Here is a 72,089-nt window from a genome sequence, read left to right on the forward strand (position 1 = left end):
CATTCACATTTTCTTTGTTTTTCTACCTTTATTGTCTACTAAATCTCTCTTCTCACTGTTTAATTTTGGGGATTTAAAGGATGCCTTCCAGTATGAGTGACACAATCAGACCAGGCTGTACAAAAGAAAACGGGGCAGGCAGGGCTTTCATCCGCAACTCGTGTTTGGGGTGCGTCAGCTTTGGAGAGCTCCTGGCCTTGCGTGGCAGAGGCAATTCTGTCTCCCTGAAGGAATAATGAAATACAAACAACACAAGTGCAGACTCGGTGTTTTCTAATACATACGTGGGTGTCCTCCGCATCAGGGCTTGCACAACCATGTAGTGACTGAATGTTATTAAAACATGCTAATTTATTCTATGCCTCTACAGCTGTCATTCCTTCCCCTGGTTTGAGAAATGAGTCACTTCGTCGTGACCACTACTCACCTGCTAAAGGTTTAAAATTTTCAAGGCCTCTATTAAAAACTTCTAAAGAAGTTTAAGGAACAAAGACATATTTGGAGAGCAACACTGAGATGATCAATCACTGATGACAAACCCAAATTTTCATGTTAGGATATGCAAAAGCACATCGGAGACATCTGTGTGCAAAATGAAGAGCAAACGCTAATTTTCTCACCTCTTTTCAAATGAGTAATCTGCTACAAACTGAGCAGAATTAAACAGACTGTTGTCATTTTAGAATACATAATCTGGAAAGGAATAGATCTCTAAACAGACGAATTTATAAATAATGTATTTTTGATATTTAGATACATCACAAAGACCTTATAAATCAGGCTTTCTTTGAAGTTACGGCGCTTGCAGAGCTCTATCAGTCCTTGCTGATACGATTAGCCCTGTACGTCTTGCTTTGCGCTGCTCGGAGCAGTGCTGCAAAACTTTAGACTGCCCTTAACGTAGCTGAACTTTCAGCAGCCTTTCAGGTTCGGACCCACCTACCCAACCTGTTGCTAGGTCATTAAGGCGTTTCACACTGAGGTCCTGTTTTGAACCAGCGTTCCCAGCCAGGTCTCCTGTCCTGAGACGTTTAACACAGGTGCCTACACTCCGGGGGTCAGAATAGAGTTATAAGAATTGTTTTTGCAAATGTTTTTTATATGTGCGCTTATATATATGTATAAAATATTAAAATATATACATAAAACATTTCTACACGTTATATACAGCAATGACGCTTAGCTCTGTGCTATGCCTCTCAGGACGGATGGTCCTGGACGAAGCCCTGGCCCCCATGGAGATTGGGAGCAGCTGCAACCCAACTTTCGGGGCATTTCGAGGGACGTGGTGCCTCGGCATGAGCACTCCGGCATGCAGGATCTGGCCTCTTTGGTCCTGGCAACGGCAGAGGAAGAACTTCACGGTTTCCTGTGCGCCCAAAAGGCAAGTCTGGTCCTCGAGACCGTTTCACCGGCTTCAGGATTTTATACAGTTTTCATTAAAGCTCTGACTGCAGTGGGGATCTGGTTGCCTTTTCCTTAGCCAGCTGCAAGACTAACAAGCTAACAAGACTTTTAGAAGGTCTGTCTTTTAGATCTACCAAGTCTGCCATGGGATAGTTCTGGCTTTACTTTATTAAACAGATGCAAAATTTATTAAAATTAGTAGATAAATACCTGGAATGGAAAAAAAAAATCTTCCTTAAAAAATTTCTATATAGAGACTGGAAATTATCAGAGAAAAGAACATGTATTGAAAGAATGTGTGATAAAGACAGAGTTTCTGATCTTATTTTTAATAGTTTATTCGTAATTTCATCCATGGAGGCAAAAGCAGAATCATACTGAATACACAAAAGTAGATAAATATGAATAAGCAAGGCTATTCAGAACTGGTCTAAAATGAATGAAAAATCAGCTACGTTCACTTGAAGCATATGTTACATGATAGAATCAAATACTCAGATAGTGAAATTACTTATTCAGACATCATTCAGGCAAATTCCAGTGGGCGCCTGTATGTGAACAGTTTAACCAATCCTACAGATACATTTCTAGCGTTGATGTGCTGTTTAAGAAAAGAGCAGCCTTCGTACAGGAATAGATCAGCCATGACTCGGTCCGAAATCTGAACGGTCCTTGCTGCGGTTTAGCGTCTACATCCGTAAAAAAGGTATTGGCTCTTTTAAGAAACCTTCTTGCAAAGTGCTTTGCTCCACAGTGGTACAAATATGCTCCACTTGTACACTTTTGTTGTTGTTTCGTGTATTTTATATCCTTCCCCCCTTTTTTTCTTTTAAAATAACAGGTAAAAAAAGAATACGAGAGAGGTCCTGTGGGACTGTGCGGTTCTCGAGGTGCTGCAGAGCTTTTTGCGTGGGTCAGTGAAATCCTCTGGTGATTCATGGCAGCAGGTGGAAAGCAATGTAAGTGGCACTGCTATCAAGTAGCGTCCTTGGTAGCTTGGTTTTAGAGATCTGCTAAAATCTATTTAAGGAGCTATTTTTGAGGAATGAAAGCAAGGTGGTGAGAGAAGACAGTAGGCATCCTCAGCATCCTGCCATCTCTTTCCCCATTTCTTTTCAAGCTCTCGGAGGTTTCCCTTTTTTTTCCTTTTTTGTGGGCTGGTCTTAATGGATAGTGAATAGTTCAGCAATCCATAGCAGCAACGTGTCCTGCAATGTGTTAATAGATTTAAAATAGTTCTCTGTTCAGAATATAATCTTAGATGTGAGATCTTTCCCCATTAGTCCAGATTTGAGAAATGATTACAGGATAAAACGGTCTCAGAGTCTTTGAGATCGTGTCACACTGAGGAGGAAGGGAGTGGTGTGTGTCTGTAACACGTATTTGCTCTATTTATTCAGAACTGTCCTCTTTTCTTTAGTAGATGCAAATGTTTTATGACTCCCTAATTTAGGTATTATTCCAGTCGTCTTCCAGCATCCAGTGATCATAATGATCAGCGTTTCTGGTCGTGACCAGGTAGCTGAGGTTACAGTGCACCAAACTACTCTAAAGTTCAAAGATGGAACTGCAAGAGAGCATACTTTATCTCCAAAACCTTGTCCAGACCTGAGTGAAACGAGATGGTATTTTACCCAGAGTTTCTAGGCGGATGGTTATGCAGTTCCCAGAGTGCCGCTCGCTTTCGCTGTGGTTGGGCCCCGTTATAGAAATCTCCTTAATTCTGATGGCAGCTCCAGTTGTCATAGTTCCATGTTTAACTAGTAAGAACAATAAATAAATCAATTTGCTATCACAGTAATTTACTGAACTGTAGTATTTTGTACTTTGATTAGTTCAAATCAAAGATACTGTATTGATAAGAACACTTAGATATTAAAATTTATGACATTTATATTTCGTTGGTCTTGTAAAAAAATATAGATGATGAATAGTCTGGCTAACAACTAATTTAGATAAATATTTCAATGACAACCCATAGCTGAAATGCAAATATCAGGAAAAAAATTAATAATCTCCTTGGAGGTTCATAACCCAATTACTTTAGTCTTGGAACTCATGTAAGACCTTCCTGTTGAATTAATTTAGTTTCCAGAAGAAAAAATCAAGCAAATCTGAAGGTCTGCATGGAAGACTTACAATTGTACTAGATGATACACGTTGCAACAATGTTTCTGTATAATTTTACTATTCTTTTTAGACAGTTTCTCTAGTTGTTCACTTACTAAAATTATCCTAGAAATAGTTGTTACAGCTATGTATTCGATACTGAAGTTGCCTAGAGGCTCGGAAATGTTTCAGTGGAGGCAATTTCCCAAAGAAAAAAAAGTCTTTCTCAAATAGAATCTAAAGGTCAGATCATTTCAGAATATTTTAGCTATTAGTAGAGATGCTTAAAAGCTTGGAGGAGAAATCATATCCATTGGCCTAAGTATCAGTTGCAAACTGAACCTGTCATTCCCAGTTTACAGTTGTCCTACAGTTCATTTAATTTTAAGATGGCCCCATTTTCATTAATATTATATTCCGTAGAAGGCTTGAAGATAGAAATGTTGCCACCAAAGTAGTGAATTTACCTGTAATGCAGAATTTGGGGGGCATTCCATACATTTCTGTATTCCAAATAGGAACTGTTTGAACACCAATTTATCTGGTGAGAACATTTAAACACGTAAATGTGAGATCAAATTACAGGTTTTAGGAAAAATAGATTATATGTGTATGTAAGAAACTACCATTGAAGTGTGATGTGACGTATAAGATCACTGGTTTTTGCAATTTATAAGGAATTCAGCAGAGCACTAATTGCACGTGTGTAAAGAGCCAGCGCATATACGTCCCCGCAGCTGGTGCTCTGCAGCTCCATTTCCTCCAGAGACATCTGAAATTATATTATTCTCAAGGCTGAATTAGAAGCCATTGGGGGATATAAACATGTTGTCTGGGAGTAAATGGTGAGAACACAAGGGCCTCTGCTCCAGAAGCAGTAGCCTAAGCTACGGTTAGGAAGAATTAGTCTCTTAAGGATAATGCACATGAACAACTTGTATATATATATTAAAAAAAAAACCCTTTTACCTACCACTAGACTTATTTCTGCTTCAGTGAACCTGGACAGGTCCTTTTGTTGTTAATGCCTGCTGACTAGTGTTGTTGCTAATGCCCAATCCCATTTTTATTGCCTCCCCCCCCCAAAAAAAAAAAATCACGAAAACACTGCCTGTAGCCTCTAAACTCTCTTATTAAATGTCTAAAACCAGTTGCATAAAGCTTCAGGCATGGTGGATATTAGTAAATACACAGGTACAGATACGCCCATATATGCAGATGTATAACATATGCGATGTATATACACATTTTATGGTCATGCAACGTGTGCGTGTGGAACTATTTTGCAGTGGCCCTGCCGACCCATGGTCAGGTGAGGGATGCTTGCCTGCTTGTGGATAGGATTAGGATAACTAATAAAAACAAAAAGAAATTAGTTCAGGAAGGCAAGAGAGAGCTCTATAGCCACATCAACCGCACCTTCTGCAATTGCAGAGCTGTTTTCACTGCCTTTTCAAAGCCTGGACAGAGCCAGGCCTGACAAATCTGCAGTGTGCTGTCCTGATGTCTTCTCTGTTTCTCCACTGGCAGCACGCAGGTAGCATCATTTGATCTTGGAAAGGGATAAACACAGCATTGGGTGCTCATAATTTTATTGTATTTTTTAATTGTTCTTTTATTTCTGGAAAACTGGGTAGCCTGTATGTTGACGCTAAGTGCAAAAGTTCTCCTGAACAAGATTCTGCTGAATTTCACGTGAATACTGAGACAGAGATTTCAGCTTTATACTTTCTGTATTCACTTCATCGATTTGCTTTATCACGTTGCAAGGAATTGCAATTACCTGCCAACAGCACACATCCGGAGTGTTTTCAGATGATCCAACGTTATCGCCTTTCTAGTTTTGCCCGTTAAGGCCAGTTATTAAAAGGTAAACTGGCTGTTTTGAAAGGCAGTGTCTTTATTCCCTATCCACATGCACTCAGCCACAGTTGTAAGATGAAGGAAGGGACGGTATTAGCATGCCCCAGATTTCCTCGTCGTTCACAATCGCTGTATAAAAAGTCCTTTGGCAATTGCACAGCTGGGCAAGCGCTGCTCTCCTCGGAGCGAGGCGAGCCAGGACCTCGGCCAGGCTTTCTCCAGCAGCTTCTTGCAGCAAACCACCAAACGGGTTCTTTGGAAAGGTGGCCCGGCAGAAAGAATGATTTCCAAAATATACTGCGACTTTTACACGGGAACACTTGAGGCCAGTACGACTACCGAGCCGCTGAGGTTGATAGGGTGGTGGATATAACCCTCCAAATTATTGGCAGGAAAGAGCAGGAGTGTTTTCACTGAGACGATTTTCAGAATTTTTTCTCAATGAAGGTGATTCTTCTGTAATATATTGTGTGATAATTATTGGCAAGAGGCAAAAAAATGTAAAGTGGGAAACAACAATAAGGGAAAAAAGATGTCTGAAAAACATCAGGCCGTTCTGGACTTTTCTGCGTGATCCTGGCATATTGTGGTTAGTCCCCTAAAAAGGAAGTTTATCAAAAGTCAGGTCAGGCAGCTCTGATGACAGTGTATAATAGCTTCAGGATCCATAAATTTGAACGGAGCAGGGTGTTAATATGCGTCTGTATCAGTAATGCAAAGGGTATCAGCGCTGAGGGTTATTCTGTGTAGATGGTTGTTGACACAAACCTTAAGCTAGATCTAAATGTACTTCTGAAAATTTCTCTTTGTATTCACTGTTAGCCTCCAATTATTGTATTTTGTTCCTTATTCAGCTGGTGGACTACAACCCTAGAAAACATATTTGTCATAAGATATTTGTCATGTTGCTTTTTAATTATGTAATATATGTCTTACATATCTTGTTAACCCTGGCACTCCAGTATCGATTTTTCTCCATGAAAGAGGTGTAATTTCATTCATCTGACAGCGCAGGAAGAAGAGATGAGAAAAGGACCAAACCTTATTTAGATAATTCATTGCCACTCATCAAATTATCACATTTTTTCATGCCATATAATCAGAAATGACAGTGTACACAATTATCAACAGTTAAGCAGGGAATTTCATAATAATTGCTAGGAAAGTTTGACTTGTAAAACAAGCACTTAGTGAGAGATAAACACCCTATCATGAAACAAATAATGCCTTTTTTTCGCTGAGTGCCGGAGCCGAGGAAGCTAAATTGCACAGTAAACTTCCTACAGTCTGTAAACAACGAGTAACCTGTCAAACATAAGCAAAAGGGGCAAAATTAAGCATTGCTGGCATCTACAAACATCTACTGGAGCAACAAGGCATAACAGCAAGAAAATTAATGCCAACACCTTTTACAGAAATAACCAGCCGCTTCAGTTCAGTTTCTTGCAAGTAAATGTCAACTGAGTCAACGGCAGCAGACACCTGTGTCGCTTGAATATTAAGGCGACACTTTGAAGGCAAATGCCTAGAGCATAAGAGGAGAGGTGCTAGACTTAAAAACGAAGATCTGAGGGCAGGATTAATGAGTAGCAGCTGAGGAGCGGCAGTGCGTAAGTCAGGGGCTGTGTGTGTTCGCAGGCGGTGGCTGAATTTGGGGGATTGCTCACTGGTTTGTTTTGCATTAAATTCCCTGTTGGCATACACAAATCCTCGCTGCGAGTCCTCTCTGGTTTGTATTTCGATCGGGGAGACCAGGACTAGCCAAAAGCATTTCTTTTTTCTTAATTCATCTGCTGCACTATAAAGCTTGTATTACGCTTAAAAAATATTTCAGTATTTTCATCTGATTTGTCAAACTTCATCTCCCAATGTTTTTTTTTTTTTTTACCTGAAAAATGTAGGTGATGAATACTCGCAGATCCTGGTACGAGCTCTGCCAAAGTCGTGTTTCAAAGCAATAAAGCCGTGGCCGGGAAGCCAGGAAGCCTTGTGGTTTCAGGGTCAGGACGGCTCCCTTCTGTGCTCGTGCTTAGCAAGAGATGACAAGCAATCTCCCCAGTTCTTCCCGAGAATCAAAGGCGGATGAGTTAACGGAGGGAAAGCCGAGCGCTTTACGCCGTCCAGAAGGAGCAAAGCGGGAGCGAGTTGCACCTTCTCCCAGCAAGGAAGGAGAAAAGCCACCACCTCGCAGAAAAAACGTCCCGAACCCTGCAAATGTGGTATCCTTCTGCGGCTGGTTTAGGGGCCTGGTTTCTGGTGGGACTGGCCGTGCGTGGACACGGGGGAAAGCGCGTGGGGATCACTTTCCCCTGCGAGGAGCTGAGCTCCTGCCACCCGAGGGCTGATGTGTGGAGGAAATGAGTGGTAGAAATGCCATTAAAATCATACGAAGCAAATTAAAAATACATGGTTAAAAATAGTCCTGCACTTACGAGAGGGTGAGTTAGAGGACTAATTTTATGCTAATTCATACAATATTATGTGCTTAATTATTGCGGGCCAGGTGCGTAGTATAATGCATCAAACTCACTGGAAACGTGACCCGCATCAGCACGATGCAGTGGTCACCACTTCTCACTCGTCTCTGTGCGCGAGTTTATATAACAGAAGTCTCACCGTACCTTGAAGGAAAAAAAACATAGGCAAAAGAAAGAAATGCGTCTTCCTCTTTCATCTAAATTAAACTAGAAAAATAGTTGCAATAAAATTAGAGATGTGCTGAACTATCCGTAGGAGATTCCAATCCGTTATTAGCCTACTCACCCTGTTACTTATCTTCAAATGCACACACCGCAAGCAGAAGGGATTTAGGTTACATTTTAGTAATCCAAATCTTGTAGGCAGTGGGTTTTGCTGAAAGTGGAGCACTTGTTACTATAATTTAACTACAAAAAAAGTGGCATTTAGTAAAGTAAGAGGTCTGACTTTATGCACAAAAGGAGGAGTTTTGCAGCAATATCAGTAAGGCTGGGGTGTCAGTCTGGATTTTTAGCCTTAAATCTGAATTTCCTGGGTTCTGTGGATTTGTCAAACATTTAACAGTGCTTAAGTGTAAACTTTCTTCTTGCTGATATTCAAACCTCCACAATGCAGCTTTAAAAAAAATGAATATTGGAATATTGAATATTGGAATATTGAATATTTGCAAAATGAATATTGGCTCCTAGAGAGCACGTGTGTTTGGGGCATATAGCATGCGGCCAGAGCGTGGAAGGCAACTTGGTTCAATCGGAAAATATACGTGCTGGTCCAATGCATTTGCATTTACCTCCTGTAGCTCCTTGGATCTAGGACAGAGGTATTTAAGAATTACCAGTGTCAGAGGCTTCAAAGAGATCCGTCTAGATGATTAGGAATTAATTTCCACCTTGTGCAATTGCACATACTGTTTCATAGATAAATGAGAGAATTCTTGCATTGATTTGCTCATTTTTTTAACTGTAAGGAACAGAAATGAACGATTGGGTTTCCACAGCATTTAGGTATACACAAGTTGTTGGGTGTTGTCATTGGTGGGAAAGAGCTAGGCAAAACAGTGCACTTCCTATTTTGCATATTTTGCAAATATATTCTAAAATATATTTGCAGCCATTTTGTGATATTCTGTTTCCTGGAACAGCCGTTTCATGGCTCACGTGTAACTGAAATACAAGTGCAAATGTACCAACTTTGGGGTTCTTTGAGCTTTTCATCTTCAACGTAGTTTACTGAGTCATAACTTAAAAAGGAAGATATTGAGGGCTATTTTTCCAGTGGTAAAACTGACATCTAACTGAAATGAAACTATACCGAATAATAGCATCTAGAAGTCTGGTCCAATTTTCCATTAATGTAAATGACCAAAACTAATAACTATGATGGAACATTAAATTGGAAAATTCATTATCAGAGATATGAAACATACATCTATTACTCTACTTGATCTGTGGCTTCTTTTTTCGAAATAATCCAAATTATTTTTGGTACAACTTCCTTTAGAAGTGGTACTATTTGGAAGGAGGAAGCATCATTATGTGGAAAACAACTGTGTAAATGAAAGCTTGTAGAACCACACCATGTACTGAAAATTTTAAGGCCTGTTTTTAAAAACTCAACAAATATTGGACCAAAAATACTTTTATGATTATGGCTTTAAATGCGAGCGTAGAGTTCTCATTTGTACACATCCTCTTGCCGGTGTGCTGAGGGCTGCTCAGGCGCTGAGCAACAGAGGTTACTGTAAGGGTCTCCCAATTAATAAAAATAAAAATCAAAATTCAGTGGTCCAGCTGTCAAGCGCGGAGCTGCATTTATGATGGTGTGTTCATTAGTTAAAGCACTCTCAGGTGCTGCTTTCAGTGTTACATCACGCTAACTTTCTGCGCTACGTTATGAAGACAAAGTTCACTCGTTAGTAGAATAACTTGCTCTAATTTGAATTTGAAAAAGATGACATCCCATTATTTAGCTTAATCTAAATTCAGAAAAATATGCCATTAAATGTGCTACATTACCTATACAGTTTAAATCCAGAACTGGCCCTAAATATCTGGTTTTGTGAGACAATTTTTGGCCTGTATATGAGAATATGAGAAATAATCACTGGGGGCAGCTAAACAGTAATTGTTACAGAGGATAGTAAAGAGAACGAGCAAGTCTGCTGTTACATTTCCACCAGCATATACAAATGCTTTGAAAAAGTAGGTCTAATAAGAAATTATGTTGCTGTTGTAATATGTCATCAAATTCACTGACATGCAGAACTTCTTAAAATTTTTATTTTTTATTTATTTCTTTTTTTTAATTCAGCATCATTTATCAAGAAAACTGTAGAGAGGAAGTTCTGACCTGAGACTTCGCTAGGGTGGTGATGTACTGCAAAATGTGTCATCCCTGCGTGTTTGTAAGAGCCACTACAATTTGCGTAGAGGTGTGATAGTGCCTGAAATGAGGAAAACAACTACAACGATGCCTGATCATAGGTAGGCAATATGACAAACCAGGCTATAAATACTCCTTTGTGAAGTTCTTTGCATATTTATACCCTAGGTACAGATCTATTCCTTTTAATTTGGGACCTCATTGCTTGCCTGAGTTCTATTAATTCTGCGAAGTTAACCATTTGGGGCCAAATTCAGCCTGTACCGCTTAACTGAAGCTTTGTAGCTAATGACATAATAAGCCTCTTTTTATTGGTATATGCAAGTTCTTTCTCTTTCTTTATGCACTGTGGTGAACAACAGGGACTTACTGTGTTATTTCTTCCGGACAACGTGTAGCATCGGTAGGTAGCAACTTGCGCGCGTGCTTTGCGTCCTGGCACAGCAACATGGGGCTATGGTCAAACTCGCTTCGGAGACCTTCCTCCTTAAGACCTGTTACCTGCCGCATATCTGGATATGCAAGAACTGGCTCAGTGGACTCTGATTTGAAACCTTTACTCTCCATTTTCTAACAGTAAGCAGTCAGCTAATATCACAAATTTGCAGAAATCTTCCATATATTTCCACACCAAACCAAGAATTTAATAAGCAATTAATGGCTGAAATGATGCATAGCTATCTGCAATAACTATTTATAGACATTGCAAAAAAATCAGTTCAGAAGGAGAATGAAGTTGAGCTGGCCAGATATTTCTAAATGGTCCTGTTAAAAAAAATAAAAAGCTAGTGAGAGATATTCTTTGTACGAGGTCCGGAGTGATAGTGAAAAGGGCAAGCTGTCATTTTTTAGAGTTTACTTTTCCCACTCCCTCTTCAGAAGTTTTGACACGTGAGTGGGTCATGAATGCAGACACAGGTAAGGATTTTGGAAGCTGAGTGGATAATCTGCCAGTGAAGCTGAAGTCCTGGTGATGCTGAGCACCAAGCCAGCTTTCCCACGGCGTGCCCAACAGCCATCTCTTGCTGGAGACCCCATGGGAGGTAAGGGGTAACACGTGAACAGCTTCTCCAAAGTGGCCCAAAGTAGGCAATTAATAAATCCTTGTGGCATCAATATGCAATGGCACATTGTGCATATGATGTTTTCATTAAAATACCTATACTAACAACAGATTATAGAATAAGCCTGTCAGGATCTGCTGCAGCTTAGTATGTCAAGGAATTTACATGAGGATAGCTTTGTTATAAATTGGTTAAAAGTCCAAAGTTAGCAAACTTGAAACAGGCACATAGCCTTTTATGGGGAAGGACAGCAACCCAGCTGTTTCCCAGAATGTTTGAGAGAGGATGGTGGGAGAAAATCAAGCTAATCACCAGAAAGAGTCTGGGCTACAAAGGATAGTTTGAAGAAAACTGTGTCCTCCCATACGCATATTTTGGGGGTTTGCTGTTCCAGTAAATTACCTTCTGTACCACTTGCTTTTCTGCTATATTCCCTTCCTCCTCTTCTGTTAGCTTAATCTCACATTTACCTCTCCTCCCATTTTGCCTTCTGCTATTTCCTCTCTCTTCTTCCACGTTGCAAGTTCTGTAGCTTCAAACACTCCTTCAGAAACTGGTGCAATCAATTGAGAGAGACAAATACCAGAGGAGATCTAACCCGTCCCTTGGCAGCGCTTCAGACGCTCCCGGTAGAGAAGAAATCATCTCTGTGCGCGGCTGCCAGTCTTTGGGGAAGATTCCCCCGGTGAGCCAACTTTTCACGTCCTTTAATGGAAGAGGGGGAGTTCGCTTGGCAGCCAGGTTGCCAGCCTTGGCAGATGCTGGAAGCGATGCTAAACAGAGCGGTTTTGTTTTCCTGCCCTCAAGGCAGCCCACAGGCGATGCCGTGAGGAAGCAATCCTGGTTCGGCATGGCCAAGGCACACCCACCGCGGTCTTGCACAGCACATAAAGCTGAATGTGCTCGGTACCGGTTCGCTCGTGCTGATGGTTAACAGCAGGTCTGTTTTCTGCAGCTGACGGGACTCCTGGGAAAGTATCTGGGCTCTCCGCTGGTCAGAAGATCAGGTGGGAGCTCTGGAGGGATCTCGAATTTACTGTGCTAACCGGTCGCTGGAGCGTAGCACCAACCTGCAAGAACGTGCAATGACATTTGCCATGTCGGTGATATCATGGGTCCCACCTGGATCCTCTGCAACAAACACATGGGTCAGAGAGAGCAGTCCTGTCCAAAACGGTTTCCCCACGTAAGTCTTTACTCAGTCATTTCATTGGTGGCCCTGCAAGACGGCCCAAAGCCTTTGCATAGTCTCCATCTCACATCTTGGCCTTTTTCAGGTATTTCTGCACCTAGAAAACACTCCAAGTGCTCTGTTGGAATATTGTTATGAAGCAGCTCCTCATCCTCATGTTTTACCTTATTTCTTGTCCTGGTAGCCCTTCCTTTCCCTGTTTCCCCTTCTTGCCACGTTTCTTCCCCTCCGGCTGTCGCCCAGCGTGCCGGGTGAGCTGGCCGTGAGCAGGACCGGGCACCTGCGTCCCCCAGCTCTCGCTCGGCACAGGAGGATTCCCTGTGCCCCTTTTAATAAGGACGCAAATGGTAGTCTCTAAAGTGCAGACGCAGTGATTATTTCCCAATAGCGGGGAGGAAAATTACAGTGTGGATGCTATCAATTCCCACACTCCAGGACTGAGCATCAGCTGGGGCTGCGAGGAAGAATTCGGACCTGGCCAGGTGCTTTCTGGAATTTTTCACTGTCCCTTGGACTATTCTTGGTTGGTCTTGTAGTTATTTTTAAACATTTAGCCAGATTATGAGTTAAGGAAGCTTGCCGTAGGTGTTTGCAGGCTCAAAAGTAGACAGAGGGTTTCAATTTGTTTTGGCTTGAGTTTAACCAGTATAAGCAAAACACATTTTTCTTCCTTTACAGCTGAAAAAGAGTTGAAGTCCAGGAAGGGTGCACCTTGGCAACAAATCCACCATCTCATAAATCTTTCCTGATCTTGCTTGGAAAATTTTTAATAGCTTTGAAATACGTTTTATTGTTACAAAATTGCCAAAGGTATGCGTTTTCCTCTCATCACTCAGACTTTGCTCCATGAGATATAGTGGTAGCTTATACCTCTAATTTATAGACACGCTGTTGAAAAGCAGCAAGCCTTTCATTTTTTTCTGTTTGTCAAAAATGGTGGAAACCACCCACAGATAATTACAAATGGATCATTAAGGTGTGGTGTGCTATATATTCACATTCACATCTTCCACTGTCCTCACTGAGGCTTCTCAGTACTGACTGATTCTTCTGGCCCTTCTGCAGGATGTTTGCAGTCGGGGAAATGTTTAGATTTTGAAAACAAAGACAAGGTGTTTAAAGTAAATTGGCCAGAAAGGTTTGGAATGCCATTATATACAATGGGAATGCTAAATAACTCTTATTGTAGGTGTTTTATAGCTAAAGGCAATATTATCTAGCAGACCTATTAAGTACTTGTTGATGTTAATTGCTATGGTCTTTAATGCTACTTGTATTTCCTGAGAGTTCATTAAAACCAAGGTATTGGCTTTATCTAATTAGGTAACCAATATCCATCTCTTTCTTTCAGTTTGTCTCATGTTAATCTGGTTTTAAAATGAAGATTTTATTTGAAAGCTCTTGCTGACATTTTTAACATTTTTATATTTTTACTCACGTTCTTATATTTATCTGATCTTCTGGTAAAGCCGTTAGGGCTGAATCTAGTGAATCTGTTATCTAATTTACACTACTGGAATACAATTCAATAATTCAATACCACTGAAAAAGCCAAAACCTATTTTTAGACATTCAGGTCCTCGTTTAGCTTATTCTATATAGCAAGTACAACTAACTCTGCAGCTCTGCATAATTGTTCATGTTTTCCCTGTCAGCGTTTTATTAGCTATTCCAATTTGGGGTTTTAATTGAATTGAGTTAGCTCTTACCAATACACCATGAACAAAATGAGAAGAGTCGTATCTGGAGTTCCCTGTGTGCAGCCTCTATAATAACTGTCATTTTTAATGGACACATACTCTGCTAGATGAAGTGTTTGAGCTCTAAACAAGCAAACAAACAAAAAAGTAGACCACAGAAGAATTCATCCAGGATGAGAAAACATACATTAGCAATACAGTGCAGAAATGATGCTGAGATTTTGTTTGAAACTGTTTTTACATGAAATGTGCTATGTAAGTTAATTTTACTACCAAATTGGTGTACAAAACTGAAAGGCTGCATCCTCAAGGGAGAACTGAGCTCTCAATTTTTCAAGCACAATGCTACAGTTGAACGTAATAGTTTCAAACTTGATATGAAATTTCTTGGCCGAAAACTGCAGAGCAGATTGTGCAGTCCTTCTTGCCACAGAATAATAATTTCAAATGGAAATGTTTCATTAATCTGGGTGGGATTGTTTGCAGTGAACTTTCTACTCGGTGATTAATGAGATCACAAGTGTCCCACAAGGACTTAAAATCGAGAATTTACAAAATGGTAATTCATTGCAAAGCAGGTCTGAAAATATAGTAGAAATAAAACTGTACGTAAAACAGCCTTAGAAGTGAATCACGTGCACAATAATGACTGTCGAAACCTCTACAGCTCTCTCTCACCGGTGAGTCTTGTTACCATGGTTTTTCCTGTATTACTTATGGCAGCGGTAAATTCCTCCTGCAGGAAGGTTAATTTCGGATGAACTGGGTCCATGCTGTAAAATATTATGAGTTCATCTATGTTGTGCATCAGTGGGAAAAAAACCAAAAAACCCTCACACAATCAATAAGATTAAAACAGAAACAGAAAGAAGACTGTCAGAGCAGAAGCAGGTAGGTTTATTTTCCCCTTTGCTACGGGAAAGATTAGCCTCTGACTGAGGAGACTTCTCCATCAGCAAGCTGCAGGGTGAAAACATGCCTGGTACATGTGCAAGATTTGGGGGAAAAAAGATGCTAATGAATAAAGAACCTGTGGCATTGACCTCCTCGTGAAGAAGAATCATAACTTTCTGTTGGCAGATTTTGGGGCCGCACGAAGAGGCTGAGCTGCGGCATGAGGAGGTGCTGCTCCACCCAAGGCCTTGCCAGTTCTGGGGCACAAAAGCAAAAAGTTTCATGTGTTTTCACTGCCTAAGAGCATTCGTTCATCTTGCAAACCTACTTTTGGTGGTTTGCATCTGTAAACAAGGTCTGCTTTACTCTCTCGCTTGTTATTTGCCTTTGCCTGCACCAGCAGTGCTGTACCACGTCGGTACCCCTGGGCAGCGAGCTGGCAAGAGCCTGGCTCACTTGTCGCAGGAGTTTCCTGTGATTTCCTGCCAAGTCGCTCTCTTACTCGCTGCATTTATGTCTTTGCCTAACAGCGACAGTCACAGAAACCCCTGCAGCTTATGTTTGCTTCAGGCTGAGACTTGTGATTTAGCCTGGCAGAGGGAGAATTGTGTTGCCTTTACCATGCGCAAATGGTAGCGTTTCTTTATGAAATCCGATGGTTCCTCCAAGTCACCCTCCATTGGGTGCGTGCTCCTGTGCCGGCTGGTTCTTCCTTGCCATTAAAAAAAAACCTTTGAAATTACCAGTTTGCAATTTATGGTCGATATGGTGCATGTGCACATGTACATGTCTACGGTCTGGTATTTGGTCACCTACACCAGACCCACCAGCTGCCACTTCCCAGCCTGTTCTCGATCGCGCCCCTGCTGCATGAAAAAGCAAGGTTTCAGAAGAGATATTGGGCTTGAGGGATGCAGAAGAGCCTGGTCATATTTTCAGATGGATTTAAGAGCCTCTTTCCAAGCTTTTAAAAGAATAATGCCAGTCGATAACTGTTTAAGATTCTCACATAACTCCAAAGTCAGGGAAATGTTTCATTTAGTACTTGAAAACTGAAGCAGGTACCGCACATCCAGACAACATCATCATAACATAAAGACAAACAACAAAATGTTCTTTCCTTGCTTTTTAAGGTCTAGCAATCAAACCTGTTTGATGGCTTATCAGATACCGTGAGTTCAGCACTTGAGTGTGTTCAAGAGAGAATCTGATAGGAGATGGGAGCATCTTTACATAGTGTGATTAGATGACATTTAGAAAAGAGAGTCAAAGACTTATTAAAATTTGATCTGTGCTTCAGGATCTTCTTTGCAGTGACTCATTCATCTTTGCAGTGGGTCTTTGTGCAGGCTCCCAGGTTAGCTCTTGTATTCCAGACTCCTCAAAGCTTTATGAATTTCAGATGATTAAAGAACGTCAGGAATTCAAGCATCAGCTTGTGCTGGAGCGTGATTAGGAAGGAAACATTTTAAAATCCTGCCTCGGTATTGTTCTGCGCTGTGCAGCCTGCCGTAGCCACGCCGATCGCTAGTGGAGCAGAAGGCAATTAGAGGGACGGCTGCTGCTAAGAGCTCTTGCGCAGCAGAACTTGGTAGTCGCAGGCTGCCGGCGTGCTGAGGACTGTTTATTTCAGGGAAGGCTTACCGAAGGGAATGATGGCCGTACGTTTGGTTTGGTGGCAATTTTATGAAGAGCTGGGAAGCATCGCTTTTTGCTCTCCCTGGTAACGTGGTGTGCAGCAAAAACAAAACCCTGCAGACAGAAGGGGCTGCTGGAAAGGCCAAGGGGTAATTTCTATGGCCAGATAGGATCTGCCATGGTTGAGGAAAAGCTGGATAAAGAAGAAACTTGTGCAGCTCCTTTGCTTTCAAAAAAAAAAAAAAAAAAAAAAATAGCTCATTAACACATCAGCATACCCTGCTTCCATCTTCATTTATTAAGTTGTCACTCCTCTATCTATCCTAATAGATGTCCCCGCAGTGAGTCTTCATTGCAGAGAGAGATTCCTGGGGCCACACGTGGTATTTCGGGAGAAGCTTCCCATTAAAACTGTCCCCTTACAGGGACCGAGGGCATGGGTCACCGTGCCCGTGCCCCCCTCCAAACCCTCCACGGCCCGTCCCCTCGGTACACCCAGGGATTTCTTCCTACGTAGCAGAGCGGCTCACAGACCAGACCTGGACATCTTGCCTAACGACGTGATCCTACATCAAATGTAGGTCAAACACTGAGTCACTGTGACTCACCGCGCTACAAGTGTCAGCAGTAGCACTTGAACTGAAGGAGACTCTCTTGGCTTTCTATTTTCGTCAGCCTGCTCACTGCTTTCGTGGTGAGCTCATACCGAATGTATGCAAAGCCTAATGAAAGGAGCCCAGGATTGTGAAAAGCTGCAGATCCTGATTTACTTATTGAAGAGTCCTCAGACTGTTAGCGCCTTCATTGCAGCGTTGACACGCAAGTTAGATTCACACCCCCATTCCTGGAATAAAAGTCCCTATGTGGTGTTACCTGTCCCCCCAGGACATTTGAAACTGTAGCTGTCTGGTAAGGGAAGTTTTCTGGCCGTTGCAGTAGACCTTTTTCAAATATTACTACAGTGTGCTGAAAGTCATAGCATCCTTGAGCTTTCATTGCCTTCCTGTTGTTATTGTTGTTACTGTTATTAGACTTTATAATGCACTGAACTCCTGAGTGCTCTCTGCTATTGCTAAGATTGCCCAATACTTCCAGGAATTTTAAAGATAGTTGCTCTGTGCCCACTGCAGAGAAGCAGGGGAGGGAGAAGAGGTGCAAGCGAGCTGTACACGCTGGTACTCAGCCTTGCTACACAGGATGAGGCTGTGAAGTCAGGTGAACCGTCCGTTACATGTAAGGAATGGAGAAAAAGCCTACAAAGAGACCCCAAATATATGATGGGAGAAGGTAAGGACAACTGTTCAAAGCCAGCCTGAACTTTGTGGCACATCTGACATTTTCATACTCTAGTCATATGGAGATTGAATGAGTTTTTGTTTTGGGATAAAAGGAGGCTGAGTGTGAGGAGCATTAAAGAGTAGTAGATGAATGGAAGAACAGGAACAGTGACTTTTCAAATCAGTATATAGCCTGACGAGTACAGAATCATAGAATACGGCTGGAAAGACCTCAAAAGTCCATCCACCTGGCCCTGTCCTACAGCAGGACCACATTTCTCACATGATTTCTTGTTGAACGTGCTTAAATATTGGAGATTGGAAGGAAAATGGAGTAAGAGAACATAGAGACCAGAAGTGGAAGAAAATGAGAAATGATTTTTAGCACAAATGAGATGATAGTTTTTTAATAAGAGGGAATGAAAGACCTTTATATTTATAAACCTCTTCTGGATCTTAAAAGACTGCTGTACTTGTAATTGTGTAGCAGAATGTATCAATGGTATTATCTTTAATTTACATTCTAATTTACAGCCCTCTCAATAAGTTTGGCCAAGCAGACCTCCCTGGGATTGCACTTAAGTGCTTACACTTGGGATGACAGGGATCCCTTTTGTCTTTAAAACTTGCAAATCAGTTTATTTGGCATGATACATCTTTGTGATGCAATGGTACAAACGGTAACCTGCATCTTTTTAGATCATGTCATTAACATATTAAGGTATTGCTAGACTATTCCTGGACAGGTATCCTGATAATCCCAAGATAGTGTAACTGTTTTTCAGGGACAGGTTCCATATAACATCTGAATGCTCACTTTCTGTCTTAAGTAGTATGTCCTTGTTTCTCTGAATTTCTTGCAGCGGTTTTGCTTAGGGCTAGGAGTCTGGATTTGGACCAGCTGCTCCAGCCTGGGACACCTTTCCTGGGTCAGCTTTTGGAAGAGATCTGACAGAGAAGTACACATAATTCCATGTATTCCTAATGTCTAAAGAGCTGGAATAATTTCTACAGCTGGGGTGTTCCAAGAAGAGTTCATGAGGCACTCAGCTGAGGAAAAAATCTCTGAATCATCATAGAAATAGTAAGCTAATGCAATATTAAAAACAATTTAGTTAAATATTTAAGGAGACCAACTTGCTTAATTTTCTGCCTAATACATCTCCTAGTGTGGTTAGTGCACCAATATGCTTACATAAGAATGAAAGAACGGGTTGGTGAGAAAACCTCATTTTGGGATTGGGGAGCTCAAGTAGGGCTTTAACTTGTGTCTGCAGCTGGAGGTGAGTGAGTTATTGGCCACACCTGCACGATAGCCTTGAAAAGGTGCTGCAAACCCAAGCCTGAACGGTTGGGAATCTCAAGTAGTAAGAGGAGCAGCAACAGCAGTAACCACCACTGCCTAGAAGTAACTAGAAATGTTGTGCAAGAGAGATCAGAAGCTCAAGTCACAGGTAAGGAAAAGATATTTAAACCAAGTTGGTTTTGCTCGGATTGTCCTGGGAAGACTGCTACTTGGAGAGGGGAGCCGAGAAGTGTTTGCTATGCAGGAAAAATGCAGGACAGGACTACAGAGAATAGATGTGGAATGGGTGCATTTCTTAAGCTAGAGTCCATTTAAAGCAAAGAAACTGTTAGAACATCATAATAGGTAACATCAAGTTACTTAATCCCCCAAAAAGATAATCAAGCTGAGCCCGTGGAACCGCAAGGCCACAAGATGCTGTGCAGAGAAGACTTAAATGTATGGCTTCTCTTATTTTGAGTGGATGTCTGCAAATATTGCATAACACTTCTTTCTGAGATTGCGAGGGTAGGGGAGAGAGCACCGGGGTCGGAAATGTTGCCTGAGATCTCTCAAAAGCTTGTGGGTGATTCATTTCAAGGGAAGAGTGGTCCAATGTCATGAAATGCAGGTAGGCAGCTTCAACTGGTTGTCGGCACAGAGGCCTTGAGAAAAGGCAGGTGGAGTGAATGATAATGAAGAATTAAGAACACTTCTGGTCGGATATCTGTCTGAATATCAAAATTTACATGATTCCTTTTTTTTCTTTAGATGGATGTGATCCTAGACAGCAGTAATCATCAGTATTAACAATTACATAAAGATGTTCTGCTCTGTCAGAATAAATTGTAACATATCAATAGGAGGGAGGAGAAAAAAAAACCAAACCCAGACGACTAAAAGCCCTCCCTTTGTGCAAGGCAAAAACAAATTGAGTTTTAAAACCTATTGTCATTGCATGTTTCAAAGCTTGACATTTCCATATAGCATCAGGAAGTGAACAGTAAAGAGGATTATAAAACGGGGATGACTGGTGGTGACCATAGAGGCTAGGGCAAGATTGCAGTCTCCAAAAAAATGTTGAGCGTCAGGGAGAATGAAGGATTATTTATTGTGATGCTTGTGGTATTATGAGAGGTAATAGGCTGAAAAAAAGAGGAGAAGAATGTAAGCTTTATAGCAGGAAAAAAGTCTTGACAGTGAAATTTATTAGGCTGTGGAACAGCTCTCCAAAGGAAGCGATAGCGACCTCCCGGCTTGGGAAGCTCAAAGCTGCACAGGGTAAAATATCGGTAAAATGCACAGCAGAGACCAAGCTTTCACAGTCAGAAGTATAGGGTAGAGGATGTATAGGTGGGGGTGGGGCCTTTTTTCTGAACCTCGTATGGGGGAAGGGACTGAACTCCGTAAATGACGGCTCTGCCAGGCTGAGCTTTGCTCTCATTGGGACGCGTGCGGGCAGCTGCTGCATGGTTATCTTTAATGCCGCAGCGACAGACCTTCATTTGTGTTGCTCCAATTTACCTCTCACTGTACAGAATTGTCCTAGATGAAGCATATTTTCCTTATTTACATCTTGTTTGTCATCATTACTTTTTTCTTCTGCAGATGGTGTGGGGACGGGCAGCCAATAAATAGACTGTAATCCAGGCAGGCTGGCTTTGCTGAAGCAAGGACTAATTTTGTAATGGCCATGACCAGAAAGAGATATAGATGTGTACAAATAAATGAGCTAAACCAAGTGTGTAACAGCACTTCTCATTCCCCAAATTATAACTGCTTAGGGTCAGCATCAGTAAAATGGCCATCCCACCCCAAATGTCGATCTTCAGGATGGAGTATGAAAGAGTCTCCAACTCTCCTCTCTAAGGAGCAAATTTCCAAGGATAAGGGAAGGAATATGAGTCTCTGAATGATCTTTAGTGGATTCACTTGTTTTTGCTTATTTTAAGCATCTTTTATGCCAGCGAGCTGCACAGTAACCACAGGATTCCTTGTTTTCACTTGTTTCTGGCTGTCCTCCCTTGCCTTTTTTATTTGTCACGCCTTAATGTCTGATTTGACAGCTGACACTAGGGACATCAGCGATGTCCATCGGGTTGGCTATTATGTGTGTGTGATAACGTCAAAGTAGGTGTGGGAATATAATTCCAGGGACAACGTGCCAGAATCAGTGCAACCATCTAGTGCTGCAACACCTTCAGCTTCACCTCTCGTGCCCGGTGGCAGTCCCACGATACTGATTTGGGCACCTTGAAGAAAACCCGCTGACAATTGAATACCGTTCATCATTAGTAAAATGAAATGTAAAACTAAGTATGAATAATCTTGTATGTAACAAAAAAATTAAAGACACTCTCAGTCTTCTGTGTTGGTAAGGATTTAAAAATCCTTTTTTTTTTTTTTAAAGAAAAAAAGGAATATTAAGAACCTGCTCAGCATAACTCTTCATTTTGATATCACTGAGTTTCGTATAGCATTAAAGTAGAAGGTTGGCTACTACTGGTTTTTTGTTTTAACAACGTACAGTTTTCTAAGATGCAATCTGAAATAAGGTCATAGTCTTATTTTGAAAGTCAATTAACTCAGGGAGCAGAATGAAAATTCATACTAATCCACTAATGTGCATCTCAGTGGTAATTAATTCAGGTCTTTGTAGTGGCTTCAGGAAAGTAATTTACTATTTTATAAGAAGAATCTACAAAATGTTTTTTGGTTCTAGGGCCTTCAATTATGTTGAATAAATAATTGCCGTAGTTTTGTTTTACAAAATCATTATATGGTCTTGGAAGACTGGAATTGATTTCCACCACTAACGCTGTTCTACAAAGCAAGGGATGCAAAAGACAAAGATCAAGTCTTTTTTTAGCTGTGCACTACAGTTTAATTTAGCATGTTAATCACTTCCCCAGACTTATTACCTTACAAAAAGTACGAGTTGCCCAAATGACTTGAAGGATGGTACAGCAACTATCATTACTTTAAAAGATATCAAGATGCTCCTTCCTTTTGTTACAGAAAATACTGTTGGTGTTGTGCTTAAGCTCAGCAGGAAATATTTCCTTTGGCACAACTGGGTCTTTCAGGTGGGCTGATGCCCGCGGCGTTGGTACCGTGCCATCCGGGCAAACTCTGCGGGCACCAGGCTATCGCTCCCGTAGCGTGGCAGCAGCCGGGCTCAAAGTGCCGTAAGCATTTTTCATCAAAGCAGTAGGACTTACAACAGCAGTATAGCCGCAATTGAGAGCATTTGTGGAAAAACTCTTGAGAGGGGCATAGAATATGAGTTGTGACTCAGTCACCCACATCTACAAACTATGTCATTTTAAATAACTTGCTTATTATTAGCCACTTGTGTACTAATGAGTTCATTACTCACTTTATTGAACAGATAACTATGTGAAATATCTGCTGAGAAATTCAATAGGTTTCAATTATAAGTTTTTCTGATTTGAAGTTGATATCCTATTTCACAAATATTAATCTGCATTTTTCTGGTAAATTACCCTATTTTTTGAGTAAAAACCTGCTTGATTATTGAAATATCAATTGCATGTTATGCAAAGACAGAATATAAGAATTTTTCTCTTTTCACAGGTTGGAGAAAAATGGCCGGTTCACAAGCTGTGTGGTTCGGAGTCTGCTGGTCTGTGATGAGGTTATGCAGCCTCATTGCTTGGTAACGACCCTTGAGAAGAGAAAGCTAAGGAGAAATCTTACGGCTGTAACTGCCTAACGGGCAGGTACAGAGAAGACGGAGCCAGGCTCTTGTCAGAGGTGCCCCGTGATATGGCAGGAGGCAACGGGCAGGAGATGGAGCACAGGAGATTCCCAAGGGATATGAGGTGGGTTTTCATTTGCTTGTTTAACCGTGACTGTGTGTGTTACAAGTTTTATGCTGAACTGCTGCCCAAAAGGCTGATCCAGGACCTCTTCAGGCAGACTTGATTTCTGTGTTTCTTCGAGATGACCAAATTGTTGAAAATTCCTATTTAAAGCAGCAAGCTGAAAAGGTCTGAATCTTCACAAAGTTCTTAAAATGTTTTGGCATCTTGGTAGTTTGTAAGTGTGGGTAAGAACACTTCCCTCCCGCCACCCCAAGCTAAATACTTAGAGATAGTTCAGAGTGCAAGGCTGCTGGAAGAAGCATTTCTTTGCCGTTGCGAGCGGCATACTTCAGGCTATTGTACTGGGTCCTCTGTCTGCAGGCAATTAAAGAGAGAAAGGAGCTAAAACCATCCACTATGGCTCACTGCCAGACAACCTGAACCCTGGCTCTGCACCAGCAGAGCAGGGTTATTACACCAATTGGCTCTCTGTCCTTTTTGGAGGCATTTCCATTCAGTCTTTTTTCTAATTGCTACCCGAGATAATGTTTCATTTACATGTCGCTGTGTTTGAGCTGCCTATCCAAATCCTGCTTTGCTGTGTGCCTCAACGACGGGGTTGAATACCAAAGGGTGTGACCCGTAAATCTAGTCATGGTCACACACCATCACCATAAAACCAGAAAAGCAGAGTGATGGTTTTGGAAGCGCTGTTTCGCTAGCAAGCAAATCTGCTATGGATTATTAAAGGGAAAACGTAAACTAGTGAGTGGAAGTGATCTTCAAATAAAAATGATCCAGAAAGCAAGTTAGATGGTATGTGGGGCAATGACAGGGGTCTTCCGGTGGAAGACTCTTCTTCCCTCCAGGCATTGAACAGCTGCCTTCCAGCTCCTGCTGTAGTCTCCGAAGATGCTAAAAATCCTCGTGTTGTCTCTTGCACACATCTCTCAAGCACATTCTTGCAAAGGAATGTAAATAAAGAGCTCTCGGAGACCCAGAGCAAAAAAGTCAGGTCTCCTTGTACCGTGTCCCAGCGTGCACTGGGACAGTGATGCTCGGAGCACCTGCAGCATGGTTTTAGGAAGCTCATCCCTAGGGGAAGATGGAATTGAAGGAGAGTGGGTTTTAGTTTAGCTATAAAGTTCAGGAAATGAAAAGTGAAGCCCAGGAGTATTTTGGAAGCTGCAGGGTCATAACAACGTTACAGCATCATCCCAGGACAGTATGCAGGGAGGGGAGTGTGGGAGATGGAGCTGGAGCTGGAAGGGCCAGATGGAGCAGCAGATTGCGTCTCCTAAGTAATGAAACCAGTAAAATGTGCTGCAAAGGGGTTTTCACTAGCCCACTCTCATCTTTTGAAGATGAAGGATTAGTTCCTACAGCTTCTCTGGTCTGATATTTGAGCTCGCCTTTCTCATGCTTTGTAAAACTGGGTATTTAGTCTTTAGATATTTAGATTAATTGTCTGAAGTTTCTTTAAAGTTAGTAGACATATGAAATGATAGGAAATGACAGGAAATTCTGGATACCCAGTTTCGGATGGTTTGGCAGTGGATGACGTGTCTCTGCATTGACTATAGAGGTGAACTAGATCTCTGGGTTAGCTTCAATGTTGGAAGTTAGGTGAAGACTAAGCCATGACTAATATTTTTGTATAACAAATATTGACACCAGGAAATTAGTGTGGTGTGGTGTGAAATCAAGGATATATGGTTGCTCTTTTTTAACACGAATCCTACAAAACCATTAACTGCTGCTCTCCCTCCTGTACTCTAAATGGATATTTTGGTCAAATTTGGCCACATGGACTGCATATGAGACCTGAATAATCCATAGATAAAGCTAATTCAAATCTACCACTTGTCACAGAATATTGGAGCACTTGAATATCTCCACATATTTCTGATCTGTATATTTTCCTCTAATCTGCAAATAGCCATTTGTAAAATCGGGATATTACTTCTAGAATTGCTAAGTTCGTTATTAAAGGATACTGAGCCCAAGGGACAAGGGATAATTACTTTTTCATGGTATTAAAAGTGTTCATAAAACATGGCATTATCTTAAGGTTCAATGAGAAGCATATGACTAAAATAGCATTAAAATTTTATTTTTTACGTTCTACAAATATAATGACATTTAAAATATGACATTTAAAAGCTAGACTCTCTAATATTAAGTAACGGCTGTGTGGACCAGTATTTCTTCCATGATTACAGACAAATAACTGTCAATGTCACCTTCAGCACCTGCTATTACTTATTACCAGTTGTGGAATTCTACTTGTAAAAGTTTTGTAGCATTTTATAGCCATTAGCAAAGTTGATTAATTACAGTCTCCGCTGCTACATGAACAGTGCAATTACTTCACCCTTCCCTTTGATTTTTGTTGACCAGCAGAGTTTCCCAGGGAATGCTTAGGGCCCAATTAACATCTCGTGGGCTTGCACGGGGGCTGCGGCTCGTGTTTTGCTATGCTTTGCGCTTGGTACCTGCCTTGTCCATCTCCCAGGTTTTTTCCCCTACTTACTTCCCTCCCTGTGTGTTACCATCTACATTGCTTTTTAACAAAATTCCTTTTTTTTGGGTGCTCTGCCTTTCCAAGCTGGATATACATGGATTTTGAAACATCCAGAGCAATTTGGAAAGTGAATGGATTAGGAGCCAAATCTGTCAGAGTCTTTTTTAAGTTTTACCCAGGTTACCAATACTGAAAATAGCTGAATATATCTTTCAGGGCTTTAAATCCATATTTTAATGTTTCTGCACAATTTTTTTATTTCATCAGATATCAGCTGTTATGATCACATATCAGACCAGAAAAATTTCAGTAATATTACTCTATCATCATTAAAACCACCAATGAGAATTTAATATTGGGGTAAGTTATAGAGGAGTCATGGAATCTTATGTTTAGGGAGTGACATATAGTTGGAGTACATGGATTGAATATAGTAAAAACAGCTTTATCAGCTGGGCAGCACAACTGCTAAGCACCAAAATGCTGTGTCTAATTTGGGAAAGAACTAGGGCTATGCCTGCTGTCTAAACACCCAGTGAAAAGAACAAGGGAATTAGAAACACAGTGAAGTTAAGAAGAACAGCAGCAATAAAAGACTTCAATTACCCCTGTGCAGACTGGGCAAGTGTCACAGGAGGCCATGGAGCAGAAATTAAATTTTTTGATGCAATGGCTATTTCTTGAAACAACATTTCCACAAAAGAAGTCAGTCTCAGTTTGGTAATATACAGCCAAAACAATCCATCAAGGTAGTATTTAAAATTAGTGACACATGAAATAAGGGGATTTATGAAATAAGAGCTGCTTACATTTAAAAATCTTCTCCTAATTTTATTCTATTTTCTCCTAGTTTTCTAAAGGTTTCTGTTGGGACTCGTGCTGTTCTACATACTTTTTTGGTTTTGTTTCATTTTAACATAGACAAGTGGAAAGGTGGGCTGGTGACACAATACAGGTCAGGGTTAAAGCTGTGAAAATAATATTATGTTCCAAAATTGACCAAAGTTTAAAATCAGCCCCTTACATCACCACTAAATTTTTAGCTTTTTTAGTCTTTTAGAAGGCTGGAAAAAAACTCAGCATTCTCTTTGGACAAGAAAAACAAATTAAATTTTGATATGAATTCATTAAAATCATCCTTTCCGAACGTTTTCATTGGATTAAAAGTAAAAATGTTTCAATACTCACTGCACCTTAATCCAAAATACTAATCTGCTAATTGTTCTGAATATACTTACATGCTGAATGTTTGAAAATCTGCACTCTCCATTAATTTCAGAGCTAATTTAGATTTCAGTCATAGCTGCTCCTGTATATGTTGAGTATCCTCAATATTCCAAATTTTATGGAGGTGTAGAATTAACGCCAGGAAGAATCAATAAATCTGAAGCTGTAAATGAAAAAGAGCATTATAATTTGTAGAGGGACAAAAAAGATGTAGAATGCATGCAGTCATTGCTAAATTCAAGCCTTCAGCAGAAGACCGACATTTTCATGTAGTGTCACTCAAAAGAGAATAAAATAAAATCCTTTTTATAGCTCTTGTTTGTCCATTACTTTCAGGATACTCTAGGAGAAGAGGAAATCTAATCAGTTTTTTTTCTAAATGATATCAAAGATATCCTAGTCAGAGTATTTCCCCCATTATGGATTGATATCTGTATCCCTGCTCTGCTAAGTAGGAGTAGATATCTGAAGCCTCTGTAATGTGGATGCTAGTAAATTAAAAAAAAAAAAAAAAAGTGAAATACAGTATTATGTAACTGCATTAAAAAGAAAAAATACAAGATCAAAACATAGTCTGCCAACAACTGTAGAAAAGAGTTTGAAATTCAGTCTTTTAAAACTAGGAGGGGAAAAAAAAGTTGAAGAGTGGTCTTTTGCTCTGGAGTAGCAGATCATCTAAACTAACCATTTTTAGTGATTCTCTTCCTAGGAACTGGCATTTGAAGGGGGGAAAAATGTTTGTTTTCATGGCATTAGGCTTTCATGGTTCTTTTAAGTCTTGTGGAAATTCAAGTATGTAATAGACAATTAGTGTTTTTCAATAACTATTCCAGACCTGACAAAATACAGTTTACTCTATAAAAAGTTAACCTCATGTGAACAAAGAATAATAAAAATCCCTTTAATAAAACGCCCTTTACTAAAGGCATTAAATCGGTACTAAAACCCATGATATCCTAATCAATGATGAATTAAAAATCCCATTGAAGATTAGCATCCTTCTTGGGTAAATGTCATGCAACTCGCCATTTTTGCAGTGGTGGTATCCCCTACAAAAGCCTCCTTCGCTTGTCTTGCAGGAGATGCCATGAGTAGAAACATGCACAAAGACACCAATGTATTTTTTGATGTTATCTGCTAACCGCCTTGTTGGCAGGAACACTAAATTTTAATATGATTCCTATATAAATTATGTAATACGTTACAGATCAATGCAATCCAGATGGGGTAGCAGGAAACAAGTGTGCTTGACGTGTGAAATACTGATCAAACTTCTTTTCTTCCAAACCCCACCAGCAGGCTCTAGAGCTCTTTCCTGCAGAAATTATCATTATTCTAATCCTGATCCGTTCTCTCACCCCATGAGGAAAGATCATTGCTGCTAATTTAGCAGGAAAGGGAACTCGGAGCTGCAGCAGCTCACAGCATGGCTTTATCATCGCTTTCCCAAACTTACTTGATCATTTAGGTAATTCCTTCTCTCCTCATCATGTGTTTCTCTCTAAGTAAACCTAGTGGCAAGGTTTCTACGCACCGTAGTTTTATCAAAGATTTTCTTATTACGTATTCATAACTCCAGATATGAATCCAGCCTGGTTATTCAAACAGTTCCCTGTGTCACCTGTCAATTATTCTTCCTAGGAAAAATAGTGTATAGTTGGTGATGGCAGAGTTAGGAAAGGGATTTGCAGACCTGAATACTCTTCTCTTTATTAAAGCAGGACTTGCACTTGCTCTTCCTGTGTGTTTTAAGAGAAAATAGATTGCTTGAATATCTCAGATGGCCTCAAAAGCAAGTGTCACCACGTACGGGTGCTGAGTCAAAGCCCGTATGTTAAATATTGCAGTGCAAGATGACGAAAGCAGACTTGAGAAATGGAAAAAGAGACAGAAAATAAATGATGATTCTCTTTGGTTGATGTCTTCATAATTAGCTTTGCATGCACATCAGAACAGCTTTACACCCAAACTCCTTCCCCACACACACGCATCTCAGCCATGTGCTTATTTGAGCTTTGTAAGGAAAAATGGATAAAGGATAGTGGTGAGTAATTAAAAATCAGTGTGTGTTTTACCTTAAGCTGGAACCAGTTCATATAGAAAGAAGAGTATAAAGATCACCTAAAAGCTGTTGGTCCTTCATTGCCTTTTGCCCAATATACTTCTAGCTCGACATCAGCAATGCTTACCCAGGAATTGGGTTATAGGGAGTCTTATTTGGGTAGCCTGGATTCACGTGATTGGTGTTCCTACTAAATACTTAGAAATAATCTGTTGGTCAGTCTGCCGTTAAATGATGGGCTGCTCGCGGACAAAAGAAGATGCTGCTCTCCACCTATGGCACCAGGTATTATGATCTCTTCACTCGCCTCCCTCGCAGAGAGGAACTAAACATTTTCTTTGTTTTCCTGATATTGCTGGAAACTAGCATATGGTATAAAGGAGGGAAAAAGCTCAAATATACCTAATATACCTAACTATTAATTGTTTTAAATCATTGTGCTTTGGGCGTTTTGTTTTTTCTTCACCACCACAAAGCAGCCAGCGGTATAGAAGTCAGCAGGTTTTCCTTTAGATTTCTATCAAAGTAAGTTAAAAAAAAATCTCACGCTGTTATATTGCGTTGGTTGATTACAAGCATTCAGCTACTTGCAATACTAAGATCAAGGTTGAAATATATTCTCAGGGCAATAGAGTTTTGTGGGATTTTTATAGAAAATGTGGACTTCTAAAGTCTCAGGAATAATGCATTGAAAAGTGGAGATAATATTCATGCCAGCTGTGGAAAATAGGTGACTTTTTTCCCAAAGTTACAAGAATGGGTAATTTTTAATCAAATGTCATAGAAGACGTTCCTATTTCATTTTCCTGTCTTTTCTCTTTATATATTTCAGGGTTTTTTTTTCCCTCAGTGGGGATGTCAGATATGGGTAAGCAGTACATGTACCTGGATTGATGCCCCTATGGCTCATCAAGCAAGACAGATGGAGTTAACTTTAGGGAAAAGTGTTGTTATGAAAGTAATGAAAGCTTCAATGACTGATCATTAGCTTTAAGGCTCTAATAGGCACAGCTTTCAGAAAGCAAAGCCAGATTATTTTAAGATTGGCTGCAGTCTAAAAGCATAAATAAAAACAGAGGAACAGCATTAGAAAGTGTCTTAGGTGATATGTTGGCTGGTTCCTTCTGCATCTATCTATATATTAAGACACTATTCTTCCCTATTTTCAGACTATTTTTTTACTATCTCTGTGATGAGACCTGGCATGCTGGAGGTGTATGAGGAATTATTTAAATCACATTTGATATATTTTGAACATTGAATTACAAAGAGAAAAAGAAGGAAAATCAGAATAACCAAAACCACCTGTGTATTGCAAAATTTTATAAAATGGAAGATTTAATTTTTATTTTTGAATAGCCATGAAAATGTGCTCGAAACGGCAAACAGGAAATCAGACAGATCATTAGAAAAGTGCCATTTAAAAATGAGAAGGTAGCATTTTCCAAACTAAAGTTCTATTGCTAAATGCTGACTTGAGCTTCTCAATAAGCGGGCTGATTTTCTGAAGTACCCACACACGAAGATTTTCCAGTTAAACTACTGCTTTGTGCTCAGCGTTTTTTGCAGAGAGCCCTACTTCTATTGAAGACCACGGTTACCGAATCTGGAAGGCTTTCGGGCGCCTGCTAACTCCCTCCTGCCCTCAACAGCCTTGGAGGTGTGAGGAACTGCCTACGACAGGCTCGGGTAGACGATGGCCAGGCTCCTTTCTTGGGGGAAAAGTCGTCGCTGGTTGCTGCTTTTTGTCACAAGTGGAAATATCAACTAGCAAGGAGTAATTTCTATATCTCTTCAAATTCTTTTGACTTAAATACATTAAAAGGAAGTGATGTTTTTCCCCCAAACAAACAATTGTGTTATATAGCCATCCAATTTGTTGCATTGCAGTTTTTTAACCTGGGAGGCTGCAAGAGCCAAGGTCTGTCCCCCGCTAAGGGAACATGTAGCATCGGCTGTTGGTGGATTTTCTGCAGCAGCGGCAGGTTCCTGCGGGGAAGGTAAAACCGGGTATATTGGAATATTCCGTTCCTGTCTTGAAACTGGATCTCGGTTCAGCTTGCGTGTGAGCTCAGGGTAGCTCCCTTTCTGGGCTGACTTGATGACAAAACAATGCGGATTATTTTTTAAAGACTTCATGAGCAATATGGACCTAAATATGCTTTTATGTAGTAAAATGGGCCTGCAAACTAAATTGGGATGCTTCTCCTGCCAGACATGCCTTTAAACAAGCCTGCTGCTTTCCAGAACTGGGCCCTGCTCCCCTTTCTGGAGAGCGTTGCAGCATGAGGAGGGGTTAGACGAAGGAGAGCTGGGACAGGCATAGTGAAACGCAGAATCAGCACTGAGGGGGTCTGGGCAAAAACAAACTGTTTTAGCTACTTTCAGTGACAGGTCCAGTTTTGGATGCACAGAGGAAAAAATGTGAATCAACTTTTTAAAGATATTTTGTACGTCCCAGCCCCTTTCTTGGGTAGAAATGACCAGAGCACCTACACTCCTGCTGGGCTTGACACCAGTTTGAAGACTCAGGGAGATTTCTAGCAGAGAAGTTAGTTATATAAGCGGGAAACTAATCTTTTTTCTCAAGAAACTCTTTCCTAAAATGCTCTATAATGTAAAACCTGAGAGCATCCTATTGCTCTATTCCCAGTTCGCCCCTCGCTTCTGCGAGATCAAGACCTAGGGCCTCCAGGCAGACGTGGCGAGAGGTGATGGATGTCCCGGCCTGCGAAGCAGTCCTCGGAGCGGCAGTCAGGAGAGCTGCAGTCGTAACCGTACCTGCGACAGTTCCCAGTCCTCTGAAGTCAAGATTTAAATACATCTGCTTGTGGGAACATACTGGCCCACTAATTTCCTTGTTTAAAATATTCGGTCATTAGATGCTACTTAATAACTAATGCCTGGAAGGGTGTTTTTTATTTTCTGTATGTTAAAGTTAATGTTAGAGTGCATATTAATATGCTATGTTTGCTTTCTGACATCATTCAGGATACTGCTAGGAAGGACTGTACTGTAAAATACTGGGAAATTATTTCAGTGTTAGGAAGAAATTGTATCCATTTATACGAAGCTATACACAAAGCTGCCAGTTCTGGATGCTGGTAGGAAGAAATGTCCTCTTGTGTGAAAAAGAGACATAGGGAGAGGTAAGTAAAGTATTGTGCTTTTAAATTGCTTTTTCAAACTAGGACCTTAATTTCTCTAAGTCACCAAAAAATATAATAACTCTCTGAACTGGTAATTTTCAGATATACTGGATTCTTTTGCTTATTTTCTCAAATATTAATACTGGATTGTGAAAATCCCATTCTATCAATGCCACTTGCACTATGAAGTGGCTTAAATGGGTCCAGGCTATTCTTTATAAATGAATGCCTTCTGCACTTTTGTAACAATAAGTAAGCTTTAGTTCAGATCATTTTGTCCTTAATACAATCGTACGGTTTCTCCTCTCTCCTGGTTATGGCAGTCCACTTGTAGGTACATCATTTGAAATAACAAAGCTGACAATACAGCAAGCACTTAAGTATGTATCAAAATGCTTTTCTATACCGGGATGCTTGGACAGATGCTTAATTTGCTTTGTAGTCAGGCTCAGAGTTTTGCAAGTTTTGCCCATCTAAGGACACTTTCCTGAAAAGTTATCTATAAAAACTTGTCTTTGTCTCTGATACTGATTTTATGGGTGGCATATGACATTTTCCCACTCTTTCAAACCAGAAAATAACAACTAGCTGAGCATTTTAGGTGGCATTTTGGAAGAGAATGGGAACATTTCCCCCAGCAGATGGGAAGCCTGCCACTGAACCTTTGAAGATTATACAAATCCAGTTACAAAAACAAATACAATTTTAGTTGCATTTCCCTGTCCTTCCTTTGAACCCAGGTCAGGAAAAGTGTGAAGCTCAATGGATTAATTCTCATTGCAAGACGCGGGTGACGGTTACTTTGTCGTAATAGGTTTATTATACCAAACTACTCAACTACATATACGAAACTAATAGGTTTAGTGCATTATAAGGGTATTCACCTGTTTCTGTGGTTTCTCCTCTCCCTGCGCAAGCTCGCAATCGCGGTACCGTTTGGAGCACAATAGCACACATCGGATACGTGCGGGATGTTGTTCCTCCGCTCGGCGGGTAATCGAGGTATCGAGCTGCAGGCTGGCGGTAGGCACACCGACTGCGAAAGGTGTTTAATGTGGATGTTCTCGGGAACAGTTATCATGCATTCAAATAAGTCTTCACTGTAGGATCAGGGTTTTTTTGTTTTTTTTTTTTGTTTTTTTTTTTTCCCCCCTGTTCAGAAATCTTATAGCTGGCTTGAAATCAATGCTGTCATTTTATTTTGTAGCCTTGAAGCTTGAGAATGTCAGTGAAGTTATTTATTGCTGCAGACGGTATGGTTACGCACTGGAAACAAGCAACAAAGTTGTACATGCCTTAAAATTTTAAAGTATGAACAGTCAAAACAGTGCTGGAAGTGACTGCATCATAGAAAACTCAATTTATGGTCATAGCAAAAAAAGATCTGTGCACAGGCGGTCGGCGGGAACAACTACAGTCACTCGCCTGCCGACAGCGCCTGGAGATGCTTGTCCTATTCGTGTTTCCAGTATGCTCAAGATCAGTGAAACTCTGATTTTCTTGGGAGATTTGGCTACCTGTATGTTTTAGCTGGCACCTTAGAGCTGTGGTTTAGCCCGAATCTGGAAATCTCTATGAACCCCCTCCAGTCCGGAAAGTGTTGTAACATCTTCGGAGGAAAAACAGGGAGCTGTGTGGTTCAGGGGAGCACTATCGAAGCTGGACCAGGAGCCCTCTTCCAGGGAGCCGCCCCGTAGGCTGGTCAGAGAAGCACTGAAGTAATGATAAGAGAGAAGGGGATACATGGACATGAGGCATAAACGAGCGTTCATTTATAGCACAAAATTGAGACAGTAAAATGAACAAACAAAGGTTCATAAAAGAAAAGGGAATAGCTTTTGCTGAGAGAGTAATAAGCAAGGGTAATTGGAGTGACTCATTTATAAGCATAAATTAGACCCTCTTCATATTGCTGAGACCTAGCAGGCAGGCTGGCATGGCTGGAATGCTAAAATCAATAGTTAGAACATATTCAAGATGAATCAGTTGGGAAGGAGAGGTAAGAAGAGTGGCAGTTTGTAATGAACATGATACTAGTTCTTTCCAAGCTCAGGAGTAAATGATCTTGAATGCTTATGGGTCTGTGGTCAAAAAGAGAAAGCCATGATTATTATGTGCACCAGGTCACACCTGAATGACCCAAATATTCTCTGTATACCAGGAGCCCTCATGCTTGGAAAGATGAAAAACGGCAAAAAGCTTCTATCCAGCTCCTATCATCGCATGAGACCTCTGAGCAAGCAATACGGGGTGGAAGCATCATTCTGCCAGTGTTTCTCTGAATTCAAAGAACTGATGTGAAAAAATCCTAACTCAGAAGCATTGCATCTTCAATTCAATAATAGAGTATTTCTTGACAAATAAGGTGAGGTATATCAAGGAAATGAAAAAGAGAGTTAGTTCTTCAATTTACAAGTCATGTTGAGTTGATTATTATATGAAAACAAAAGGAAGTGTAAGAGCTCGCTACTTTAAAAATTCCACAAAGATGAAAAAAAATGTGAGCCAAACAAACTGTCAGAAAGAATTAATATTAAGAAACATTCAAATGCTAATTGGGGTCATAAATAACAAAGTGGACGTCACTGGGTTAATTGGTAATCCCAGCATGCTCGAACTGTGCTTGTTTTGATGGTGTTGAATATAGTCATGGACCTAAGGAGAGGAACGACATGGAGAGCTCGATTCTGGGAATAAGAGACTGAGGGGACTTATGGCTCGTGGTGGGAGCCCAGCATGAGCTCCCAGGGAAATGCTGTTGCCCAAGGCCAAGGCAACCCTTAAACACGGGCGCAGGCAATGTTGTGCGGGGAGACGAGGAACAGGAGCAGGTTGCTCCGGCGGCAGCGGCTCGGCTCGGTGCCTGCTCTTCAAGAGAGATCTTGAAGAACCGAAGTGTATAAAGAAGAGAGATGGACTGCTTACAGGACTAGAGAAATGACTAAAGGGCTGGAAAATGGGAAGAAACTCGGATGCTGAATCCACTTTGCTCTTAAAAAAAAAAAAAAAAAAAAAAGAGTCTTGTGAGTAACTTGGTGATAGACTGTACATATTGAGCAGAGTGCAAAATTAGACTGTGGAGAAAAATACAATACGATGGATTAGTCAGCGATTGATCTAGACACCTTCATACACAGCAGATGCCACTTTTTAACAATAGACACTTCTAAACAAAGGAATAACATTTGCAGTGAAAAGAGATTCAAAGCAATCCTGGAAAAGTTTTATACAAGACAACACATTTTTCTAAGAAAGAATATTCTTGCTCAGCATGGATTAGCTCCTGTGTTGTGGAGGATGTCAAAGTTGATTATTGCAGTGTTTTGGGGTTTTTTTTCCCTGAAATCAATACGATTTCTGAATAGCCTTGTTAAATTAAGATATTAACTATGCCTCTTAAATTAGGCTGGGCCCTTTACGCTTTTATTGTTGTCTAAATAATAATATTATTTTAAGACAATTTATTACAAAGTCCCCAAAAGAAAAAAATTTCCTCTCAACTATTCACTCTTCAAAACAGTGGTTACTATTTCAGTCGGCTCCAGAAATCCAAATCTGTCTTCTTTATATTTAGGTCATCTTGAAAAAATACTCCACAAAACCAAGTGGTGAGGCTGCAAAAGACACTGAATAATGAATTCAACCAGGTTTTCCCCAGGAAGCAGAATATGATTCACAGAAACTCAAATTCATTCCTGTAATATAGATTACTAAAACAAGTCATCATAACCTCTTCTGAAAAGGGAATACATAATACTTAAGTAATAATGCCTTTTCATGCCTAAAGCGAAGGCATTCCAAAAATTGCTCTACGACATAAAACTGCATAGACCTACCGAGATTGTATTTCAGGCAAGCCGTACACCAGAGATGAAGCTTCTTCAGATTCATATGGTTCAAAGAAGGTACTGTTGAGGGGCAGAGGGTGTTTCCACGCTTGGATCTCCACCGAACAGTGAACGGAGGAGAGGATTCAGTAGGAAAGGATATAGGTCTCCATGCACCCCATTCGACCCAAATTGGATCAGAAATCAGTGGGCTGTGAAGGGTGAATCATATCAAAGTACCTAACGATATAACCGACAGAAAGAGGTGGGAAGGGGGTTTCATATTTGAAGTGCTGAAAGGACACCAAAAAAAGAAGGGAGATTGTCACACTGGGAAAATTCTGTGGAATTCCCTGGCTTAAGTCAGCCTAATTGCAAGACCGTAGCATTTCCAGCCCTGCTTTGAGGTCTTGCATGGTTGAGTGCCACTTACTTTTGACGTGATTTGCACTTATGTTCGTTTTCTAATAAATATTTCAAGGAAATTTTACAAAGTTACTGAGTTTGCTGCTGCTGTGGACCCTCGAGGGAAGGGGGACATGTGGTGGGCGGTGGGAGCCTGGAGAAGGCCTCTGCACCACAGCAATGCAGGCGGGCGCAGAAGAGAAGTGCACTTGCTCCCATAAGCAGATGAGGCCAATGACCGTAAGGAACAGTGAAAAGTGTCTTGTGAATAGTAAAAATCCCTCAAAGTTACGACAGGAATTCAGATCATCTTTTCCTGGCAGGACTAAGCAGAGTCGCAGCCATTGCTGCAGTAGAGTCTCAGTTTACAGTGGGAAAAAAATGTTTGCCAGACCTTTCTGCATGCTAAAACCTCTCTTGCTTCTTCAGCAGTGCGGATCACCACCTCGCTCATTCTCATACGATTCTTCAAAATTCTTCAAAAATTAAAAAAAAAAAAAATGTCAGTGTAAAGCGGTGCATGGATGGGCACTGGTTTGGTCCTCAATGCATGAAGTCTTTTTATATGGTACAAGTAAGCAAAAAAAGGGGAACATATGCATGTGTCCAAGGGAAACAAGTCGAATGCATACAGTAACCAGAGGACATCTGCCGCCTGCGTTCAGTTCAGCAAGGAGCGACGTTCCCTCCGTAACAACGTGCACTTGCTGCGGTGCCCTCGGCCTCCTCCTCCTCCTCCTCGCCTGCTGCACCCGGTAGGGCTCCCGCAACCCACCGCGCTCCAGCCCATTAATGCCGTTCCCCGTTGGACGGTACGTCGAGTTACTGCCAGGCCACTTCACTAATGGTTTTCCAAAAATTCCCTCAAACAGGGTCACGTTCATTAAATTCAGAGGTCTTTGTTACTTGAGATGCCGATACCGCCTGCCATACAAATCCAATTTGAATTGTTCATCATCCAGCTCCCAGGGAAGAATCTCCGCTGAATACTGGCAAATGGGCTGCGCTGCTTCAAAAGACTCTCTTGTCAATAGGTGGCAATAATATCCTTCACTGCAGCTCCTTAATATATGTTTACGGTTTTCCTCCGCCCCAGTTGGAAATTTTATAACGTAGTCTCCAGTTATTTATATCAGCAAAGTTCTGCATTTCCCCCATTATAATTTTTCATGTCAGTATAGGCCAGCTACGGGGGAGGCATGGCATGGCATTACTTTATTAAAGCTGACACTTTGCCTTGGATTGAATGAGTTCTCGTCCTCTGTATCTACAGCCAAAGATCATTAGCATTCCACTTCTGTTTGGCTATCAACTAATCTGCTCCAAAATACTTGCATGAAATCAGATTTATATACCAGTCAGACACATGCAAAAGTATAATTTACAGACCCAGATTCACACGACTGTTGTTTCGGTATTTAGAGCATCGCGGAGTTATCACTCAGGCTCATTACCAGGAGGAGACAGCCGCCGCTTTCCGCAAGAACCGCTGCTCTCGCTGCTGCTGCTGATTTATACAGCACGAATCCCAAGTGTTTAAAAACATGTGTTTCTTTGTGGCTTATCAGAAAGGGTGATGACATGACGTCTTCTCGCAAATTTGTCATCTTTGAAGTTTATGGAGTGAAAATGCATCTTTTTATTGGTGAGCATTTGCTAAATCTATTTGAACTCACAGACGCGCGCACGCACAAAATATGATTGAGGTTGTAAAACATTCAGGCAAATATAAAAATCAGGCAGAATGGACGCTGTCAAGTGCTTTTTACCGCAGTTAATCTACTTTCTTTCATTCCACTTTTTAATATCCTCTTAAAATCTGAAAACATTATTTTCATAACAGCTCTGCTCTGCCTCAGCCTGCCAGCTGCGGAAATCCAGCACCAGTGGTTACTCATGAGGCATTTTGTCTACGAAGGATTTAAGGGTTTATAACATTTTAAGGTTACATCCAGCTCATAGGCACAGAAGTCCAGTTCCTAAGGCTGCTGCGCAGCATTTCCTAGGATTTTCCTGATGGGAGAACAGGAGGATCTTGCCCATCTATGTGCAAAAATGCAGACGGTAGCTGAAGGTGTCCTGAGCTTTGGGAGAAGGGAGCCACGACCATGATCTCGCCTTGCAATGGCCCAAGTGCCTGGAGGGCCCCAAGTCCCACCTTGAGCGAAGGGTTTGGTCGTGCGAGCGGTGCTGCTGCTCCGGGCAAGGCTTTAACCGGGACACATTGACTAGTGCAAAAAGGGTTTTGGCGCTTGAGCTTTCACCACCTCCACTGCCCAGATTTATAATATTAGAGCAGAAATGCAACGTGCTCTGTAGTTATTGTGCTGTTTGCTTCGTTTTGCTGTGACATTTCCAGAGGAAGATTAAAAAAAGAAAAACCTGCTACTCTATCCTCATAAGAATTTCTTTCTTCGCAGGATGAAAGCATGTTTTTTTTTTAAAAAAAAAAGCAAATAAAAAAAATCATCTAGATGACCTTATCAAATAAATCATGCCCACTTCTATAAATAATTGAATGTAAGCAGTTTGCACCCTGCTTTTGCCTCTAAGGAAAAAAAAACCCCTATTTCTGCAAACTACGAGTAGTTTTTAGAGAGGTTCAGATGGCCACGGACACAGGTTTGTGCCACAAGAACATTTTCTCAGTGCTGTGAAGAAAAGTTTTGCTGATTATTAGGTTTTCCTAATTTACTCTGTGGTCCTGTGTCACTGAAATATAAAATTAAAAACAAAGAAAACTATAGCTTGCTAATATTAGTGGAAATCAATCAGAATTAGTGTCTTATATAGACTAATGATAGAGAAAAGCAATTACTAAGAAAATAGCTTCCTTAGGGCTCTTTCTGCTCACCCTTTCCTGGTCCTGGATTTAATTTTTATGTTACTGATGAGAACACGTCGAGGCAGCGTTTTTACAGCGACTAGCACACTAAGGCCCTAAGCTCAGCTCAGGCTTTGAGTCTTTCCGTGCTAGAAATTAATTATTTTATTGTAATCCCTTTAGTAAGGGAATATGCAAGAGTATCTTAGAAATTTCTAAGGTATCTGAGAAATTTTATTGCTAATATGCCAAAAAAAATCTGCTTATTTACGTAATATGGACTTCTTCATCTATATTTACTTTTAAACCCACAGCTCGTACAGCAAACGGGATTAATCCTAGCCATGGCTCGAGGACTGCACGCCCACCACGCGCCTGGGACGCGCTCTGCGGCCTCGTGAAAGCCGGGCCCCTGCCCTCCCGTAAGCGGCTCCTCCCCGGCGTTAGCCCCTGCTTCTCCTGCCTTTCTGCCTCTTATTCAACACAGATCATCCAAAAGCAGAGATTATTCTCAAAAAGTGGTATTTCCAAAGAGGGGCAGATTTATTAGGGCATTGGTGGCACTTACTAAACTACAGTACAGCTTATCCTTACATCGCTAATAGCCATAGCAGAGTTTCATCCTTGTTGATGTTATTTTAATCACGAAAAATACACCAGATTTCTATACATTTCCTACGTCCAGGACGCTGAAGTCCCAGCTTACTACGTATTCTCATTTTCATCCAGCTGTCATGTGCTATATAGTTAGACCTTATCTATCTTAATATTATCCATGCTAACCTTGCCAGATTGAGTTTGCGAAAACTTTTTGGTATTGATCTCCTCTGGTTTCATCGCATCTTCCAGAGCAGATTGCTCTTGGGCTGGGCGCCGAGGGAATGCTGATTAGAGCAGGCTGTTTATCGTCGCACTGACGGGGAATGGTAATGAAGCTCGCGTTAGAAACGCTCTGCCGCCTGCTCCGAAAGTCACCGTTGCAAGACAAGCGAAGGTTAAATGCAGCTAGCCGTGTTGGTGAGTTCGTGCAATTGCACAAAACATTGCAATAAAGCAAAGTGTGGAATTGTGGAAATTTCGGACTAATGCTCTGGTGGTCACTGATTTCCACGTGAGCCTGAGCTTGGGCATTTCGGGGTAGCTCCAACGAGGACCTGGGTGTCTCCACCGTGGGTGGCAGAGCGCCCAGGGGGACGTGTCCTCCCCGCTGAGGATGGACGTGGTGGGTTCCATGCCTTGGAGATGTTTGGGTCTCTCCGTAGTGTGGGGGAAAGCTTTGCTTCCAGGTGTGTTTTGCATTTTTGGTCCGACGGGAGTTTAGCAGCAAATAGGTGCGTGCCGGGTAGGTGTGCCGGGCTGTCTGCTCAAGCAGCGGCTCCTCGTCATGGGCTCTCGCTGCTAGAGGTTTATGGGCAACCTGCGGGACGAGGGGCAGTGGCTCCCACCATCGCTGCCCGTGGGCTGCCTTTTCCGCACGGTGGGAAGCGGGGCTCCAGCAGAGCTGCTCCCGGGCCCTCTGTAGCTGTTTTCTTGTAGGTGGAAACAGCCTCTTTGCCGCGAAGCCTACAGACTCTGGAGGAACTTTTTGTCTCCAGGGTAGTGCAGCTGAGCAGAGATTTTCAGAATTTCGGTTTTAGATTTAGGTGCCTAAAATCTGCCTAAAACCATTTTAGTTGTCGAGGCTAAAAGTAGTATTTTCAAAGGCACCTCTGGCCCTAACCGCCTGCGAGACCAGCTTTTGTTTCCTCACAGGGTTATCACTGCAAGTCCTGGCTGAGAGGTGGATGGGGTGGGAGTAGGTGCCTTCCCCTACTGCTTGTTCTCCTCTCCCTCCAAAGACACGGTGGTTGGAAGTGCGTGTGCACACCGCTGCGATCTTCCAGCAGCAGACGACTAATTTTCCTCCTCCCCATTTGTAGAGAAAAGAGCTGATACAGATCTGACGCTCTTTCGGTTGCAGATCTCTGGACAGATGCGTTTCCCAAGAGCCATGTGTCGCTTTGGGACATTAAACCCCAGAGACAGAGTGGGGGGGGTTGGTTGTTTTTTGTGGTTTTGTTTGTTTTTTTGTTTTTTATGAGAGGGGTGGTGTGAGGCAGGAGTTTTGTGCCGCTTGTGTAGCAGCTCACAACGTTGGGAGCAGGCGCTGGGGGGGTTGTACAGTCACCATCTCTGGGGGTCTGCAAGACCCAAATGGAGACATCCCTGAGCAACCTGCACTGACCCCTTAACTGTTCCCACCTTGAGGTGGAGGTTCGGCATGAGAAAACACACGTAAAACTGTGCTGAAGGCAAGTCTTGGACAGGTGAAGCATGATGTAGTTGTTTTGCTCTCACCAACGATACCAATTTTTGGGTCATTTTCTCAGGCGTGTCTTCTGATAGCCAAGAGCAGCATCTTTAATGATGCAGAAGACATTTTAAACACTAGCAAAATATATGTATTGTTAGTATACTTTCTAACCTAGTCTTTTTGATTTTAATTTTTTGGCTATGCAGAAGCAAGTGGAAAAAACTGAGACCGAAGGGGCTTTGGTAGCTGGCACAACGCCGCAGCAGAGTCGCATCTCCGGGGGAAGGAGCATCCCCTGCCCTGATCTTTGCCTGCGTTTCACAGTGCGTGAGCCTGGCACAACGTGTCTCTGCAAGTCGCTGCTACGGCAATACAAATATAACGTGAAGAGAGAGACCAACAACTTCCTTTTTTCGTAAGTGGAAACACCTAGAGACAAAATTTTACTATGCCCTAAAATAATTATTTGGAAAAAAATGTTATTTATCTGCTACAGCTGAGTAGTAAAACTCTAAAGGCACATGAACTTTTTTCAGCTTGAGAACTATTCAAATGGACCCAAAGCACCCCAAAGGTGCCAGATTAACATAGCTGAACCGTAAAGCTGAAGCCTCTTTTTTAACTGTGGCAGAAGGAATAGTATTGATATTTTTATGTTTGTAATAAGTAATAGGAAGTAGAAAAATTAAGTACAAACATGGAGGTAATTGCATGGAAAATAATAGCACAAAAAACCCCAGAATGACTAAAAGGCAGCAATTAAGAATGGATAAGAGAGCTCTGACACAGAGATGAGTATTAGTTCAATAGATTTTAAGTTTTAGGTAAACAAGAAATGATGATAATTCAGAAAGACTGTAGACAGCACTCTAAAATTAAATGAGAATGTGGTAGAAAATAAAAATGCAATGAATGAATGAATGTTAGTTAATAACTGTAGATCAGCAGCGCATGAAATATGTATAGCCTCACACATAGCATAGCAAATGCTTAGCAAACAGATACAGCTTAGCCTTGCATAGTGCTGTAGGTTTGCACGCACCCACTGTCTCAGCTTGAAAGAAATGGTGCAACTTAATGCAGAATTGGTGCCGATCACAGTTTTTTAACCCTGGTAGAGAAATGACTTTGCACCTATTGCACTGGAAGTGTTGGGTGCTTGACCTCTGCAGAATAACATATTTGGTGCTTACATGGAAAACTACTGTTTACGTTTGCTTTAAGAGTACTAATAGTTTTCTAGGTAAGATTGCTCTTTCTCCTTAACCGACTTGTCCTGTTTAACAAAAGCTCAGGAGGCCTCTCGCCTTGCTGGGGCGCTCCGACCTCCGTCCTCTCACGGCGCCAGGCTTGGGGGCCGTCTCCATCCCACCGTCCGACATCTCCATCCTGACGTCTCTGTCCTGCCACCCGGCGTCTCCATCCCACCACCCGACGTCTCCATCCCACCGCCCATCGTCTCCGTCGCACTGCCAGCGCTGTGACAGAAAAGGCAATATTCCCACCCATTTTATGTGCCTACATCAAAACGGTCTCTGGTAGATTAATTCAGGAAACTGTCAGAGAGCAAACCAACGTACCGTGCATACAAGATTATCCATTTATATCCATTTATATATCCATTTAGGCATTTATAGCTTCCAAGGCATGCCGTAGCTATACACAGAAGTACGTTGCAGTGTTGAATGGAAGCTGCCCGGGCAACTTCCGCTTGCTCTTACTGCTGTGCGGGCTCTGAAGAGCCTGGGGAGCTCTCAGATTAAATCAATGACTTACTGTTCCTTGGAGGGACAGAAACTTCAGTGCACAGTCTACGGCGTGCATCAGCCTCTTCTTTGCATCCACTAGTATATTAGTGTCAGTAAAAGTGGCAACACCAGTGAAAGGCTAAAGGCCACATTGAAGTTTTTGCAAGGAGGGGCATAAGTAGCAGGAAGTCATCTCTTTTTGTAAAAGAAAAAAAAATCGCTCTCATTTCCATTAATTTCTGTCTGCAGTGATATTTATAATACGGGAGGGTTTTCCTGTGATATTTTTTGTGTAATTGTATGTTTCTCTCCCCAAAACAAAAAAATTTCACTTTTCAAGGAAAGACAGCAGGTACCTGACGTTTTGCATTTCCACTATTTTCTGCATTTAAAAATGTAACGCAGAATCTAAACTATATGATTTAACAAAGCAAAAGCTGTGTTTCCAGCTGAAGAAGGATGACATCACACTTCAGTAGAAGGGGTGCAGGGACAACAAAAACCCCCTACTTTCATTCAGCAGTGCTCCAAAAAACCACACTGACAGCGCAGTTGCTAAGAGAATATGAATAATATAATTAGACATCCAGAAAACAGTTACTTTTAGGTCAGCTCATTCTCTCCTGAAAGAAGACCTTATCTGCAGGAAAAAAAACCTGAGTTGTTCAAGCGCACGCTGAAATTGGTGCTATCGAGCCTCATAAACCTCAGTTAAGCTGAAATTCATGATTTGTGCTGTAATGTCACAAAACTCCATAATCCAGCGCTTGAATTGAAATTTCTTCCGAAACAGGTTACGGTACCTGAAACATAGCTAGATCACGAGACAACGATGCTGCAGCCACTCCGACGGGCGCTCGGGACGAGGTGGTAGATGCTGGGCGCAGCGGGGTTGGCCCAGCGCCCTCCTCCCAGCCCTCGCGTTTGCCGCACGGGAGCAGTTGGCTTCTGCATTTTTGGGGGGCTGCCAGCGCTGGAAATTTGTCGCTTGTCGTGGTGAATCCTAAGCAAAAGGCAGAAGCGTCTGCAGGCCTTCTGCAAGCATCAGGGCTGAGTTACCTTCCCGAAATTGCGTTCGTTCTCCGTGCTTCCCTTGGCACGCCGGGGCTCCACCGCGCGCGGGAGGTGGCCGATGCTGGGGCCGGGGCCACCCCAGCAAAGCTGGGCCGCGCTGGCATCCCCTCGGCTGACCGCACCAGGGAGGCTCACGGGGCTTCGGAGGAAAATAGCCGGGTCCGCAGGAGAGGCACTGCCGGCCCCGCTCCGCGGTGCTGTGCGGGTCATCACGCGTTGTTTAAAAAAGAGAGGAAAGAGAAATTTTGAGATGAAAGGGGTGCTCATGGGGCCAGCGTGAACCCACACACGTGCACGAGAAAACACTCAGAAGGCTTTGACTAATTTGGAAGGAAAATAACAGATAATTTCAGCCATAAAGCAGAGACCTCTCAAAACGTTTCGCTGCGATGGGAAGAGGAAATCCAGTTTTGCCACTGTACTGAAAATGGGAATATAAATGGGTATCATGGGCAAAAGCTAAGAAATAGCCAATCAGATATATATTGCCGCTGTAAAGCCGGACTGCAGACAGGCAAATGCGGGCTCGGCGCAGCAGAGGCTCGAAGGTCGTTGCTGAGAATTGTTTTCCTCCTTTGCCAGGTGGACGATTCATTAAAAAGAAAAAAAAAAAGTCCACAGGATAACCCTAAATGTTGAAGGATAAGCCCAGTCCTAGATCTATGTGTTACTTTATGTAGCTGTGTCACAGCTAATGCAGGTTATTAGCCAGCATTGATAGGTACCACGGTATCAATAATCCTGAGTTAAGGAGTCTCATATCCACGCTCTGCTATCATCACAGTCCCATAATATTTTTGCTTTCTTTTTTTTTTTTTTTTTTTTTTTTGAGTACATTCATTTTGCTTGGTTAAAAGTGTGAATTTGTTAATTGTGACCTTCCCTCTCCCTTTCCTATAGGGAATGAAAAGTAGATGAGCAGCACCAAAACATCAGCCAAAACAAGGGTTTTCCCATCTAAGAGGGGAAACCGCATTTGCTGTGAGTAACTCAACACAGACAGTGATTTCCCAGTGATTTCATCATTAACGTCTTGACAAAGCAAGGAGAGGGACCCTCCCTTCCCAGGGAGCTGCTTCATCCCCTGGAGCAAGAGGGAGAGGAGGAGGAAGAAGAAGAAGAGAAGGAGAAGGAAAGCTCTGGCCTTTCCCTCACCTCCTGCCAGGGCTCTGCTCCGCTCCAGGCAGCTTGTTGGGAGCTGGAAGAAAACCAAAGCGAGGACCGTGCCCGTCCCAGCTCTGCTCCGGGGGTGGGAGTAGCTCTCGCTGATACGGCTGCTTTTAAGGGCAGAAGCTGGTTTTTCTCTTAGTCGGTTTTGCAATTGTTGCACAGCTTTGACTTTCGTTAACTGTCAGGTTTGTGATATAGGTGCATTCGAGTATTGATATTAGAAATCTGTTTTAATATATAAATTTCCTTGTAAGTACTTTCTTAGGTGTTGAAAAATCCACCCTCCCCCACCCATACATTAAATGCTAACTGGGGTTCAGAGGGAAGACAGAATTTGACCAAATTTAGTGATGAATCAGGAACCGGAGTGACGTCGCCTTTGGACTACACGATCTTACACAACGAATCATGAGTAGGCATCACTCTACTGAAGTTTGGGAAGGAGTTTATTATTGCTGGCTATTTTAGCATTTAACGTCTGCAGCAATTATCCTTTGGTCTTAAATATATCATACCTGAGCTGTAAGTACCTATTTTTCTACGTGGGAAAGGTGACTCACCATCACCAGGTGTTTGGATTGCACGGTATGGGAGTCCACTATAATTAAAAAAAAATTTTTTTAAAGGAAAAGCTGTTAAAGTATACATTTCCTTTGAAGAATGGAGAAACAAATAGTCATTATTGATAAATACCGATCCCGCAGCCCTGCCAGACTGTGCCACGCGGGCAAATGCCTCCCCGCGGGGCTCCAGGAGCAGCGTGCGAGACGCCCTTTGCAGCAAATACGTGGCATAGACGTGGAGAAATAACGAATACTTTTCTGCTGGAAAAGGGGAAAACTCCTTCACATTTCTCATAGGAAAGTGGGTGGATGTGGACACTCATTGCAGATTAGCTGCTATAAAGAGTATGACTTGTGGGTTTTTGCTTATGCTGTAGCAATTTATTCATGTTCCCACATCCTAAGGCTCTGGATCTGTTCTCTTTTCCTTTCAGACTCGGGAAACGGAGAGGCACGTAGCATCGTCGTCTTTTCTATTCCCTCTTGAACGCATTGTCCAGTGAGGCTGATTGAGCGAACTAAATGTTTGAAATGTGAATTATTCTTGTCTCATGAGACCACCTTCAGGAGCTATAAAAACAGTAGTGCCTTGCTTCTTGGCGAGATTAAAATGAATGAATAAATAAATGCATTTTTTTTTCTGGCCAGGTGAAAACAGCGCTGGAGGTCTTCGAAGTGCGTGTCTCAGGAGGAAAAGCAGAAGAGGAAAACATGAGCGTGGAAAAACTTAGGTTTGATATCTGCAAAAGCCTTCCGACAGACGGTGGTCATTCTGTGTGCTAACATCTTCAGGAGTGTGGTGAAAAAAGCCCTTTCTGGGGCAAGTTAAAACTGATGTGAATGAAAGTGCAGGGGACTCTTTTTTCTGGCAGAGATAAACAAATGGTCTTATGTCTTTTCCTCTCTTTTTAATCCCATTTCATAATATTTTAGATCTTGTTCCGCCCATCTGCAGCACTGCTGGATAATCCTCCCAGGCCGTTAGCCACATCTAAGGACCTTTCATTTGCTCCCTGTTTGCTCTAGCGAGGGACCAGCAGACACGTCCCGCACGCTGCAGAGACGAGCACGTCCTTCCAGCTCCTCCGAGGATAACCTGTTCTTTTAATATGCAGCAAAGCTACAGTCTAGAACAGAGAGGGCATCCTCTGTTTAACTTTGTACTATTGTATCAGTTGTTATTGTCTCAAGCATTAGATGCGTATCGCAGTTTTTAATCTGAATTTAAATATTGATAATGCAGATTTTCGGAACACAAAATAGTCAAAGAGCATCAAAACTGGATGAGATATAGGAATCTAACCATTAGACGGGCAGGTGATTATTGGAAGTCAGGGCTTTACAACCCTACAAAAGACTTTAGAGAACCAATGAATAGATGAATTTAACCCTCTGAGAGGGTGAGCGGCTCTGCGCGGAGCTGGTGTTGCCCGGTGTGCAGCCGCACGACGCGGTGCACGCTGCAGAATCGGAAACCGAGCGTGAGCCTAGGGCGGAGCGGGCGGCTTTTCTTTCATAGTTTAAAACCGTATTTTGTAAGGAGTCATACGTGCTGTAGGACTTGGTCAGCGGAGCCGAAGCGATGTGCAATGCGAGGAGCTGGAGCGGGAGAATCGGGCAGGGAGAAGCTCCGCGCCTTCCCGGGGGCCGAGTGTTTCCCGACTCTTATGTCCTGGGAAGCAAACGCCGCCGGTGAAATGGGGAGGCACGTTCTGCCTTCTCCTTTAGGCCACCAGTTACTAACGCTGGCGTGATCTCCTGGGCTGGGCAGAAACCTCTGCGTTGCTGTTCGTTCTCTTGGGTCTTGACCTTCTGGACGTTGAAGCGTGGTGTAACTCTTACAGGTTTTCATCACTGGTTTGTTAAATTTGGACTGGATCCCAGGTCTGAAGAGTTAAGCGAGCACAGATGGGTCTTGGGTATCTTCGTCCTTTGGTTATATTTACTTACCCCGGACTAGCCTGGGAGGGAAGTACTCCCAATTTATTAAAGCTCTGGATTTTGGAGTCCGACAACCTCAGCTACAATCTCGAGGTGTTTTTTATTATTCCACAGAAACATCCCTGCGGACAGCACGGATGCAGGCATTCCCCTGTGTTTTACAGGGAGCATCTAGTCACGGCCGCACGAACCGATGGGATTTACCCTGGCAGAGGCCGTGAAACGCAGCATTTCGCCCCGGCCGGGAATCGCCTGTGTGCCGCGTGCCCGGCGCCCTTCCCCTGGGAACGCGCATCTGAACCTGCTTTCATGGGCTTCGCTGCTCATTTCGAATCGGGAATCGGAGTCTTAAGAGTATTTTGCATTTTATGAAGCAAATAGGGAACCTTTTATGCAATGTAGGTGTATGTCCCAAAGGGACTAGGTGGTTTTTGTGTCTACCTAAGGGCAGTCCTGCAGCGGGAAGCGGCCTGGGGCCGGAGCTGGCCACTGCTGCGATGTCTCTTGTCGCCAGCATCGCCTCCAGTTAGAAGTTAAAAATTCATTGGGATAGACTAGCAGTGGAAGGAGCAAGATAGTCTATAAAATCAACAAAGAGAACTCAGGGAAAAGCAGAGTTTGCTTCTTTGTCTTTTTTTTCTCTTAACATATAGATATAAATATATACACATACCTTAATATGTTTCAGTGACTCAGGATGAAATAGATATTGGCTATTAAATCTTGCAATATAAGTTGTTCCTCTGCTGAAATGCCGTAGGTTCACTCTCCACCTAGAATGGCTTTTTCTTTAAAACGGCTGGCAGGGGAACCCCAGGAGCGAGGGTTTTTAGGGGCTGGCAGTGCCCTTGGCGTGGCCTCGGAGGGACAGGTCTGGGACACGCTCTCCAACACACTCATTCTTTTCAGGCCACTTTTTTAATCCCTTGCACTAATACGTTACTAGAACAGCTATGGCCAACGGCATCACCGCTGGTGTCCAGAAGTCAGTTCAGAGCAGCACAGAAGGATCGGTGCTCTCAGCCCATTTATGAACAACAATATTAAATCCTTTTCTTTAGCATTTTACAATAAGAGGCAAAAATCTCTTTCGTTGTTCTAATGCCGGAAGGGAATCACGGCGGTAATTCACTGAACATTTTACACCGTGCTGTAAATTTTGCGTATGTGTTATTTGCAGGAATCAACCGCTTTGTATTTTAATTACATAAAATGCTATAAGGTAATTGTCTAAATTAGCAACCTTTTCTTCTGCTGGGGTAAATTCATGCCTGCAGCTAAATTACTTTACGCTGTGAGGACCTGCCCCAGCAAATTTTTTTTTTTTACTTCAAACTATTCATTTTGAGTGCTGTTTCAGTTTAAAGCGAGTAAAAAAGGTTTTCACAGTGTACACACACGCACACACTCAATTTACTGAGATTATCTGAGCAGGAGCCAGACTCCACTCGCAGTGTGCAGAGCAGGAAAGAAGACCAGGCCCTCCGGGTAGGGAGGAGGGTCTTGGCTCGAGTGGCTTGGTGACCGCTACACTTATTTCGTTTCCTTCCACTGCCTTCCAAACTATGATGCTATTCTTAAAAAGGTTGTTGGAGATATTGCAGAGATTATGGCATGTTATACTCTTTACCTGCAATGCCTCGGGCTGCTCAGCTCTTGGTCTTGGCATCCTACTTCAGGAGGAGCTCGTGGTGCAGCAGAGGCTTTTAAAGAATACTGGTACGAGGAAACATCTCGCTGAGAAGAAATGGGGGAAAACAGCGTGGTTTGGATAACATACAAATAGCAGGGGAATGAATGGCACAGTTTACAAAACAATTAATCGTGCAAGGAAGTTTTATCAGGTGCTCCCACTTGCACCTTTCAGATGGCAACACTTAGTTAAATGGAAAGATAACACACTTTGAGTGAATAAACTGAGATAGTTGCTGCATATAATGCACAATTAACCTTTGGAGCTTTTTATCAGCAGATAACTTCAAGAGCTTTGAAGGATAAAAAAAGGATTATATGATATTCATGCAGATAATGAGGAGATCAAGATTTATTACAAGAAATCAGAATGTAGAAGATAAATCCTCATGTTTTTAGGACTTGAATTCATCGACAGGATCACTAAACACCAGCTAACAGGAGTAAGGAGGAAGCTTTCCTCAGGGCAGCTTTTTCACTAGGTTTTCTTGCACCCAGTTTTCATAGCGTTTGCTGCTAGCCAGCAGCACCGAGAGGATCCAAGCTCGAATGGCCGGTGCGCTGCAGGTGCGTGATACAGATACACGGCAGTTTCTGGATTTCAGATAGTTAAAAGCAAAGCGTTGGCCCAAGCACAGCTCTGCAAGTGTCGAGAGCCCTGCAGAAGTTGCTTTGAAGACTTTTAGGCATAGGCTAAAATTGTGGCTCAATGTTTTTGAGATGGGCAGTGGTCACTTGGAGGGGGGGATTTTTTCTACAAAATTTATTGTACTGTTATGCCATTCTGTTTGTCATAGGAAATATTTCCTGCTATTTTTTTCTTTTAATCATAAATAATGATTATTTGTCAAGATGAATTTTTTTTAATCATGAATAAGTGAAAGCAGAAAGTTGTAACCTGAAAAACTCCAAAGATGGGATCTCTGGCTCATGGACCATTGACATCTGGGCTGGAAATGGTGGGGAAATACCTCCCCAAGCAACGGCTGCCATCGGGAACGCTGGTACAAAGGCAGGGCCTTCCTCACCCAGCTCTTCCTCCACAGCTCTCCTTCTGGGATTCTGTGGCAGGGTGACAGCAATACCTTAAAAGAGGGCACGGAAATTATCTGGGAGCCTGAAAGCAGGGAAACGTCTGCTTTTAGTCATATTTTTGCCAGTCGAAACGCATGTTCTTAAGTAATGAATCAATAACCTATTCAGTGCTGCAGTTCTGTTTATCCCCTTCACTATTATATTGTCTTATGAGGCAATTTACAAACTTGGTGAGAAACTGTGCGACATAGTGTGAAATGATATTAGAAACCGTGCCTAGAACCCTCTCCAAATTGATAGATTTCTGCTGGGTAGCTCATAAATTCAGCGCTCTTTCTAACGCAGTCCTGCTATTATTACTTGCGTATTGGTTGTTGCTATGCCACTGAAAACTAATTTAAGAGTATATAAGAAATTTTGCTCCTGGAACGGTTAGATCCACGTATGAAGAAGTAAATGCTGAATTATGGTTATCATTCACTTGTAATCTCTTCTGGCTTGGTTTAGTTTGCAGTAGATTCCAGCAGAGTTAAGTTGACAGTCCTGAAAAGAGGGGAAAAAAAAAAAAAAGGATGTATTACGAAAGCCTAAACTGTGAATGCCAGTTTAGTTCAATAAAGCTCTTTCTGTATAAATAACAGCAAAGAGACACCGAGTCTTGCTAAGGGCTATTATTGACTTAAAGAGAAATCCCACATACATCAATCAATAGGTAGATCTTGGCCATAAGATTTTGACTACTAGGTGAAATGAACTGAAAAAAAAAGATCTGAAGTTAAGCAGCTCAGTATGCTACACTTTGCAAACCCGTGTTTCTGTGAGAAAGTGGAGTTGTAATAAAAATGAAGGGTTTTTTTGAAGGTGCAGATACCTAATGGTACAAAAATTAGGAAGGAATTCTGATATGTTTGTACATGACTTGTGTGCTGCAGCTAACCACGGCAGCTGGTGCTCCCGCGGCTGCTCCTGGTGCCTTAGACCAAGCTGTTAGAGAGTTTATCTACCTTGGGAGATCTATAGGCAAAGGTTTACCCATGTTTCAACTGGAAAAGAACTAATTAGCTTGGATTTGAAGCAGGTAAAATAAAGGGAAAGGCAGGCAGAGGGAATTAATAGGAAGCAGCGGAAATGTTGCATGCTGTATAAGCGCTGGTGGGGGACTGAGCGCTTGTCGCGTGTTTGTGACCTTTCACAGGGCCTTTTTGCATGGCGTTTTACACTGAGATTTGGCCTTGCCTGGAGATGCCGAGGGCCCTGGCAGCCCACAGAACAGTTCCCAGGCCTGTCCGTCTTTTTCTTCTTTAATTCTTCTGACCTCGTCCGAATGCCGATTGCGTTTTCCGATGGTGTCACCGAAGTGAGGTGGGTCTCAATCTCAGAAGTGCTCCTCGTGCCCGCTGACGGCCAGGCGGGGTGGGCACTGCTCCGGCAGCCTCGTCCTTGCGTCCCGCGGGAGCCACAGCCGCTCCCGCGGCAGAGAACCTCTGTCTGCCTCTGTCCTTTCGGTTAGCAAGAAGCTAGCTACAAGCTAGGCCTTTCTGTGCCCTTTTATTCCTAAAACAAAAGGTTAATCCTGAACTTTTAAGCCTCTAAGAGGAAAATTCTGGTATCTATTTATTTTTGCTCCGGGGGAACAATTGTCAGCCGTGAGCGAGCTCTGCGGGATCTGCTCAGAAAACACGCTGATGTTAAAACTATTCCTACTTAATAGCATATGCAGTAAATAATTCTAGCAAATAGAAAGCATCTTGTTCAGGAAGAACCCTGAAACCGAGCTGAGTGTTTCTGAAGGAAACAATAGGTATAAAATTTGCCTTTTATGCATTAAAGATTGAAGAGTAATCACAAAATGGTCTTACACAAGAAGGTGTTGAATTGTTTGCTTTCCTATGACAAGTTTTGCTCACTTGTAAGATGACTCAGTAGTTCAATCCGCGTACAAAAGTATGGTCTCCTTTATTGATATTAAAAATACCCAATACAGTAAGAATTCTTATGGCTATTTCTTTTATGGCTACTTCTATTTCAGAAGTGATCCACTTCTGTTCTGCAAGGGCACTCGACCATATATCCAGAATGGATTGTCCTATTGACTCCTGCTTATTTTTCCCTTTTACTTCTTCCTATCACTGAGGTGTAAAGATCCATCTTTACACCAAATTCATTTTAAACCAGTTTGATCACAAATAAGATGTGTAAATGGCATTCTGTGTAAATGGCAAGATATTCAATTTTAACCCATACACTTATTCAAAGCCTGTTCCAAGGAGCCGGACTTCATATTTACAGACGGCTTTTCCATTCAGCTTCCTCGAGCGTATTTGCAGATTCGTCACCGCTCGCACCGCCGTTGCTCCGGGGCTGCGCTGGGCTGGGCAGCGTTCGGCCCTGGCCTTTCTCGGGCTCCAGGCAGGGTGGTTGTACCCCTAATAATTATTGTTTGCATTTTTTCATCTCAAAACGCGTATAAAAATAGTCTTAGTCACAGTCAGTGATGCAGTGTTTGTTAATCACAATAACGTTAATCACAATAATGTTTAATCACAGCGATCTGTGGGAGGAAATACCACCACAATGGTAATTTGGTTTTATCTTGGAAGAAGCTTTTTGGTTTGCTCCAAGAGAAAGTGGGGGGATTAGCTAATACATGTTTATTGTGGACAATCCGGAACCGAACTGGAAGACGAGACATTTTACAGTGTCAGCATCTGCTAAAAGATCACTATATTTAAGATATAAGGGCAGAGCCTACGGTGCTACAGCCATCTCTGGAGCAAATACTAAATAATAGTAATAGTGACCAAACGGGGGGAGCGGGGACATCAGGTTCAGGCCGTCATGCTCTCAACCGGTCCCAAAGTCTAGCAGAAAGGTTACAGCTGTGAGGGTACTCGCACCTAGTTAGAGCACTTGGCCAAACGTAAATGATTATTTCACGATTATGAAAGGCTCGGAGAAATCAGAAGCTCTTCCAATTGCTGGCATAGTTTAAATTCTCAGTGTTACTTTAAGCTTTTTATTTCTTTATTTATATTTTTCCCTGAGGCAGATTCGTAATGCCCTGTCTGCAATGACAGAGCTGCAGTGAACTGCGGTGGCATTTCACGCGGTACAATTTAGTTACGGTGACCTATCAATTGATTATAAAAAGACCCGGAGCAGGTAAACTGATGTTTCCAAGCTCTTTAGTTTTATCACGCCGTGATTCGATTTCTTTGGGAAATATTATTGTAAAGGTGACTACCCTGCACATCGCCTAAATGAAATGGGCAGCTCAGGTTATCTGACAATACGCATCGCGGTACGGAAATATCACTGCAGTTAAATGGTTAGAGGTGACTGCTGGCGTCTAGCACGGCCCAGCACCCCTCCCAGCCTCCCCAAAACGCCCCAAGGCCTTCGCAGGGAGGTCACCTCTGTGGGGGTGACCCCGCAGCTGATGCCTCTCCGTCAGCTCTGTTTTACCATTCAAAACAGTATTAAATGGTAAAAAGGAAGTTAAACTTCAGGAAATAGCTGAGGGAGCAGCAGAAAGCAACGAGCAACCTCTCGCACCTCCCGTTTTCTCCAGCCCCTGCCATGGGGCAAGCCGTGCTCTAGTCCATAACAGACGACCACAATAATTACTGACACCATGAAAAGAACGGATAATTATTTGTCTTGGGTGTATTGCAGTATTAGCAATGTCCCTTCCAGGAAATGTTGCAATTTTTTTTTTTAAGTTATTACAAAGTAAGTGCTCAGCCCCATTTTCAGCTGCATCCCCTCTTTTAATTTTTCCTTGGTGATTCTCTTTCAAGAGCAGCCTTTTCTGTACAGTGAAGCATGACCTTTCTCTTCAATATGAACTTTGCAGTATGCTTGTTTCCTTGGTAAGCTAATAAGGAAAAAATATGTATAACCATGAGGCTCACCTGTAAAATCCCAGCTTGTTCCCATTTTATCCCGTCACCAGAAGTGACCTTTTATCACCCATAGTAGGGAGAATCGCTTAATGCTGTGACATGTCTGCAGGTGAAATTATGGTTTTGGCTAGACAAGGTTCACACATAATGCTCAAGACCAGAAAAGTGGAAAGCACTGGTTTCTGTTAGTGCCTTGCCCACTGAGTAGGACGTTTCTACATAACGGGCACTGAAGCGTACTATGGACCCCTGCAATTTGCCGTCAAATGACTGAAGTGGTAATGAGCCACCTACGAAAGGTTCAGGTTTTGCATGTCGTAAATGCATTAAAATATTAGGGTAATCTTTAAACGTGTCCCAGCTTGCGCACAGAATTAGAAGTTTGAAAGTAGCTGTTATTTCCTTCTGGCTCTAGACTCAGCTGGAATACCAGACTCTTCGAAATCCTTTCAAAACAGTTTCATCATTATTACTATAATCACTGCACAAGTGGGAAATCCTTTACCGAATGCCTCTTGTTGCTATGGGACGTTGTGGTGGCAGTTCTGCTCACAAATTGATATTATCAATCACAATTTAGTCATTACAGGTTTTCAGTAAAATTCCCGGCCTGCAAATAGTTGCTGCTTTCCTACAAAAGACTGCAAAGATCTACAGCACTGCAGAGTTTTACAACATTGTTGAGTCCTTTTTTTTTTAGGAATTGCATGAATATTTGGACCGTTTGACTCCACAAGGAATTTTTTTTTAATAGAAGTCTTTCCTTCCACGGCTTGCACAATGCTGGGACCGTATGAGGAACGGTGAAATTGTCCATTAGTTTATTGAGCCTTTTTAAATGAGAGACCTCTGTGCAGCTGAGGCAGAAGGTTCTTTCAAGGGAAATCAGAAATATTTTATTAAACAATGAATGCTATTTTCAGTACAAATTACTAGTTGCTGCCACTGAAGACAGGGGCATATTCTTTTCACATATGAGCAGAGCCAAGCTGATAGGGCCTAATGCGGGACGGATGGTGACAGCTCCCTTGATTGCTTTCCCTGCTCCACAAACGCACTGTCAAACTCCCGCCTTGTTTCCGAGTCGAGCTACAGGTGCCCCTCGGTGCATTCAGAAAGGCAGGAAAATCATAATCCAGTACGGACAAATCTCCACCAAAGCACCAAATCACGCGTTACCCTGTATTTCTGCTCCGGCCCAGGCGCTGTGTAAGTAGTAGAAAGAGGTGGAGGAGAGCAGGGGAAGTCTTGCTTTACCAGCCTGGCTGGCAAGGGATCCCTTAGGACCCAGGAGCGCTAGTATAAACGAGAATTTTTCAGCGGGAACTTCAGAGGATTTGCTTATATGCATGTGACTAATGGGAGAGCTGCAGGACAGAACTTAATTGCTATGCAAGCGTCACCTTTATGCACGAATTTCCAGTTAAACCTCTGCCTGCGCTCTGGGGAAAAGGGACCCTCTTGTCAGCGCTGAGCTCAACTGGGGTAGTCCAAGAGACTCTTCAGCTAGAAGTCCAAGCAGCTGCGGATTTAACGCTCGGTTTTGAAAAACAAACTGCTACAACTCAAGTGCTTCTACAGATTGGTGCTTCGACACGTGTGTCCGCCCCTTGTTAAAACCGCTTTACTCCACTCGGCAACCACTGAACACTTGAGATGCCACCGTCACTTTGCGAAGCCATAGAAGTGCTGCTCGTTAGAGCAAGGGCTGCTGATTTAATCCCCCTACTCCCCCACCGTGAAATATGAAGGGCAGACTTCTTTATTACCTTTAAGGTGTCAAGAAAAGGCAGCTAGCATCATCTGGATGGAATTGTTTGTCTTCAATACTGTTAAATTGGTAGAAAATTAAAGGTCTGAACCAAGAGACTGAGAGTGGCAATCAGGCAGATGGTGTTTTAGGATGCACTGAGGACACGGCACAGCTACAGTGGGGAGTTTAATATCTTTAAAAGCACAGTTCATCTTATTGTATAAAACTTTAACTGCTTGTAGGGAGAGGGAAAGACTGGCTTGCATGAGTAACAACTAAATGTGAATATCGGGCGTGACTTTGCAAGCGTATCGAAATGGAGAAACACCAGTGTCATCTAATGAAACGCCCCCCCCCCCGGCGATGTCCTTGTAGAGCTCTGGCTTTTCTCAGGTTTTGGGGCTCCCAGGAAGCCAGAGCCCCGAGAAAAATCTGACCCTCCTTTTCTTTAAATCAGGGACACAAAAGTCAGAAGAGCTGGTAAACTTAGAAGTAGGATAATTCTCCTTTAAACAGAGAAAACACAGGCCGAGATAGATAAAAGGACTTGCCCATAAGCACTCCCCTGCCATCGTGTCCTTGCAGGTCACATCCTTTTCTTCAGCCTTGAGACTTTCCGTGGCCCCCGAGATGCAGCAAAGTCCCCTCCGGCTCCCCGGGACAGCCCTCTTGCGCGTCACCACCACTCTGCATTTCTCAACACCTTTGTGTGTCCTCCTCCTGCCACCTCTCTGGCTCTCTGCCTCCCTCCCCGGCCCCTGACCACCCTCTCCGTGATGAACCGGAGCAGGTGCCCTTGGAGGAGGACCCACTTGGATGCCACCCCTTGCAACCTGTTTTGTAAAATTCCTAGCAGAAGTTATACATGACTGAATGCAGAAGCACTTCTGAGTTGTGTTTTGTCCTGTTTTTCGTATCCATGATTATTCTAGTTCTTGTTTTAAAACTAGAACAAAAAACCTCTTACCAGTTCTCATGTAGAAAAGAGCTCCTCTTGCCACAGAAAGATGTTTTATGCTTATGTATTACACAACCCTCACATTTACTTAGCTCAATAAAAACATGAAGACAGCTTGTAGGAAATGAATCCTCTCTGCTTTATCTTGTTACCTAAAGCAGCTTGTATTTTCTTTGGAAGAAAGAGTGCTGGAATTACTGTGTTATAGTTTGAACTCTAATATAAATCAGCTAACGAGAGGAAAATAATCAGCTTCCCCCCACCAAAACCATGGACTTCCAGGTTCAGTATTTAAATTTCAGTATTCAGTACCACTATCGCACTTCCCCGCGCACAGTGCTACAAAACCGAGCGTGTGGCCAGATGGGATGAGCGGGATCTCTGGTGTACTGGAGACTCCATCAGCTTCTTCTGTGAAGATCAGATCCTGAAGAACAGAGTAGCAAAAACGTTCATATGATGTTTTTGCTGCCAAAGACAGACACTACGTCCTTTTCGGTAGCTCATTTCTGAGGATGACACCAAATCCTGAGGGGCTATTTGAGAGTGGTGGGACTGGTGCACAGAAAACTTTGCTTCACAGCTCCATTCCTTGCAGCATAATCATGTTCATTGCCACAGATCGAACATTTCGTCCTTTCAAAAGCACTTGAATTTCCTCATCTTTGAAACTCTTTGGAGAAAGGGATGATGGGGAAGTGTTAGCATCATCCTGTCCCGGGTCTGCGACCGCCGTACTGCTGCTGCGGCATCGTAAAGAACCACAAAACCGAGAGCTGGAGGCTTGACCACCTCCCATGGTCATCGGTATGCATCTACGGGCTGCTTTGTGGGCTGGGTTTTCTTTTGAGGGATGTGGGGTGAGATAAACAAGGATAGGGAATTTTTCTAAGGGCAAATACGCTGGGAAGGCATTTAAGAATTTATTTGAACAACAGAAATCCCTCCTGGGAAATTGTTAAATTCCCCAGTGTAACTGAAGCCATGGTCTCTTTCTTCTTGAACTTGAAGGTGTGAAGCATTGCAGGATCTAGCTCCTTAATCTTTTGCTTCACTGGAGAAGTTCAAAGCATATATTACTTTAACAGCTCATTGTATGTCCTGATGGTAGGCAAAAATTAGCAAATATGACTATCTGTCATCCACCCATTCTCATGTGCACCCATCCACATGCTGACAGGGACACCAAATCACTGTTCTGTGAAACCATTTTTGTTCTACATTTCTACAGTAACTTGTACCACTTACGTAAGGACATGTTCTGTCACCTTTGCTATCCTGAGATGACACATTACTACAAGAGGAGCTCTGTTAAAACCGCAGTAGGTTATCCTCAATGACAGGACAGCAGCTATGGCCCGCAATGCTTTTAATCTATATCTGCTGTTTTTCAGATTGTTGTGGGTTTTTTTTCCTAAAGGAGGGAGGTAGTTTTATAGTTTAATTGCTAACCTGTACTCTTTCTGACACAAAAATCAAAAGAAGGTGTACTTCCAAAGAGAGTTTTGCCCGGCGGAGAAAAAGTGGACTAAAAAGTTGAGGAAGTTTCTCAAGACTCAACGCTTACTTACTTATTAAATAGGAGATGAAGAACTAAACAGTTACTACATTAGAAAGGTTAGTATAAAGGTGACAAGAATAAACTCAGTGAAGCAAAACTAGGCTACACATTTGCATTGCATCAGATGGCTCATTTTGGATACTGGGCTTACTGTTATTCCTAGATTAAGCGACGTCTGACTCCAGAGGCTGTGTGTATATAGCTTGCATGACACACACTTACATTTCTTCTTCCCTTCTCCATCTGCTAGTACTAGAGCTCAGTACTGCTGCTCTCTGTCTATTTAAAGGCTTTTTATTGCTGTTCATCACTAAAATCAAACTGGCAGTAGGAAAAAGCTTATTGGGCTCTGGTATCTCTTGCTTTGCTCTTCCAGGTCAAGCTCTGTGCAAGGTCGGGTGGATCGTCTCGTGCTTTCATAGATATTGTTTGTTTTATTTACCCTGACAGAGGGAACGTTTAATATCTGAACTACCATTTATAGGGAAAACCTGGGACTAATATAAAGTCTAATCCTGCAGGTACCTTAGCACTTCTAAATGTCATTAAAAGTCACTTCACAGGATAAGAGCTAAATATATATTCTAGCTGTCGAGCCCAGATTGCTGTGGGATGTGTATGAAACTGTGCATATGTAATGTCCTACGCGTAATATTAGGAGGTGAGTTATATTTATCAACAGAGGATGCTAGCCTCTTCTCTAGCTGTTCGATTATAGCCTAGTTCCAATTTTTATGAAGATGTGCTTCTTTTAGCCATTTTCACAGGCCCTACCCAGTCCTCTCTGTTCAGAGGCAGATGTGCCTCAGCGCAGCCTATTTTCCCTTGAATCCTCCTGTTAATCAGGAGCACAGTCTAACTGCATGGCTTATTTATTTGCTAAAAGGTTGCTCTGGATTTTATTTTGTCTTCAGAAGAAAATAATGATTGAAGTATAAATATTTCTGCCCGGATAAATGAAACCGTTTCAAGATTTAAAAATACAATAAACTTCAATAAGGAGAAAAGTGTCTTGGTATTTGTGATGGACTAAGCAAAAAAATGCCAAGACATCAGGGAACTTTTTGTTAATCAAAGGTGATGTTTGACTAGGGGATAGTGACAACAGCTCACCACGCCAACGTGGCATGATTAGAGCAATGACTAATGCATGTATTAACTCAGGAGAAGTTTCAAATGAAATATTTGCTATCTAATCCATTATATCTCTAGTCAATTTTCTGGGTCTTTCTTGAAGGCTAATGCATATTCAGTGCAATTATTGCCTACTCAAGATCATTTATGGGAGATCACTAATAACTAATTAGCCATCCTTCTCTCCATGAAGGCCATATAAGCTACTTCATTCATTAAGTGATATTGAAAATACTGAGTAAATGTTCCCATTGCCAATAATAGGGAGAAAAACAACCACACCGCAGCTTCGGTTTATACAGATTTCACCATGAAACTGCTCAGACCACAAAAGGAAAGAACTGCTTTTGTAATCTGAGATTGCATTAAGCTATGATTAAAAATTCATCCAACTTCTAATTGGAAATACTCTGAAATTAATGGTTAAATCCTTACAGCAATATATTAAAAGGTTACAACTGTCAATTTTTAATGAATTCATTTTAATTATTTTGATAAGGACATCGAACCAACCAGTTTTAAAGATGTACGTTTTAGTCTTCCAGGGTCTGGACATAACTTTTTTCACTTTCTTTATGCCTTGATCATTAATGTTGATGGGCCAGTCTGTATTTGCCTTTACAAAATGCTTTGAAGATGCTCTTTCCCCCCATCTTTTCTCCATGGCCTTTTATGACCGTGTTTTCCTTCACCTTTTTTCTTCTTTTCTTTTTCATTCCCAAACTTTTCTGTTCCTCAGGTGCAATTTTTAGACACTTGTTCTCCATTCGCCAGGCTTCTATCTAAGTATGTCCGAATTCAGGTCAATGCACTCAGTAAATTTACTGAAGCAGAATCTTTCGATTGTTATATCTTGTTTCAACTGAGCAAACAAATATTAAAATACATTTAAGTGGGACCGCTTGTTTCAGTAGAGTCCACTGTTGAGCTCATGGAGAATAGGTGACTGCTCCTTCAGTTCCATATATAATTCAGGTTTAAAGATATACGTACTTGTTTCTAACAGATTAAACATAATGTCAAAGACATGCATATAGAAAGGGTATAAAACACAGGTAAATTACCTGCTGAGAGGAGTATTTTTACTGCATCATTCATTCCCTTAGCACCTGACATTAATAAGTATCATTGCTGCACTACTTTATAGACAAGTTTTGCACCCTCCATACTGAATGCAATGTTATTACTAATAAATCTATAACTATCTAATAAATCTATAACTAGTAGATAATACCAATAAATATATATATATAACTAGTCTTACTAATAAGTCCATGAAAATAGCAACTGTTGCCTACGAGAGTGACTTGAGCCTAACACGAATTTTGCTGCTTGCTTGGAGACTAACATTCTGGAAACCCTCGGGGATGTCAATATTAAGTGAGATTTTTTCCCCAAATTTCTGCTGCTTTGCGGAGAACAACGCAGGCTGTAGAGGACGTGTGAAGGCAGAGGAGACGAGTGGGAGCGGCCGAGCACGGAGGCAGCAGTCGCTGGCTGCAGAGAGGCTGCACACCAGGGCAGGGTGTCCACACGCATAAAAATATTCAGAGAGCTCCTGTCCCATTGCCTGAAACCGTGCAGTTGCAGCAGGAATCGCTCCCGCCTGCAGTGGTTTGCAGCAGCACTTTAACCTTGTAGTGCTGCACAGGAACCTTCAGATTTTGCAGCTCTCCAACTTCTGCCTAGTGCTTTCGTCTACCAAAAACTGATGCCTCCGCTCGCACGGCTGCGCCGGAGCTCGCGGTCTTGTTCTGGGGCGGGATTTTTATATACATTTCTTTTGAATTTGTCCCAACAGGTTACAGCGGGTGCGTGGTGGGAGAGGAGGACACGCTATCCATCTCAGCTGTCCACAAGCTCAGCGTAACTATGTAAAATATAAATCGATGGTGTTGCATGTAACATGCTGGGCTTTGCAGGAGAATTTTACTGGGGTAAGATTAAACAATATTTTAGCTTTACATACTTCAGCTATCTTCCTGAATAATTAATTCACATTCAGCATTCAGGAATGCAATAAGCCATTTTTCAAAAATCGTCATCTTCAAGCATATTGCAAACTTCACCAGGTCACTTAATAGGAGAAAACAAGTTAAAATTCCCTATAAGCATATACTACAAGCTCTAATTTAACTATCAATAACAGCACTAACACTGGTCATGTTGCCGTCTCTGCTCCAATTATACTAGGAATAATAGTCCAACTACATTTGGAGTAATAGTTTGCTCTTGTCTGAATGAAAATCATCATTGATATATATATAACTCTCCCATGTATATTCAAAATAACCTATTTTCGGGCAACCGTTCCCAGGCTTGCAATGTGGTTGTGTGATGAGGAACTCCTTAAATGCTGTGCTCATGCAGAAACCGACCTATTTTTCTCATTTTTTAGCTCATATGTACTTTGGAAATTATTTTATAGCCTATTTAATAAACAGTTAAGAAGCATAAGCAGTAGCATTTGAAATAAATAGCTCATCCTAGCTAAAATATTTTTCGGACTATTAATGAGGTATGCAAGATACAAAGGTTTGCTGTGCTATGAATATCGATAAGTTCTTACAATAAGAGTGTATATTTGTCAAGTAGCTCTCTAAATTTCTCCTGAATTTTCATTTTAAGACAATTAACTCTGAATAATGGTGTCTTACTGAGTGGTCTTTCAAACTTTCCAAATTTCAAATCGTATAAAACTAATTTTTGGTTATTGATAGTCTCGTTTCCTGAGCTGTTTACACACACAGCTCTGACAGCGCTATCCTAAATCCCTGATGTGCCTTGAAAACCGCATCGATAAGCTCCACTGGCGCCGGGGAGGGCTGGCTGTGCAAGAAGCGCTTTGCAAAGCAAAGACTATACTAAGAAGCTTAAGTGTTCCGTGTCGAGGATGGTGTATAGAAATCTATCCATTGTTATATTAACATCTATAAATAAAATAGTTATTTTTATTGATTCTATAAACCCTAGGAACCTAAGTTACAAATTCTAATTTTAATGGCATTATATGTGTTCACTGTTTTATTAACATGCGACGTTGTCTCCGTTTTACAGGATGTAGGATATACTAAAAATCTGAATAGGCTCAAAATGATCGAAAGAAAAAAATCCGCTGAAGAAAATCCTTGGAGAGAAAGATGTGGCAGATAGGCAGATCCCATCTCAGCTTCAGGAAATTCTTGAAGGACAAAGAGCTGCTGGCTGGGAAGGTGTGCTAGGAAACATCGCCCTGCTCTTGCCCTTTTCTTGTGCTCTTCTCTAAATATTGGCTAAGGGCAATGCTGGAGGACACTGGACACATGTTCGGTTTGAGCCAGCCCAGCCTTTTTTATGTTTATATATTATTTTCTTATGTGAGTTTTTTGTAAAAATCTCTAAGAGAATCTTATCTATTTTTCTTTATTGCAACGCTGTCACTTTTCTGCATCCGACTGTGGGGGGAAATAGCGAACATCTGAGCGCTGGTGAGGCTTCCCCAAGTCAGCCGGCTGCTGGCAGCCGAGGGCAGGAGACCCCGTGGTGCTCGTGCGGACGTCTCCTCGGCACGTGCGGACGTCTCCTCCGCAGAAACGCAGCCCAGTCCCGCTGCAGTGGGGACCAGCCCTGGTACGAGTGGGAGAAGGCAATGAGCAGGTTTACCGTAAATAATGCGGAATTGAAAACGATTTATTTAGGGTATATTCAAAGTGATATCAAAAAAAATCCCACAAGGCCACAATTGGACGACAACATATTATGGCCAGTAACACTTTAAATAAATGTTATTCGCCAGACTGTGCTGCAGAACCGCGTGCGGCAGCACAGCCGGTTCCGGCTCCCGCGGTGGGGCTGTCGGCGATGCACGCTCACTCCTTCGGCGATCAAAGTTGCAGGAATGAGCTGTATTTTCCTCAGCAGATCAATTTTTATAACTTTAAAACAATGAAAGGAGCAGTAATGTATTATAAATTCAAATCACCCAGCGTGATCTTAACTGTGCAGATGCAAAGGTCATTAAATAATGTCATTCTTAGCCGTATGCCGTGGGGAGGTATCCATCACATATCGTTTAGTATTCTGATGGAAGTAAAAATGATTAATTCTTACTGTGCCTTGTATGATTCACTTATTAATGCTTCTTGCAGGACAATCTGCGCTTGATTATTTGGCTAATGCATACTGAAACTAAGCTTTGTGTTTTGCTTTGAAGATAAATTAGTAGCATGCATTAGCTTGAGCCAGGAAAATATTTGAGATGTAAAAATCAGTTATGAGCTGACTATTTAGGTTTTTATTCTTTTCTGTGAAGCAGGTGTACTCAATATCCCAAGTAATAAAATAAGTGCTGAATAGCATGGGTAAAGAAAGAAACTAGATGCTAAAGTGGGTCATAACTAATCAGGATATCGATGAAGGCCCCAAATGCCCTGTCGCAACGATCACACGGTATCCGTCTAGCAAAGACCAAGCTTGGAAGCTAAAGCCGTATGGAAAAACCAAACTAACCTCCAGCAGGACTAAAAAATTATCTAGAGAATATGTTTAGGCCATTCATAGTTTTTTTAAAAAGGAAAATACTGAAGAACCCTTTTAGCGACAGACATCAAGGTTTTCTCCTCGCCTTTTTAGCCCAAAGAGTAACTCCGCGATGAAGCTTAGGCATCCAGGCTACCTATAGCTCAATATTGTAACGAGCAGGGTAAACGGGGTCACAGAATTTCTGCACAAATCACGCGGACGCTTCCACAAAGACCGTTCCTACACATTTATTAAATTTATGCCTCCAGATTTAGCATTGCAAGAGGTGGGGGCCAACTCTTTGTACCGCAGAGGAGGATTCGGCAGGCATGCTTCAGCGGAGCACCTCCTGCAAGGTGGACGGCACACCCGGATCGATTCTGCTGCAGCCCAGACGGCTTGGAAAGGAAATTGGGAATGTGCAGATTCAATTATTCCTTCGTTGCTTGCCAGAAAATGGCTCCCATGTTCCTGCGCTGATGCAGTCATAATCAGGATGTGTTTCGTTTTGCTTATTTCTAAGCCACGCGCATAACTAAATAGATGCACAATTCTGTCTAAAGCATTTTAATAAAAGCAAATGGGCAATAAAATCCTTCTAACAGGTAATTGCAAGCAGCCCAGTGAAATAATAGCAAGGCAGGAAGCAAAATAAGCAGCTTCTGACAATAAGGCAGAAATGTTTGCCTAGATGTAAAGTGAAAGCATGTAGGACTAGCAATGCTGAAGTCACCGTTTTGACTCTGAATGTTAATGTTCATTATGAGCATGTATCTTAGGTTGTATTTTTCTAGCAGATAGGAGTCCTTTGATAGTATTAAAGATATTTTTTTATTCTGAGCTTGAGTACCCTAAAGTAGTAGATGCAGCAGCCTGGAAATATGTTGCAATTAGGCCACCTGTATGGTGCAAGTCATTTACAGAAACAATGTTTTTTACACTTCATTAATGTTCAGGTAGTTTGTGGCAAAACGATCTTAATTAAAATTCTCTTGGACAATTACCCTGCAACACAGAAATACACGTGAAAACTTTATTTGGAGCAAGTACAATCAGAAATGAATTTAAATTAGTCAGAAACAGATGATCCATTTGGATTTTCTGGATGTTACTAATATTTTTAATTGGAAAACCTGGTTGTTCCCACTCCCACTCCCAAGGGAATATCCATGTTCTTTGAGGTCTCCTCTCATCAAAAACATTATTTTTTTCCCTTGAAAAAAAATAAGTCAACTTTTCCGTGGAATTGGAAACAATTTATTTAGGGTATATTCAAAGTTCTCTCAGAAATGTCAGATTGCCGTAACGGGAAGCCAGCTTGTCATGACGGATAACACAGAGAAGAAAATGTACATTAAAGCTAAAACTGATTGGAAAAAAAAAGCAGAATCACATTTGTATGAACTCAAAAAAAGGCATCTTTAGATATTGGCTACATTAACCTGTCTCAAATCAACATGCAAATGTCTCTAGCTCACTTAAAACACAGCCCAGTGTTTGCAATTATACGAGGACTATTGGACCCCAGGTTGAGCTCAGCGTCTCAGCACCCCTACGTGGTGCCACATGCACGCAAAGAAGAGGCAGGAACCAACACATTCAGGCAGGACCATCTCCTAAGCAGCTTCTGCTCAGCTGAATGTCAGCTCTGCAAGCAGGGTATTTCACCAGCTACCTGGACAGGCCTAGCACACACGTAGTTATGTAACACCGTACAGCTAATATTTTTTGTGTGCTTGAACAGTTAAAGTGAACCTACGAGGTCTACAGGATTATTAGTTTACAGCCTTTGACTGTTAAGATCTCATGATGCTTGTAAAAAACTTGTTTTGAGTGAACTCAGTTGGCTTTTATGGGGCCACGGGTTGCCTTATCTGAGGAATCCTGCTAATTCTGTAAGTGATTTTAGGTGGTAGTAACTGTAAGGTGATAACAAATCTAGATACTTTGCAATTGGCAAGCTATTGCCAGGTGAAGCAGTGCGTGCGTCAAGAATCAGCCTAATTTTAACACTGCATAAAGTGATTCACTACTTTTTAAACACATGCCCTTTTCAGCTTAAAGCCTGAGAAGCAGCTTGGCTGATGTCAGGACTAGGATCATGGGGTCTGCTGAGGTATGCTGCCAGTTTTAGGCCTTCTTTGAGATTTAATTTGTTTCTGAGTTAAATGCTGCTTTTCAGAGTAATTAAGTACTGTGAGCTCCATACTGTTTTAGTTAAAAATCTATTTATAAAAACAAGGAGCACCTTAAATTTAGTACTGATTGTTGAACTACGGTGAAGACTTTCATAATGCAGCTTTTGGGAGCATAGTGAGGGTTTTTCTGAGCTCTGAGCTAAATTTTTAATCCATAAGAACGATAATATTTTGGTTTTAGTTCTTATATTTATGTTGTAATATAAGTTACTGAAACATTAAGGGAAGAAAGACAGCTTTAAGTGAATAAATATATGATCTCATATGAATATAACTGAATCAAAATTTTAGTGTTTCTTGGTGTTTCATATTTTCAGCTTCCAGTTTTGAAATTATATGGCCCTTCTGTCAAGCTTGGCATACCATGCTTCTTCCCCATGAGATTTATCTTTGACTTCCACTTCAAAGTTGTCAAATTCTTTTATATTTCTTTAGCACTTTACCCAAATCCTGATTACACCATTAGTGAAGCAATGAATATGATGCTCCCTTTGTTTTTAATCAGTATTTTTCAATCCCAAGCCTTCAAACCAAAAAAATAATCTTTTTGCTGGACTATCATTCTAATCAATATATTAAGCTCTGTGTCAGTAAACATATATTTTCACAGCTATGCTGCATAATCACTATTGTCAGCTGCTTTGGAGAAAAATCAAAATGATGTCCCTCCAGATAAAACAAATCAGCAGTGCTTCAAAACCAGAATTTGTTGAATTTCTACCAGCAAGTTGCCTCATGCATCTCTTGAAATACTTCCCATTCCTTAAATCAAATATTAGCAGAAGACCAAGTTATGTCAGCCCCAGCAAACCCCTCAGATAAAATAAAAAGCCTAGTTATTGGCAGAACCTTCACAGTGCCTGAAAGAGAAATATTGTGGCTGAGGTTATTCAAAGGGGACTGTAGGAGGAAGCAGCTGGATACATCCTGCTCTGAAATCACCACGTGCAACTCATAGTACCTTTAATAACATTGCTTCGTCTTTACAGGTTCCTCTGCTAGACAGAGACAGTCTAAAGCAACGTAAACCCACGAGTGGCCTGTGGACCCTCTCTGTGCATTTGCCAGCTGCTGTGACCAGGTGATTCGGGGGCGATTGCAGATCCCGGCATCCTGCCAGCGAACCCAACGTCTGCGGCAGGAGCTGCGGAGAAGCAGCTGGGCCAGCTGAGGTCTGGCCTTGGACACTGCACTTTAAATAAACTATCACAGATGCTTGAAGCACCTTAGATGTAGCAGCTCAGCTTTTTGCAGGTTAACTTATAGGAAGCCATGCTGACATGCCTAATGCCCCTGCAGTTCTCACTTTGGCCCAAAACATTAATAACTGGTGTGGCCGGATGATTCAGAGCCTGGCTAACCATGCATGGTCACACAAAATAACGTTTTCTGTGCTTACTCCTTACCGCAACCTAAGTCTGAATCACTAGAGCTGCTGCGGCCATCTGATTTTATCAACATGCAGAGAGTATCTTGTACTATAGGCAGTGCTTATCTGAAAAAAACAAAAAATTGCTGTGTAAAAAATACATTGTATGCCATATTTTAATACTCTGTACATTCATAAAAAGAAATCTTGAATTGCTTAGAGTTGCTGTAAATGTTTTAAAGTAAAAATATACTTAGCCTGAGTTTTTACAGATATCTAATAGTCATAAATTATGTACATGGGCAGATAACATGGATTTTTTAGGTGTGAAAGCTTCATTTCCACAGCTCAGCATGTCAGCCTTTTGTTGACTTGGCTGAGCATTAACCCCTTTTGCTGCCATAATGTTCTGTAAAGTTATGCTATGCTTGCTGTCATAACTAAGTAATATTCCATCAGCCATTTGCCCATCAGTACAGCACATCTACATCTACATTTTCTTCCCTCCCATTAGTACTTTTGGAATTAATTTTTCCAAAGATATGTTACTTGGCAACGTTTGACGTTCAATCTCATTTGCGTTTCTAATGTCTCTAGTTTGCTCCTTGCTATATTTCTGCTCTCTTAGTTTCATCTGTGTGACATTTGCTGTTTGTTCCTTTTTCCCATATCATTAATGAAGTTACTAGAACTGGAAATAATTTAGCTCTCTCGGGTACGATATTGGAGTAGCTGTGTTTGCGATAGGTACATACGTGACGTCTTCTCTCTGTTGGTGCTCAGGGAAGGTAAGGTTCTTGCAGCAAAGAGCCTTGAGAGAAACCTTCTGTAACTCATGGGCTGATTTTTGGAGCAGAGAAACAAGCAGTTTGGTCCCAGTTGTCCGTGCGTATTTATAGTTAATAGTGTGAATACTGTCTCAAGTATCCGAGGTGTTAGAAAAAAATCTGTTCCCCTGATTTCTGCACATTGCTATGTGTAATTGCATTCCTTCCTTAGTGTATGTTTTGCATATCCTTCTGGAGGAAGGATCCTACATCCAGTTGTTGTAAGATATTCTTATTATCAGTACAGAGTAATACCAGCATCAGCAAAAAGGGACATGAAAGTCTCCATACCTCACACCTGATCCTTAATAGAAGGAGACTTAATTATAAGCTAATAGCGTAACATCAAAATATCACGGAACAGGACTTTCAGCAACAGACCACAAGCACTTAAGCGCAAGTTCCTAAATCATCTCTCTCCAATACACACTAATGAGGAAAGCCCATCAGCCGGTGGAATTTTGATGTCCTACTTGACATTTCTCAGCTTGGAAGGGCACTTCCCTCCGGGCCCGGCTAGAGGCCTACGGGCACATGGAGCAAAGCACCGCGATACCTTTAGTATTCATGGCTAACCTCTATGAACGCTGTTTTAGCTACCAGGTTGCTTACTGTATTACGATACAGAACTGTGTTATCCCACAGGGTCTGCAGAGTCAGAAAACACCTGCTGAGGATCTTGATGGCAATACAGCGTCACACCTCCTGGGAGGTGGAAAGCGTAATAGGTCTGTATCCTTCGAAGGCTAGACACAAGCTGTGCTCTTGCTTTATACAACTGGCCAAAATGCTGGAATCTGGGAGATAAGAATGAGAACTGGAAATAGGGTCACAAGAGAAAAGGCTGAATGTAACGGGCAACCTGTTGAACTGCCTGGATGGATAGGAGGAATCGGCAACTTTGCAAAGCACTGAAACCATGGCTTAAACTTTTGCACAGAAAGTTGTGATTACAGTGAAAAATATGAAATAGTTATCTCTATAACCTAAGTATAAGATAACTCGTTAAATTATAACTAAGATAGTTAAGGCTAAACAAGATAAGAGGAAAAGGTTCCTGCGCTGTAGATCAAAAATATATGCAGTGCACTTCAGGAAGTAGCTAAAGCTATTTAAAGCAATCTTAAGTGCAAGAAAGTTGCTCTCTCTCTCGTTAGTTGCCCTGAGTTCTACTGGATAACCATGATTAATTTTTAAGAAAGATAAATCCAGATAAGATATACTGATTTATTTATCTCAGCAACTCAAAAGCCTAAAAACAAAGCCAGGAAACTCTGTAAAGATATAAAAACAATAGCAGCAATTAGACTGATTTGTTATTATAAGAAATCTAATGCATGTTCTGTATGAAGAAAAGGAAACAAAATCAAAAGTAATAGTATTTTCATTTTGAAGTGCCATAAATGCAAAGAAAAAGTGGCATATAAAATTTGAATCACAGCATTCTTACGAAAGTGTAGAAAAACAACTTCTTGCAGTGCTCTGCTGTGCATTACATAGGATGGCTCATTACATCTCTCGGTTTGATTCAGGTACTTGCCAGACACAGTTGTTAAAACGCTACTTTTTGTTGCTGCTGTTTAGGCTTTGATTTTAATTCCAGCTGCTGTTCTGGAAGCACCACTCCGATCAGCCTGGGAGGACGGATCTTCCCCTTCCTTCAGGAGGAACTATGGCTCCAGCACCAGTATCATTTTAAGTCTTTGGCCAAGAGGATCAGCTGCACTTTTACTTCTTCATCAGGCTTATTTTTATATTGGCTGCTGGCTAAAAAAAGCTAAGAGAAAACCAGTTCTTCCTCTGTCTGTCTCTGTCTTTCACATACGGATACAGCCATTCTCTCTGATCAGCATTTGTGAGTGGGTGATGGATACAAGAGGTAGATTAAAGTGACAGCCTGTAACTTTGTGCCCTACATATCTTGCCTCTGTTCTCATTTGCCAGGCATTTAACTAGGTTCAGGGTGAAGCTCCCACTACAGAAATGAGACTTGTGGATAAATCTGCTTCGTGTACACAGCGGTTTGTGCAGTTCTGAACCCAGCCCTGCTGATGCCCCCGGAGCTGGAGTTTACTTGCAAATGTTTGTGTCAGTTTTCCACCCGTTCCTGGATACTATGCAATTTAATTTAACAGCCTATGGCCAAGAGACACCTTAACCACAGAAAATCTACCTATCTAATTTGCCTCATATCTGTTTCCTATCTGATGTTTCCCTAGTTTTGGGCTCCTGTCCACTTTGCACCCACGTGCCAAGGATGAGATCCTTGGGATGGGCCACCTCTGCCCCAGGCCAACGAGGGAAACCCCAATGCTCTGAGCTTATAACTCATCGCTCTGGGGACCCGGATCACTGGGCTTGCCTTGGAGAGCAGCTGCTCTGGCGTTTCGAGTCGGCCAGTATTGCAGTACCCAGGTCGGCACATGAGCCTTATTTTCATATTCCAATTATGGCAGTAATGAAGATTCACCTAAACTACCTTTATCTTTAGTTAATGAACTCTTGAATCTGGTTTATTGACTTGAATCAGTTTATTAACAGACCAAGAAAGCACATGGATATTGGAAAAGATTAACGTGTTTTGGGGGAGGATTTTCCAGCGTGCAGCAAGGTCTGCGCTGCTGCTAGAGCGGGCTGGCAATTTAAAGCTACCTTGGACACGTCTGTGATACTTAGCAATCAGAGCAGTGAATACAGTGAAGACATGCTATTAGATACTTACTTTTCAGGTTTTACCAGGTTTGAAAGCTAAATACAGTGGATTTAAGAGGAAAATGGCCTTCTGGAGTGCTAGGAATTAAGCACTTGTGTTGAATTAGTTAAAAGCAAGGGATCTTCGCCACTGCTTTACGTCTTTAGCCTAATACCATCTTAAAGTAAACCATGTTTAAAATGCTACTGAATGAAGCTACTAATGTTTATATCTATCTTGCACAAGCATAAATTATCTTTCAATGCTAAGGATAATGAAGTAGCAATCCATGAATTATAAACAGGAGGGGAATGGAAACCTATTTTCACTGTGTATATTTATTCAGCCTGTATTACTGTTGCATCTGAGTATCTCCCAAAGTATGGACGTACCCTCACAATGTCTCTCCCAGCTAGGTTGTGTTTTTGCTACCATACAGATGGGACCTAAGATATCATAAGGTTAAATGACTTCCTGACATGACACAAGCAGTCTGGAGCAAAACCAAGAGCTGAACTGAACGCATTTGTGTCTCAATACAG

The 72,089-nt window shown here is 41.8% G+C and overlaps 4 long non-coding RNA genes across 8 annotated transcripts; all 4 read left to right on the plus strand.

Moving 5' to 3' along the window:
- The first annotated feature begins 1,990 nt into the window (after positions 1 to 1,990).
- On the plus strand, positions 1,991 to 18,008 carry LOC112986418 (uncharacterized). Of its 5 annotated transcripts, none has more exons than XR_010390428.1 (5): positions 1,991 to 2,366; positions 7,379 to 7,598; positions 10,168 to 11,282; positions 11,828 to 13,305; positions 17,858 to 18,008. It is a non-coding gene; the product is annotated as an uncharacterized LOC112986418 (long non-coding RNA). The 5 variants fall into 5 exon arrangements; XR_010390427.1 differs by lacking the exon at positions 17,858 to 18,008 and having other exon boundaries at positions 11,828 to 12,489; positions 13,174 to 13,791; XR_003260007.2 differs by lacking the exon at positions 17,858 to 18,008 and having other exon boundaries at positions 10,168 to 10,340; positions 11,119 to 11,282; positions 11,828 to 13,791.
- Positions 18,009 to 18,793: 785 nt separating this feature from the next.
- Positions 18,794 to 19,744, plus strand: LOC112986423 (uncharacterized). Its single transcript, XR_003260013.2, has 3 exons — positions 18,794 to 19,088; positions 19,282 to 19,458; positions 19,687 to 19,744. It is a non-coding gene; the product is annotated as an uncharacterized LOC112986423 (long non-coding RNA).
- Positions 19,745 to 22,785: 3,041 nt separating this feature from the next.
- LOC112986421 (uncharacterized) lies at positions 22,786 to 32,173 on the plus strand. The gene is made up of 4 exons (XR_003260011.2): positions 22,786 to 23,134; positions 30,487 to 30,706; positions 30,820 to 30,929; positions 31,583 to 32,173. It is a non-coding gene; the product is annotated as an uncharacterized LOC112986421 (long non-coding RNA).
- A 1,729-nt stretch (positions 32,174 to 33,902) lies between these two features.
- On the plus strand, positions 33,903 to 41,875 carry LOC112986422 (uncharacterized). The gene is made up of 4 exons (XR_003260012.2): positions 33,903 to 37,955; positions 39,449 to 39,556; positions 39,984 to 40,151; positions 41,634 to 41,875. It is a non-coding gene; the product is annotated as an uncharacterized LOC112986422 (long non-coding RNA).
- The last annotated feature ends 30,214 nt before the right edge of the window (positions 41,876 to 72,089 follow it).

The sequence above is a fragment of the Dromaius novaehollandiae genome, chromosome 9, assembly GCF_036370855.1.
Source record: "Dromaius novaehollandiae isolate bDroNov1 chromosome 9, bDroNov1.hap1, whole genome shotgun sequence".
Lineage (NCBI taxonomy): Eukaryota > Metazoa > Chordata > Aves > Casuariiformes > Dromaiidae > Dromaius > Dromaius novaehollandiae.